Consider the following 72089-nt stretch of genomic DNA (forward strand, 5'->3'; position numbering starts at 1 on the left):
GACAAGTAACATAAGTTATAATAGACCTGGAGATGCACCTCCACAGATTTCTCTGGAGAGACACTGAGGAAGGAGAGATTGAAGAGTATGCCATCACAAGGGTAAACATTGGCGATCGACCAGCAGGGTGCATTGCGCAACTGGCCATGAGAGAAACCGCAAAACTGCCCATGTTCGCCGACCTGGAGGAGGAACGCAGGATCCTAGAAGAGGATACCTATGTCGATGACATCCTGACCTCCCATAATGACTTGCAAAAGCTGGACCAGAACATCAAATTAGTTGAGGAGATGCTGAAGGCAGGTGGGTTCTTCCTCAAGCCCTGGTCCAGTCAGGCCAAAGTGGGAGACAGGAGAGAGTACCAGGAGAACAAGGAGCGGAGTCAAACACAATATTCATTCTCCCAAACCAAATGAGGGAAGGAGACAACAAAGCCCTTGGAGTTGGATACTTTGTTGAAGAGGATAAATTGTACCTCATGACTTCAATCAATTTCTCAATGAGAAAAAAGAAAATGAGAGTTGGCCAAAATCTCCTTAATGAAGAGGTGAGAGGGAAAACTCCAAATCCACTGACGAGAAGAGAACTACTAAGCCAAGTACCTAGCCTGTATGAACCAATAGGCCTTGTCACACCTGCCAAACAAAAGGGTGCCATTTTGGTCAGAAAGGCGTTTCAGGAAGCTGGAGGCAAAACACTGACCCGAGACACTTGGGATAAACCGCTGTCAGAAAAGTTGAGAGAAGAAGCCATCCAACTATTTGAAGAATACACACGTCTTGGCCAAATTACCTTCCATAGAAGCCTCACACCAGTCAATTGGATTGGAAAACCTTGGGGAATAATGTTCTCTGACGGAAGTGACAAGAGCTATTGAGCCATAGTATACTTCAGATGGGAGACTAAGCAAGGCATCCAAATTAGATTGGTTGAGTCCAAAGCAAATCTTACACCATTGGACCAAAAGGGAGAACCAGTGAAAGCTGAAATCTGCTGTCTATGCAGCATGACTTAGAAAGTATGTCGAAAGGCACGGTCGAATTGAAATTGAACGATGGCTTTATCTGCTGGACAGTCAAACTGTGTTGGGAGCGATCCAGAGAGAGAGTTATGGATATCAAACTTTCTTTGCAAACAGAGTTGGAGAGATCCAGAAATCCACGTCCGTTGAAGACTGGTGGTGGATCCCACTGGTGGTGGATTTTCTCCACTGGTGGAGAAAATCCTTCTCGGCAACACTGACCAGAGCGCAAGCCAAGAGAAACAAGGGTGATATACTTCCTGAAGAGGGAGTTCAGAAGAAGGAAATTCAGAGTGTTGTACAGCAAAATGGGCAAGATAACCCAGATAAACTTAAGACTCGCATTCGAAGACCACCAGCCAGTTCTGCAGTAACAAAACTGATTGATATAAGGAAATTCAGCAGTTTGACCAAGCTAATCCGAGCCATTGCCTGGGTTTGGAGAGCTGCAACGAGATGGAAAGAGATGTTGATAAAGAATACAGCCTCAGATAAACTAAAGTGGGAGAAAATTCTTTCAACAAACAGAGGCAAACAAGCTGTACTCACTGCTGGGGAGTGTGAAGATGCACTAAGAGACCTGTTCTTAGCAGCTCAAGAAGGTCAAACCTTTCAAAACACCACACTCAACAGACTCTCTGTTTACAGAGATGAAGAGACTGGGCTCTTAGTTTGCGGAGGAAGGTTCCAGATCTTTGATGAGGATAAGACTGCTGTCCCAATTCTACCATATGAGGCATGGATATCCACTCTCCTAGCTCAAGAGGCCCACAGTGCAAACCATGAAGAAATAGCAGGTACACTTCTCCGGATGAGGAAGAGAGCCTGGGTGATAAAAGGCCGGAAGCTTGCTAAGGAGAGAGTTGACAACTGTGTGGAGTGCAGAAAGGCCAGGGCCAAAAAGTGCCAGCAGATCATGAGTGACCTTCCATTTGAGCAAATAACACCAGCCAGACCATTTGAATACACAACGGTGGACTTATTTGGACCGTATGAATTCAAAGACGAGGTGAGAAAGAAAGTCAAGCTCAAGGTGTGGGGAATTGTCTTCTGCTGCATGGCATCTAGAGCTATATACACAGATGTTGCCAGTGACCAGTTAACTGAAGGCTTCCTATTGGCCTACCAAAGATTTACAGCACTGAGAGGGCATCCAAAGAAACTGTGGTCAGACCCTGGAAAAAATTTTGTGGGTGCTAGACCTGCCCTCAAAGAGCTCTACCTTTTCTTGGATCAACAGAGTAAATCTGAGCTTGAAAATGAAGCCTCCAAGCATGGAACAGAGTGGAGCTGGAAAATCCACCCAGCAGACTCCCCTCACAGGAATGGAGCTGCAGAAGCAGCTGTTCGTACTGTGAAGAGGGCCTTGCACAACGTAGGAGGAGAGGGACTTTTTACATGGAGTGAGTTTCAAACATTCCTTTACATGGCTGCTAACCTCGCCAATGAGAGACCCATAGATGCCAGGACTCAAAGCCGGGAGGACTGCATAGAATACATCAGCCCAAATTCCCTTCTGCTTGAATGGACCGGATCCAGAGGTGATCTTGGATGCTTTGAGTTTGAAAACTATCCATACAGAAGATTGAGAGCTATCCAAACAGAAGTTAACCGGTTTTGGAGGAAGTGGAGTCAGTTAGCTGGGCCCAATCTATTTGTGAGGAGTAAGTGGCACACAACACAGAGGAATGTGGCTGCTGGAGATGTTGTCTGGCTGGCGGACCAAAATGCCTGGAGGGGTCAGTATAGACTTGGCAGGGTCATCAGTGTCAACATTGACAAGAAGGGCATCGTCAGAGATGTGTATGTCAGATCTTTTCCCAGCTACCCAGTCCCAACTGTGAAGCCTGTTCAAGAGAAATCAAAGAAGCTCTCAATCAAAATACCTGCTACAATTCTTCATAGGGATGTCAGACGCATCACTGTTTTATTTCCTGTTGAAGAAATAGAAGAATCTGACAACTAAAGTCGAATCTGCCTAATCCAGAAGTTTGTGTGACCTCCTTGGGTTCAAGGACCAGGAGGTCAAGTGGGAGGTGTTTTGTCAAAGGAAAGAATACACTATGAATGAGCTTTTCTAACTCCAGGACTGAAGAGGGTAGAGAACCCAAATGTATAGGTGGAACTTATGATTTAGCCAGCGTTGCTGGAGGGGCTGCTTTCACCTGCGCGCCTGCCAAATAAGCATGGGTATAAAAATGTTCGTGGTTAGCTTTGCCACTTCTTTTATTGCTTGTATTCCTCGACTTGAAAACACGAAACACACAGCTCGTTGTTCAATCCTAAAGACGCAACTAGTATGTAATGTTTGGGATGATTTACTATGTTGCATTTAGTGTTTAGCACAAATCAAATGTTTCATTCTAGTAGAAGTGATTATTCATTTCATTTTGAATGTATCTTTAGTGCAGATAATGTGGCAGTGGAAGTAATTGTATGAAGTGTTGGATTACATTGAGATGTTTAAACAATCCCTCTACTTAAAAGCCATGCTTTGTTGCCTTGTCATGCATTGTTTATTGTGTGAAGTAACGTATGTTTATTTTCTGATTATCTTTAAGGTTATCAGCCTATCGCCTATTGCCTATTGCCTATTCCTTAGTCTGTAGTCCATAATCCTATGCCATTCATTTCATTCAATTATACTCAACAATTCAACTGTTTCAACATATTACCAATGTCATCAAAACCATCTGGAAGAAAAATAAAAATACCAAAAAGGAATTGAGTTGTCCCTTTGCATCCTTCATGTGTTGAACAAGCCGTTTTCAAGTTTGGGCAGAGCTGAAGTGATTAAGATAACTTGACAATGTTTGTCATATCTTTATAAAATAAATATTACATGGGAATTTTAAATGTTTTAATCAGAGAAAGCAATAGTTAGTAAAAGTCTGCCAATCTTTTTACTTATAGGCAAGACTTTTTATTCAACCGGTACATTTAAAATATGTTAGAAGGACAAATGTTTACTGAATCACAATATTTTCTATTTTGTGCAAATTCACCTGATTTGTGTTACTGCAAAATATATCCGTTGAATATAATGTGTGTTGCAATGTATTTCTAAAAATAAAGTCATGAAAATATGTGGGTAACGGATCAATAAAAACAGAGACCGTCCTCATAATTGTGTGCCGCGGACTGATTCCGAAAATTGTGAAATTCAAAGATCTGGAGCGAAGCAGCGTGGACCTGCGCAACTCTCCCGGTGTGCGACCCCCCATACTGCCTGAAATCTGCCATCGTGTTGTTAACAGGTAAGAGTTCACTTTTATTCTGCTTATTTGACTAAAAATCTGCAAATTAGATTTTTGTATTATTTTACAATTTAACGGTTGATTACACCATATGTTACTCACTGTTTTAATGGTATTGCTTTCTAAAAAGAATGCGATAAAGATTCGGTCAAGTCGTTAGCCGTTAGGGTCTTGAAACTTTCCAAAATTGTGATCGGATAACGTTAACGTTCAAAAACAAGAGATATGCTTGTGACATTTTACCTCAGTTTAACTTTACATTGTCAAGCTCTGTACGTGTACCCGTAGTTGGAAAGACAGGTTTATTTTATGCTAGTTTATAGTGAATGGTTATAGGCTATAATTATCGTCAGATTACTGTGAATGTGTTCATTAATAAAAAATCTAACGTCAAATCATCTTGCACTTTCGTCAGCCATTTTATCTTTTGAGCGCGACTCGAATGCATCAGTAATTTGTTAGATATTGTTCCTGCTGTCCTTTGCATTATGTTTCCCTGTCATTTCTGCGGAGAAACATGTGACTTACGTGAAACATATGAGAATACACAGTCATGTCTCAAATTGTGCATTCCGTTGCTGCATACGTAACTGTAAACGAACGTTTCAAAAACACTTGAAATCTCATGTGTACAGGCACCATAAAAGATATAAGTCAGAAACCACAATGTGCACAACAAATTCATTACAATGTCATGTTGATTTGTGTGGTGCAAAAAGTACTAGTTTACCTGAGTTTATTTCTCATGTTAAAAAACACATTAAAGAGGGTCGAAGATTGTGTACACTTTAACAATACTACCCTTTAGTGATATTCATGGACAAAATTATATTAAACTTATAGAGATTTTGCATAACTCTGTTAATCAACCTTAGTTTTAATCAAAACTACTAAATCTTAAAAAAAAAACTTTTTATTTACTAATTAATTAGTGAATTTTACACAGAAAATGACTTATTTTTAATATAAAAACAAAGTGAACTGATTACATTTTATTAGTCTTGGAAATGTCAAAAGATGACTAATAACATTGGCTTTTATGCTTTGTTAGTTTTTGTGCAGCATTAGATTTCCTCATCCCTCATTTACATATCAGGACTGTTTATTTCCCATTGACTGCCATTAGCGCCACGTTTAATCACTGCATGGCCATGACATGAAAAAAATCATGCATTCTTGCTTGTTTATAGTTCCCTCCCCTGGGAAGAGGTAACATTTTCAATTTTTACTGTTGACCAAAAAATTGGGCAATTGACCCATTACAAAGGTCTGTGCTAAAAAGCTTATTTTCTTACTTTTTTTACATGGAGTTCTATGAAGTAATCAGAGACGGGCAGAGATGAACAAATCTAGAAAGAAAATAACAAATTAGAAAACAAAAGAACAATTTAGAAAACAAAATCAGAAATCAAAATAACAAATCAGAAAACGAAATAACAAATAAAAACAACAACAACATTTCAGACAAACCTGAAAAGGAAGGTATAGTTTGCAAATGGAAATCCTACTGCTAATTGGACAATAAATGTCTAAATGTCACTCAAGATATACAGAAAGAAGGAAATTGTGTATAACTTTATTTCTTGTGCATGTGTGGAGTTCTGCGTTCTCTAAAAGCACACCTGAAGAATGCAGGCATGTTTCAAAGACAAAACTATACCAGATTAAACCATGTAAAAATGCTATAAGAGCAGAGCTGTGTGGACCAGGAGAGTTGTTCTGTTACCGGACAATGTAGTTATAGCACTTCAGTAGAAACACAAGTTGCATGTTAAACGTGATGACATTATGCTGTTGCTGCAAGAATTTAGTCCATAAGGGACAGAGCAGAGGACATGTTGTAGATTTGTTTGACATTGTAACTCCAAACTATCTGTGGCATGTGGATGGTTACGATCAACTAAAGCCATTTGGTTTCGCCATAACAGGATACATTGATAGTTTTTTGAGACGTGTCCTGTGGCTTATTTGTAGACCAACTAACAATAATCCTGCTGTTATTGCAGACCTAAAATAAGAAGGTCAAATGATGCAATGCATTTAACACTGGACTTGTCAGGCAGAACAAAGTATAATGAATTAGTATATTTTGAGTTGGTGCCAAGTAAGAAGGAATAATTTTCAATGAACATTATGACTGGAGAGATTTAAATGTCAAAAATGGTTGAAATGAGTTGAAAATGGTAATTACAGGATAATGGCTCTAAAACTATGTATTTCTAATTTGTAATTAAGATGTATATTATTAACACATTTAAATGACATTTTGGGTATTTTTAAGTTAGATTGACATTTTGACATTTCTACAATTGAGTCTATTAGTAAAAAGTATTGAGAAATTTACTGCTGGGAAAAAACCCAAAAAGCTAGCATTAAATGAGCTATATACTGTATGTGGCAGCTTACATCTGAAAAGTAATGCTGAAAAACATACATGAATATCTTTTCTAATTTAAAATCTTTAGCCTTCATTCCATTAGTTACCCTCCTTGTGTCACCTCCAACCAACTACACTTGACCACTTACATTCTGATATGGACCTTAAAGAATAAATTGACAATACATAAATTTTGAATAGATGACAGAGATATGCAGAGAAGTTCAATATGGCACCTCATGGCAAAGAACTCCCTGAGGATCTGAACAAATTTTTTTTTGCTCCACATAAAGATGGTGTAGGCTATAAGAAGATTGCCCCGAAACCCTGAAACTGAGCTGCAGCATACTGCAGTTTAACAGCTTCCACTCAGAACAGGCCTCGCCATGGATGACCAAAGAAGTTGAGTGCATGTGGTCAGCATCATATCCAGAGGTTGTGTTTGGGAAATAGATATATGAATGCTGCCAGCATTGCTGCATAGGTTAAAGGGGTGGGGGGTCAGCCTGTCAGTGCTCAGACCATATGCCGCAAACTTCATCAAATTGGTCTGCATGGCTGGTGTCCCAGAAGGAAGCCTCTTTTAAAGATGATGTACAAGAAAGCCCGCAAACAGTTTGCTGAAGACAAGCAGACTAAGGACAGGGAACCATGGAACCATGTCCTGTGGTCTGATGAGACCAAGATAAGGTTATTTGGTTCAGATGTTGTCAAGTGTGTGTGGCAGCAATCAGGTGAGGAGTACAAAGACAGGTGTGTCTTGCCTACAGTCAAGCATGTTGGTGGGAGTGTCATGGTCTGGGGCTGCATGAGTGCTGCCGGCAGGGCCGTGCACAGGGGGGTGGCCGGGTGGCCAGAGCCACTGCCCCTCTGCCCTCATCGACTGAGGTGCCCCTGTTCTATACCCCCACCGCTCCGCTCAAAGCATTCCGCTGATTCCGATAATCCGCTCCAGGTTTTCCAGCTCACTCCACACGCCGAAAGCGCAGCATCACTCACAGTATGTGTCTGCGGCGCTTTCTTGAAACTAGGACTGAACACGACACGAAAGTTCACGAGTTCATGAAAGCTGTCGCATTAACAGGTAGGCTATGCAAGACAGTGGTTGAATCTGCAAATTTTTTTGTATTTATGTTGGTAATGTTTTGCTCTTGGTCTTCTACTAGTGCTAACAACTTGTACAACATATTCACGTTCTTAGAATTAGCTGTTTGCCTAATCAAATTATTGTACTCTCGATCAGATCTAATACTACATTTTCTGTTGTTAGCACACTTTGTAGACCCCCCCCCCGCAAAAAAGACTAACAAAAAACAATGCCTTTACAAAAAGGAAGACAGAGACAGAGAGACAAAGAGTGAAGGGAGTCTGCTAAAGGCAGTTCAACACTGCAAACATGGATTAAAAGCATTATCAACAATGTGTAATTGTTGTTATGTTCTATCAAAACATCTACAATAAAGTCTAAAATGTATTTGAGCGTGTGTTATCTTCTCTTTTAATTGTACATTTTGTAATAACTGGATAATTTGTGTTAACAAGCAACCACCCCCTTAGTGCCCCCTTTTTTGGTTTAGGCCACTGCCCCTCAAAATATCTGTGCAATGGCCCCGCTCAAAACACATGCTGATACCTAAGATTGAAACAAGGTATCATACAAATCATATTTTTATCAACATATTGGCATTTAATATGAACTATTATATTTTATCTTATTTACCAAAAAATGATGTAAAAAAGCTTTTTTACAAGATTTCTGACATAAACACACTGTGTCCTATCATGTTTCATCGAAACAAGGTGAAACAGCCCTTTTCAAGCTTGTCAGAGGGCACCTTCAATCATCTTTCATTTGACAGGTTTAATTACCCTATAACAGCTGTCATTAGTGATAGGAAATGAATAAAGGTCAAAGGTCATACCATTTGATCTGACTTTCTCACGTTCTCAGATGACATACAGTAGCAGATGTATAGCAGATGTATAACATAATGTTCAGTGATTTTATTATGTTAGGATTAGTTAGGTTTAGTTCTCACATTCTCACTTTCTCATGTTCTCAAATGACATATACATACACTGACAGGTGTATGTCCTGATTTTAATATGTTAGGTTTAGTTCTCATGTTCTCACATGACATATACATACACTGACAGGTGTATGTCCGGATTTTAATATGTTAGATCTCATATGACATATACATACACTGAAAGGTGTATGTCCTGATTTTAATATGTTAGGTTTAGTTCTCATGTTCTCACATGACATATACATATACTGAAAGGTGTTTGTCCTGATTTTAATATGTTAGGTTTAGTTCTCATGTTCTCACATGACATATACATACACTGAAAGGTGTTTGTCCGGATTTTAATATGTTAGTTCTCACGTGACATATACATACACTGACAAAGTAAGAGTACAACTAAACTTTGATGAGGAGTGACACCCCCCCCCCCCCCCCCCCAAAAAAAAAAAAAAATAAAAAAAAAAAAAAAAATATTATATATATATATATATATATATATATATATATATATATATATATATATATATATAAATAAATAAATAATTAAAAAAAAAAGAACCACCTTCTTCCCGGAAACTGTACCACCCACAACACGTCCCACCAAAAAAGTGTTTTTAAAACAGTTGCATTTGTGTATGGTGTATCGACTGTTTGAGCAACGACAAGTGAAAATGTCTCAGGATTTCTCACCTTACTTTTACAACTCACTCGCTACCTTGGATAAAGATGACGATGAGACGCGTTCCAGTTCTAAAGACGAAGAAAATACCGGTGAATAACTCGGAAATAGAAATCTGACCTTTCTGCATTCAAATGCTGATGAAACCGACGGCTGTCTTTCCACCACCACTTTAGCGGTCATCCGAGGCGTGATGGGTGAGCTGCTGGACAGAATTGTCGACAGCGACCTCAGAGACAATTGTCATGGATGTGCTATCGATCATCCGAGTCAACTCCGACACGCTTGTTTGTTTGAACCTGAAGCCTACTATCTGCACATGAATGCCTTCAGATTGCTGAAAAAATTGTTTAAACCTTGGCTGAAATACACTCTGGTAAAGGCTCTGAAATTGTGTGGAATAAAACACACATCGTCCCTGGAAAAAATTCTAGGCATCGCCGAAACTATCGTATGCGACTGGCGAGATGAACCTAACATCAAAGTTGTTGTGAACGAAGCTAAAGAAAAAACTAAAGAAATTTGCAGCGACCAAGTGTATGAAGAAGTTGTGGATTACTGGACCTTTCACGCATCTCTGGACCCCCGCAACCGTCACACACATGGGAAACTTCAAAGCGTGCCACGTCTATCCCGTATCCGAGAAAGATCTGAAGTCCGAGTTCGCCTCTACTCTTCAACAAAATGGTTGAACTGAGAGTTAACGACCCGAGTATTTTTCACTAATCCTCTTCCTTATTATAAAGAATGTGTTTTATCGACTAGAAAAGCTCATGAACATCATGCGAGATTTTCTTTTCTTTTCTTTTTTTTTCTCCGCTATGTTTGCCAACCCTTTCGAGTGTAAAACTAGTCACGTATTATGTATCTTAACCTATGTATCTGATGTGTGTGTTTTTTAAAAAACTGTTCAGAAAGAAGAATGTTGATATTCCTAAATATTACATGATTGATTTTTGATACAGAAAAAAATGTAAAACTAGTCACGTATTATGTATCTTAACCTATGTATCTGATGTGTGTGTGTTTTTTAAAAAACTGTTCAGAAAGAAGAATGTTGATATTCCTAAATATTACATGATTGATTTTTGATACAGAAAAAAATGTAAAACTAGTCACGTATTATGTATCTTAACCTATGTATCTGATGTGTGTGTTTTTTAAACTGCTCAGAAAGAAGAATGTTGATATTCCTAAATATTACATGATTGATTTTGATGCAGAAAATGTAAAACTAGTCACGTATTATGTATCTTAACTTATGTATCTGATCTCTGTGTGTGTGTGTTTTTTTAAACTGCTCAGAAAGAAGAATGTTGATATTCCTAAATATTACATGATTGATTTTGATGCAGAAAATGTAAAACTAGTAAGGGGCACCTTCAATCATCTTAATTTGACAGGTTTAATTACCCTATAACAGCTGTTCATAACAGCTGTCATTAGTGATAGGAAATGAATAAAGGTCAAAGGACATACCATTTGATCTGACTTTCTCACGTTCTCAGATGACATACAGTAGCAGATGTATAGCAGATGTATAACATAATGTTCAATGATTGTTAGGATTAGTTAGGTTTAGTTCTCACGTTCTCACATGACATATACATACACTGACAGGTGTATGTCCTGATTTTAATATGTTAGATCTCACATGACATATACATACACTGACAGGTGTTTGTCCGGATTTTAATATGTTAGGTTTAGTTCTCACGTTCTCATGTTCTCACATGACATATACATACACTGACAGGTGTATATCCTGATTTTAATATGTTAGATTTAGTTCTCGCGTTCTCACATGACATATACATACACTGACAGGTGTACAGTATGTCCTGATTTTAATATGTTAGGTTTAGTTCTCATGCTCTCACATGACATATACATACACTGAAAGGTGTTTGTCCGGATTTTAATGTTAGGTTTAGTTCTCATGTTCTCACATGACATATACATACACTGACAGGTGTTTGTCCGGATTTTAATATGTTATGTTTAGTTCTCACATTCTCACGCTCCCCCCTGAGCAAACACGCATGCACAAAAACTTGCCCCTGAGCAAAAACTTCCCCCTGAGCAAAATACGTGCAAGCGCGCACACACCCATTCCCGGATCGTTAGCCAATGGGCTATCTATAACATCACACAAGCGCACACGCCCCCCTGAGCAAACACGCATGCGCAAAGAAAACGTGCACACGCTCCCCCTGGATTTAGTCTTCAAATACCATACCGACCCTCCATTCATAACACGTGTGATTCATTGAGCATAGCTATGGCTGTTTGTCCTGATGAACCAAAGAAAACGCAAAAATATACTAAGTCAAGATTTGCAGAGATTTTAGAGCGTGAAAGTAGTCAGTATTGGGCGATGTCAAACGGATGTACAGCCGGCTTTCACTTCAATACTGAATCAAACAAGGTAACGCTTTTCAAGCTATCTGTACCGGATCACAAACACTGTCTATGAATATAAATGGTGGAGCAAATGTACAACTCCTCAGCAAAAATACGGCATTGAAGCAAGAAATCTTTCAAAGGACGAGCTATCACTGTATGTTTCAACAACGGTTATCGGTGACTACACGTCTGATAAAAAAGAGAAATACGAAGTGAGGTTTGATCCAATCAGCTGGCACGATCTACAACGCTACTTTAATCAAATCGATTTTTTATTCCGGAGAAAAGCTGAATTCGATTACAAAGTAAGAGTACAACTAAACTTTGATGAGGAGTGACCCCCCCAAAAAAAAAAAAAAAAAAAAAGAAGAACCACCTTCTTCCAGAATCTGTACCACCCACAAAGCGATACTTCCCAGTCTCCTTTCAAATCAATGGGCTTGGCAAATTTAGTTGTATAGTGTGATATTTTGTTATTAGGGTAAACGTCCTTCGACGCGTTGCTCGGAAGAGTCACATAGAATCCACTCTCGTCCATGGTTAGCAATTATAGTTAACAGTTATGATTGTGATGAGTCTTTTTAAACACTAAACCTCAATGTTTACTACATCTTCAGCAGGAACCCAGGAATTAAATTTATCAGGCCAACCCACCCACTTCACCAGACAGACCTTTTTCCGGTTTTGAATCTTTTCAGATAAGATTTTCTCTATTTTGAACGATTTGTCATTACCTATAATGATTTTTTGTAACTCAGGCTCGTAAAAAAGTTCCCTCAATTATTTCACCTTCATAGTCTCGTAATTTATATACAGGGGGGTCTCTAGGGATTCGCTCGGAAATTGAAAAATATTCATCTGTAAAATTTCGCTCGTATCCTTTTTCAAACTGTCCTTTCGAAAGGGATATTCTAACAACGTCACCGGTTTTAAACTTGATTTTATTTTCTTGGGTTTTAACGACTGTAGTCCGTAAAGAGTTTTAAATACTGTGAAAGAATTGGCTTCGGTGACCTCAGCAGGTTTCATTTTGATGCTGGAATGATGGTTGTGGTTATAAGCATGAACCATTTCCTGCACCCTGTCCGTGTATTTTCGTGTGTTAAACGCTGTAAAACATCTCCACATCTTGGTCTTTATCGTTCTGTTGAACCTTTCACACACCGCAGCTTTCGGACCCCTACCCGTGGCAAAATGTACAATGTCGTGTTTTTTTTGAAAAGTTTTGTTAAAAAATTCTTTCCCTTGATCAGTTAGTATTTTTTTTGGGACTCTACCATCCCTTAGAATGGAATCAAAAGCTTTAGTTACTTCACCGCCGGTCTTGTTTCGTAACACATGCACCCAAGCGTATTTAGATACAATTTCTATACACGTTATCAAAAATTTTGCATCATCATTGCTCTCCGACAAGCTGCTCATGTCGACTAAATCAGCTTGCCATTGTTCATCTATGTTTTTCACAAAAACCTTGTTTATGAAGAGTGTATGCATCTTGCTCAGCTAACCAGTTTTTTATCTCACCATCAATAACTTTTTTACCAATTTTCTCATCTATAGCCCTTCAACTATGCAAACTCTCAACACCTCCGTACGAGCCGGGGTCAGACGGCGTGTAATACACATTCTTCAACAGCCGCTCATTCATTTTGAAGTATCAGAACATCAATTATCAAAACACTGAATGGTTTAAGTCATCAAAAATCAATCATGCAATATTTAGGAATATCATCATTCTCCTTTTCTGAGCAGTTTTTTTTAGAAAACACACACACACATCAGATACATAGGTTAAGATACATAATACGTGACTAGTTTTACATTTTTTTCTGCATCAAAAATGAGTCATGTAATATTTAGGAATATCATCATTCTTCTTTCTGAACAGTTTTTTTTAAAAAACACACACATCAGATACATAGGTTAAGATACATAATATGTGACTAGTTTTACACTCGAAAGGGTTGGCAAACATAGCGGATAAAAAAAAGAAAAGAAAAGAAAATCTCACATGATGTTCATGAGCTTTTCTAGTCGATAAAACACATTCTTTATAATAAGGAAAATATTCAGGTCGTTAACTCTCAGTTCAACTATTTTGCTGAAGACTAGAAGCAAGATGGCGCCGCGGATGGCAGCCTCACTGCTTAGCTCCTCAGTGTTTACTCTGTTTTTGTTAGTTTTTCCTGCTCTTTGTCAAGAAAATTCGGTCAGTTTCACCAGAGATGAACTGCTGAACATTCGGCAGTACACACCACAAGATCTTTTACCGGTTTTTGAGTATTCTGACGTTTTTCTGCATATTGTAGTTGGCGGAGCGGCTGCGCTGTTTAATCGCTTCAAGACGCGCAGACGGGGAAAATCCGCCGGCGCGCTAGTGAAACTTAGACAGCGCGGTTTAAGAACACCGCTGCCAAGCATCCACCTGGCGAATCTCCGCTCTCTACCTAACAAAATGGACGAACTCCTTCTGCTCACCCGGAAAAATAAGGATTTTTCAAACTCTGCTGCTCTCTGCTTCACGGAAACCTGGCTGAACGATACCATTCAGCGCGTTAAGTCTGCCGGGCTTTCAGCTCTTTAGAGCGGACCGCGACGCAGAATCAACGGGGAAATCGCGCAGCGGCTGGACGTGTATTTACATCAATGAAAGGTGGTGTTCTGATGTAACTGTGTTAAAGAAGATGTGCTGTCCAGATCTTGAAACACCCTTCATTAACTGCAAACCGTTCTATTCGCCACGGGAATTTTGCTCGTTCATTCTGCCCTGCTAAAAAATCCAGCATAAACCAGCATGAATTCCATGCTGGTCCAGGCCGGTTTTTACTGGTTCATGCTGGTATAGTGCTGGCATAATGCTGGTCATGAGCTGGAATGAGCTTTATGGGAACAACCTTTATTTTTGCTTGTGTATGTTTCTATGTAACAGATTAATATAAGATTAAAACACAATATATTGGAATATATTTAATTATAAGTGTGTTATTTCTTTTGCTCCCTCTTTTGAATAAAGAACTGAAATAACAAAGCTCAAAAACTTTGAATACCAAAGAATAAAAACATTTAAAAATCGTCCGTTAGGGATTAAAGTGTCTCCACAAATTAAATATAGTAATAACAACAAATGTTGACCTCCCGGGCTCCATGAGGGAAGCAGCATATAAATCATACAGAATCATGGTTTTTGAAATATATATATATATATATATATATATATATATATATATATATATATATATATATATATATATATATATATATATAGGGGGCACGGTGGCTTAGTGGTTAGCACGTTCGCCTCACACCTCCAGGGTCGGGGTTCGATTTCCGCCTCTGCCTTGTGTGTGTGGAGTTTGCATGTTCTCCCCGTGCCTCGGGGGTTTCCTCCGGGTACTCCGGTTTCCTCCCCCGGTCCAAAGACATGCATGGTAGGTTGACTGGCATCTCTGGAAAAATTGTCCCTAGTGTGTGATTGCATGAGTGAATGAGTGTGTGTGCCCTGCGATGGGTTGGCACTCCGTCCAGGGTGTATCCTGCCTTGATGCCCAATGACGCCTGAGATAGGCACAGGCTCCCCGTGACCCGAGGTAGTTCGGATAAGCGGTAGAAGATGAATGAATGAATGAATATATATATATATATATAAAGCGGTAATGTGAAGAGATATTACCCAGCATCAGCGTTGCTATGCAACCTTTAAAGCAACTATGTTCACGAAGGTAAATGTACTTCCTGCACTTTCCAAAAATATATCTCGCAATGTTTTCGACTACATTATATACCTTACAGTGTTTATCGAAATTAGTATAAGTGCACGTGTTCCAGATCATCTTGTTTTTCACCGTAATTAGGATTTTGTTTTGGGGTAAATAAAAAGCTTCCGCTTCTACACGACGAATCTGCTGATCACTGGGAATCAGAATGTTTGCATACGTGAGGTACTTGGATGATGGCTGCACGGCAGTTGTTTCAACTAGCGATATTAAGGACTTTAATTACATGTTTGACCAAACTCAGGTTTATTCAGTACGATGGAAGCAAGATTTCTTCAGGGCACAAATACTGATGCTTAAAGGTATGTAACTTAAGCAGTAGCTGTTTTATTGTAACTTGTTCACAGCACAATATAAACAAATGAGTGATATATAGTTTTGTTTCTTATTTTGTTTCTATAATTTTTCAGAGAATAAAGAAGATATAGAGCAGGCATTGTCTAAAGGCAAACGACTCCGGGTGGCACCTCTTAAAAAAACATGGTCCTCGCCACCACATACTACTTGTTACTCGCTAAAAGAGAGAGTGGAGGCTAAGAACAAAAATGTGTGTTGTAAAGGTTATATTGTGTAACGTTATTTGTGCACATGTGTATATTACAGTGTGATGGCAAATGTCATCGTCCAATAAATATTTTAAACAAACTTATACATATACATTATATATGTTGTGTGTGTGTGTGTATATATATATATATATATATATATATATATATATATATATATATATATATATATATATATATATATATATATATAATATCGTCGCTGTCGGGCGGAAACCTCGTATGTCCAAATTTGGTCAATTTCATATTTTTTCACATATCGATGCTATTGGTCAATCCCCACGTGGGTCTGTTATTTTTACAAGTTATTAACCAATCTAAAGTCTTGAAAATAGCTTGAGCACAAATCTCATAACTCCATTGGACACTTCAACTGTCCACCTCTTCCTCACTCCGCGGGAGAGATTCGTGGCATATTTCTCCTTAATAAGAGTTGCAACGAATCAACACGTCTTCTGAGGTAAATGTCTTCAAAACACTGGGCTCAAAGAAAAAAAAATCCTGACCCCCGTTAGTTCTGCTGCTCGTCTGAGGACAGGAATTTAGCGCAAGACAATCCACTGCAACGCGGACTAAACCCTGTGCACTGCAGATAAGGTACAGCATTTTTTTCATTTCCTGAAAAATAACGGTTTTGGAGATATGAGGAGATATGATGTGTATATATATATATATATATATATATATATATATATATATATATATATATATATATATATATATATAAAGAAAGCCATGTAAATAATTGATAGGAATATCCAGAATTATTTTCTTTATTAAAAAGTGAATTACAATTCTCTAGAAAATGGTCTTGGTCTTATTTATTTAACTATGAATATGCACTAAGAAATGTGATATGTAACAAATGGGTTTTGTTGTGGTCTTGCTGGGATTATACTACCATCCAAAAGACAACATATGTTGACCAGCACACCAGCATCACAGGCTGGTCGGCTAGCACACCAGCATCCCAGGCTGGTCGGCCAGCACACCAGCATCCCAGGCTGGGCAGCCAGCACACCAGCATCCCGGCTGGTCGGCCAGCACACCACCATCCCAGGCTGGTCGGCCAGCACACCGGCAACCAGCACCTAATGCTGGACCAGCATACCACCATCCCAAGCTGGTCGGCCAGCACACCAGCAACCAGCACCTAATGCTGGACCAGCATACCACCATCCCAGGCTGGTCGGCCAGCACACCGGCAACCAGCACCTAATGCTGGACCAGCATACCACCATCCCAAGCTGGTCGGCCAGCACACCAGCATCCCAGGCTGGTCAGCCAGCACACCAGCAACCAGCACCTAATGCTGGACCAGCATACCACCATCCCAAGCTGGTCCCAGCATGCAAAACATACCTTATGCTGGACCAGCAATGCTGTTTTTTTTAGCAGGGTGGTGAATGTTTACATTCCACCGCAAGTGCACGTGAGCTTGGCACTACAGACACTCGCTGATCTGATCACAGAGAGTGAGCAACAACACCCGGACTCTGTAGTAATAATTCTTGGGGACTTTAATAAAGCGATTCTTTCATGTGAATTGCCTAAATACAGACAGCATGTTACATGTCCGACCAGAGACAGTAACACACTGGATCACTGCTACACTACAATAAAGGATGCATATCACTCTGTCCCACGGGCAGCTCTGGGACTCTCTGATCACTGCTTAGTTCATCTGATACCGACCTACAGGCAGAAACTAAAAGCAGCTACATTAAACCTGTATTAAGGACTGTAAAATGATGGACTAAGGAAGCGGAGCAGGATTTACAAGCCTGTTTCTTGCTCACTGATTGGTCTGTTTTTGAAGATGCTGCCACCGACCTGGACAAGCTCACAGAGACTGTAACATCATATATTAGTTTCTGTGAGGATTTGTGCATTCCTACCAGGACTCACTTAACCTACAACAATGATAAACCATGGTTCACTGCAAAACTCCGTCAGGCCAAAGTGGATGCTCACAGGAATGGGGATAGAGTCTTGTACAAACAGGCCAAATACACACTGGAAAAGGAGATCAGAGTGGCAAATAGAAACTATTCTGAAAAGCTATGGGCTCAGTTTGCCTCTAACGACTCAGCTTCAGTGTGGAAAGGTCTGAAAGCCATCACCAACTACACGTCACCATCCCCCAGCACTGTGGTGAATCAACAACTGGCAGACGACCTGAACGAGTTCTACTGTAGGTTTGAAAAAGCCCAATTCTCACCTCCTGTAACTCCTGACTCCAACACACCTAAAATTCAGTTCAGTGAAGATGATGTGTGTCAGGTCTTCAAGAAGAACAAAAGTTGAAAGGCACCAGGCCCAGACAGCGTTGCACCAGCCTGTCTGAAAACCTGTGCTGATCAACTGGCCCCCATCTTTACTCGGATATTCAACACGTCACTGGAGCTGTGTGAAGTACCCTCATGCTTCAAAAGCTCCACCATCATCCCCGTCCCAAAGAAACCCAAAATTACCTGACTAAATGACTACAGACCTGTGGCTCTAACATCTGTGGTCAGGAAATCATTTGAAAGACTGGTTCTGGCTTATCTGAAGGACATTACTGGACCCTTACTGGACCCTCTGCAGTTTGCCTACAGAGCAAACAGGTCTATGAATGATGCCATCAATATGGGACTGCATTATGTTCTACAGAATCTGGACAGACCAGGGACTTATGTGAGCATCCTGTTTGTGGACTTCAGCTCTGCTTTCAACACCATCATCCCATCACTCCTTCAGCCCAAATTAAAGCAGCTCTCTGTGCCCTCCTCTGTCTGTCAGTGGATCACCAGCTTTCTCACAGACAGGCAGCAGCTAGTGCGACTGGGAAAACTCAAATCTAGCACCCGCACCATCAGCACTGGTGCCCCCCAGGGCTGTGTTCTCTCCCCACTGCTCTTCTCTCTGTACACGAATGACTGCACCTCTAATGACCCCTCTGTCAAGCTCCTGAAGTTTGCAGACAACACCACACTGATCTGCCTCATCCAGGATGGTGACGAGTCTGCTTACAGACTGGAGGTTGAATGGCTGGCTGTGTGGTGCAGCCTTAACAACCTGGAGCTGAACACACTCTCCTGACAGTGGAGATTATCGTGGACTTCAGGATAAACCCCCCTGCTCTCCCCCCACTCACCATCATGGACAGCATTGTCACAGCAGTGGAGTCATTCAGATTCCTGGGAACCACAATCTCCCAGGACTGAAGTAGGACATTCACATTGACTCCATTGTGAAAAAGGCTCAGCAGAGGTTGTACTTCCTTCGCCAGCTGAGGAAGTTCAACCTGCCACAGGATCTGCTGAAACAGTTCTACACTGCTATCATTGAATCCATCCATCCATGTTTGGTTCAGCTCAGCCACCCAATCCGACCTCAGGAGACTACAGAGGGTAGTCCGGACTGCTGAGCGAATCATTGGCACAACTCTCCCCACTCTCCAAGACCTGTACTTCTCCAGAGTGTGCAAAAGGGCAAAGAAAATCACTCTGGACCTCTCACATCCAGCACGCTTACTCTTTGAACTGTTGCCATCTGGCCGACGCTACAAAGCCCTGAGCACCAAAACGACCAGATATAGGAACAGTTTCTTCCCTCAGGCAATCCATCTGATGAACACTTAACATACATCTTATGAACACCTAACATACACAGAACAAACCCTATTCTTACATTGTTTACACGTACTCATTTATATTTTAATTTGCACATCTATATTTGAATTTGCACATCTTTACTTCAATTTGCACATTTATATTTCAATTTGCACATACAACTGTCTATTGTTTATGTGTTCATTTCTTATCATTGCCTATATGTTTACACTGTGGAGCTCCTGTACTAGAAAAAATTCCTCGTATGTGAAAACATACTTGGCAATAAAGACCTTTCTGATTCTGATTCTGAACTCGGACTTCAGATCTTTCTCGGATACGGGATAGACGTGGCACGCTTTGAAGTTTCCCGTGTGTGACGGTTCGGGGGGTCCAGAGATGCGTGAAAGGTCCAGTAATCCACAACTTGTTCATACACTTGGTCGCTGCAAATTTCTTTGTTTTTTTCTTTAGCTTCGTTCACAACAACTTTGATGTTAGGTTCATCTCGCCAGTCGCATACAATAGTTTCAGCGATGCCTAGAATGTTTTCCAGGGACGTTGTGTGTTTTATTCCACACAATTTCAGAGCCTTTACCAGAGTGTATTTCAGCCAAGGTTTAAACAATTTTTTCAGCAATCTGAAGGCATTCATGTGCAGATAGTAGGCTTCAGGTACAAACAAACAAGCGTGTTGGAGTTGACTCAGATGATCGAAAGCACATCCATGACAATTGTCTCTGAGGTCGCTGTAGACAATTCTGTCCAGCAGCTAACCCATTACGCTTCGGATGACCGCTAAAGTGGCGGTGGAAAGATTTCGGTTTCATCAGCATTTGAATGCAGAAAGGTCAGATTTCTATTTCCGAGTGACTCACCGGTATTTTCGGTATTTATTACCCCCATGGGCTAACGATCCGGGATGGGCGTGTGCGCGCTTGCACGTATTTTGCTCAGGGGGGAACGTCTGCACGTTTTTGCACCTGTCAGTGTATGTATATGTCATGTGAGAACGTGAGAACTAAACCTAACATATTAAAATCCTGACAAACACCTGTCAGTGTATGTATATGTCATGTGAGAACATGAGAAAGTGAGAACTAAACCTAACATATTAAAATCCGGACATACACCTTTCAGTGTATGTATACTGTATGTCATGTGAGAACATGAGAACTAAACCTAACATATTAAAATCAGGACATACACCTGTCAGTGAATGTATATGTCATGTGAGAACATGAGAACGTGAGAACTAAACCTAACATATTAAAATCCGGACATACACCTTTCAGTGTATGTATACTGTATTTCATGTGAGAACATGAGAACTAAACCTAACATATTAAAATCCGGACATACACCTTTCAGTGTATGTATATGTCATGTGAGAACATGAGAACTAAACCTAACATATTAAAATCAGGACATACACCTGTCAGTGTATGTATATGTCATGTGAGAACATGAGAAAGTGAGAACGTGAGAACTAAACCTAACTAACCCTAACATAATAAAATCACTGAACATTATGTTATACATCTGCTATACATCTACTACTGTATGTCATCTGAGAACATGAGAAAGTCAGATCAAATGGTATGACCTTTGACCTTTATTCATTTCCTATCACTAATGACAGCTGTTATGAACAGCTGTTATAGGGTAATTAAACCTGTCAAATTAAGATGATTGAAGGTGCCCCTTATTTCTCTCTCTTGTCAGATGTGTGCTTATATCAGGTTGCACGAGAAACCACATGCTGATACCTAAGATTGCATGAAAAAGATCATACCACACAGAACTCATCAGATTTTCGAGTTTAAATCATATTTTTATCAACATATTGGCATTTAATATGAACTATTATATTTTATCTTATTTACCATAAAATGATGTAAAAAAGCTTTTTTACGAGATTTCTGACATAAACACACTGTCCTATCATGTTTCATCGAAACAAGGTGAAACGGCCCTTTTCAAGCTTGTCAGATGTGTGCTTATATAGGGTTACACGAAAAACCACTATAGGAAGGAGCTAGAGCGCTGAGACTGCGGGAATCGCGTTTTCAGCTCATGAGAAGCACTTTTGTACGTGCACGCAGGGATTCCCTCAAAACCAGGGCCGTGCACAGGGGGGTGGCCGGGTGGCCAGAGCCACTGCCCCTCTGCCCTCATCGACTGAGGTGCCCCTGTTCCCCACCCCCACCGCTCCGCTCAAAGCATTCCGCTGATTCCGCTAATCCGCTCCAGGTTATCCAGCTTGCTCCGCACGCCGCAAGCGCAGCATCACTCACAGTATGTGTCTGCGGCGCTTTCTTGAAACTAGGACTGAACACGACACGAAAGTTGACGAGTTCACGAAAGCTGTCGCATTAACAGGTAGGCTATGCAAGACAGTGGTTGAATCTGCGAATTTTTTTGTATTTATGTTGGTAATGTTTTGCTCTTGGTCTTCTACTAGTGCTAACAACTTGTACAACATATTCACGTTCTTAGAATTAGCTGTTTGTCTAATCAAATTATTGTACTCTCGATCAGATCTAATACAATTTCTGTCGTAAGCACACTTTGTAGACACCCCCCCTCACAAAAAAGACTAACAAAAAAACAATGCCTTCACAAAAAAGAAGACAGAGAGAGAAAGAGTGAAGGGAGGCTGCTAAAGGCAGTTCAACACTGCAAACATGGATTAAAAGCATTATCAGATTTTGTAATAACTGGATAATTTGTGTTAACAAGCAACCACCCCATTAGTGCCCCTTTTTTTGGTTTAGGCCACTTCCCCTCAAAATGTCTGTGCACGGGCCTGGCTGCCGGCACTGTGGAGCTACAGGTCATTGAGGAAACCATGAACGCCAACATGTACTGTGACATATTGAGGCAGAGCATGATCCCCTCACTTCAGATACTGGGCTACAGGGCAGTATTCCAACATGATAAAAACCCCAAACACACCTCCAAGATGATCACTGCCTTGTTAAAGAAGCTGAGGTTAAAGGTGATGAACTTGCAAAGCATGTCTCCAGACCTAAACCCTATTAAGCATCTGTGGGGCATCCTCAAACAGAAGGTCTCCAACATCCAACAGCTCCATGATGTCGTCATGGTGGAGTGGAAGAGGACTCCAGTGGCAACCTGTGATGCTCTGGTGAACTCCATGCCCAAGATGGTTAAGGCAGGGCTGGAAAATAATAGTGGCCACACAAAATATTGACACTTTGAGCCCAATTTGGACATTTTCACTTAGGGGTGTTGTCAGGCTCTAGAATATTTGACATGTGTTTTTTGTTTATGTTTCGTGTTCACATGTCTGCCCCGCCCCCGTCTGTCTGTGTTCTGCCCTGTTTCTGTCTGCTGGTCTGCCTTGCTGTTAATTGTTTGCTCCGCCCACTCATTTGTTACCATGGACACTAATTGCACTAATTCCATCTCTCCCTCAGGTGTGTTGTCTTAGTCACTGATTGTCTCTGCTTGGTGATTGGTTCCTGTTTGTTATATCTACTCTGTTTGTTCACTTCCCTGGTGTTGGTCGTTGTTGGATGTTTGTGTCTGTGTTCCCGTTTTCTGTTTGCTCAGTGTTTTGCCTGCCCGTCTGTTTGCCTGTTTCTTGCTTTGGTTTAATAAAAGATTGAACTGCATTTGGATCCTCACTTGCCTTTGCCTCACCGCGACAACACCTCAGCACACCTGTCCCTTATTTGTTTAATTGTCTTCCTTATTTATTTGTGCCCGTATCCTTGTCTTTGTTTTGTCTTTGTATGGTTTTCGTGTGACTCGGTCTTGTTGAGTTTCAGATTTGTTTGTGTTTTGTTTATGTTATGTTTAATAAATCTGTTTTTATTTAGCTATCCTGCATTTGGGTCTTTTCATCCACAAAGACAACCCGGCCCCCTGACATTAATGGCTGTGTGTTTAGTTAATTTGAAGGTACACTGTTTACACTGTCATACAATCTGTAAATTCACTACTTATACAAGCTGTACACTCACTACTTTACATTGAAGCAGTGTCATTTGTTCAGTGTTGTCACATGAAATGATATAATAAATTATTTACAAAAATGTGAGGGGTATACTCACTTCTGTGAGATACTGTATAAGCAAAAATAATATCACTATTTGTCTCTTGAATATACCTGATCTGCTGAGACAAGAGCAACCAGCGTTCCACCATCTTACCCATTTACCTGCATTTACTACAACATTAAGACATTAAGATCTATGATTCTTTTTCTTTAATTGCCTGTTTTTTCAACCACAACAACATATAGTTGATCCTCATTCCTGGAGACAGGGGTGCTTGATTATCAATGCTGCTGCAACACTTCCAAACTAAGCATTATTTAGGTATTATTAAAAAAATAATTAGGTCATTAAAAATTATGCATTTCCACAAATAAATTTGCTGAGCCATGGTTAGGTGGCAAGGGCCAGAGGCGGAAATAGTATTTTGCTGCAGCCATTCCAAGTAACATGACTCCTGATGGAATCATGTTACTTGGAATAGCTACAGCAATCACCCTTGTGGCTTGTTAACACAGAATATAAGGTCTGTGGGTCACAATTGAACTATTTCTAATCTGTATGTCAGAATAGGAAAAACATCATTTGGATTTGACATATTTTCGCTACCCCAAATAAAGAGAAATGTGAAATTTGTCACAGAGTTCAAAAGATCTCAAATGCTCATAGTTCCATGCATTAATTGCTTTGCAAACAAACATGATATCTTTGTTAATTGCTACAATCTGTTAATTTGCTTAAATTCATGGAGGCCTAAGCATGAAGCAAGAAAGAATATCATATCAAGTCAATATTTAATTCCATCTAAAAAGACTGTTGATGCAACAAGAACTGTTGTCAGCTGAGGAGCTCTCAGGCACTGTTTATGTTGGACATTCTCAGGATAAGCTTGTCCATTTCAACTGAGGACCTAAAAACACCTTGTGTTCAAATGATAAGCCATAATTTTCTGATGCGTTACAGCCAGTATAAGAGCCACATTTCTTAAGTTGAGAGCAGTATGAATTCCCTTTTTTAAAACCTTTTTGCTTTCCCTTGTAGAGCATTGTCCAATGCTCAATGAATGGTGTTTTGGAACATAGTTTGACACAGTTATCTGACTGGATCATTGTCTGACCACTGTCTTGCTTGACACCAGAAATTTCCATGCTCATTATTTTAAATAAATGCTTTTGTGAGGAACCAGCAAAACATCTACTCAAATCTGATCTCCTTTTAAGCTGCTTCGTCACCACAGCAGAATGCACTTTATTCACTTCATACCAAGTCGTTATTATTACCTCTGTGTGCCATACCCTGTATTGTTTTACTGCTACGTTTCTGGTTAATCGAGTTTTAAATATTGTGTCTTTGATTTGGTTGCTCCTCAGACTGTTACTTCCTGGTTTGTCTGACTCTTCTGCCTGTCCTGTTGACCATGCCTTTGTCTACTGTTTTGGATTTGTCTGTGATAATAAACTTCGGTGAATGGATTCATATGCAGCTTCCTCTTCTGCATCATTACAGAATACTTCACCCAGCATGAACACAGCAGATTTAACACAGTCACCAAGGAGAGGTGTTTGTAGCCTATTTAAAACAACTCATAGGGCTTCCATTGGTAGTCTGGAGTCTGGCCACTCAACCCATATCCCCAAGGACTACAGGGACATAGCAGAGTTCTTCAGTAAGGAACGGGCCACCAAGCTCCCCGAATATCTAGTTATGCCATATGGGCTAGCAAACACTCCAGCGGTGTTCCAGTCTTTCATCAATGAGGTGTTCAAGCATATAATCAACCATTTTTTAATTGCCTGCATGGAAAATTAGGATTTGTCTGTGCTAATAAACGTTGCATATGGATTCACACACAGCTGCATTTGCCACATCATTACATCCTCTCTGTAATTTTATTTAATATAACATTTTCTCTCTTCTCCATTATACTCACTTTTTTGCATTGGGTCATTAATCACAAGTGTTTCACTCTTTCATCGTGTAGCTGCTGTTGATAGCCTAATGTGAATGTTTATGCTCCATAGCCTTGTTTTTAGTGTTTATATTTCTTATTACTTTGGATTGTGGTTTGTTTAGTTTATCCATTCTATACTACGGAGATAAAGACTTACAATTGAACTGGCCTTCGCTTCTATTAGTGTGATGTTTTTAGTTAATCTTTGCAGTAAGTAATCAAAAGTCCTCCCAAGTTGTGTAAGATTCAACACACCCTGAAAAATAGTATAGAAACCTCTTCACATGTAACCAAAATATTTTTGGTTGATCTGGAATTACTGTATATATACAAAAAACATTGAAAAAATGTTTAATTACACACAGTGCCCTTTTTATTTAAATAAACAGTTATGTAACATCCCACAACAAACAAATGCTAACACTTACTGAAACAAAAAAAAAATGTTTATCCCTTATAAAACCACATACTAGGTAGATAAGTGAAATAATAATAGTAAAAGACTTATAAACTTTTGCTGCCTGTATGCATATTATACTGTAATAGTGAAGGACTTATATATACAGACTTTATATATATATATATATGAGAGAGAGAGAGAGAGAGAGAGAGAGAGAGAGAGAGAGTTTAAAATCACTGAACATATTATGCAAGTAAGATTTCCTTCTAGTTATTTACTTTTTAGTGCTGCTGTCACAAACGCGGGATAAAACTGACCGAAACGCAGGATAGCTAAATAAACAGGGTTTAATAACAAAGGAACACGAAACATAACACGGACTAGAGACAGGACAAGACAACAGTTGATTCCGTGCTCCTCCGACGAGGAACATAAACAAATGCATGTGGCCAAAGTCCGGGCTGAGTCCTGACAGTCCTGCAATAATCAGTCAATTGAGATTCCTATATTAAACCAAAGACAGACTAGTAAAAACAATCTAAATTCTGCACTATGAGTGAGGAGGCTTGGTGCAGCTTTAGATTTGAAGCAGGTGGCAACATTTCCACTGTATCCACAGCAACCAGTTCCAAAACTCTGGAACAGCAAGATGAGCTATAGTCTACCATAGTGACATTCACGCCAGTGGCACTGAGCACACTGGTGGTGTGAAGTGTGCCGTTTCCCTTGAGGACTCTCACACTCTGGATTCCTGACACATCAGTCACATTGGCAGTGAAGGACCATGAAGAGAAGCTGCAGTTGCCTGAGCAGTTAGCATTTACATTAACTGCTGCACATACTGGAGGAATAATATCTTTAACCTTAACAAAGTAGAAAAAGAGTCTGTCAGTGTATGTATATATATATATATATATATATATATATATATATATGTATATATATATATATATATATATATATATATATATATATATATATATATATATATATATATCAAAATATCAATTCCAGCATATACTTCATAATTGGCAATAATTACCGGAGCAATGACAGAAGTCGCTTGAAGTCGCTTGCATTTGGTGCTTCAGCTTCAATTGTCACAGTGACATCAGTTCCAGAGGGAGTATTTTCAGGAACAAATAGAGTTACTGTGCCATTCGCACTGACCCCACTCACAAGAGTGATAGATGAGTTATAGTGAGTGTCAAAATTGCGATCATTGCTGACGCTGATATTAAAGATTCCTCCATTGCCACTGGTTGCAACTGTGAAAGGCAGAATGAATTGTTTTCCTGGTTGCATTGTTCCAACTGGTGGAGTCTGCAATTATATGAAAAAGAAAGTAAATAAATCCACTTTGCCAAATAATGAAGGAACATACAGTACTTAAAAATTATCTTCTTCTTCTTCTTCTCCTTTTTATTAATATTATTGCTCAAACACAGACGTTGCAGTGTGACTTTATAGCAGAGATGGGGGACTCGAGTCATATGACTTGACTCGAGTCGGACTTAAGTCGCAAGTTTGAGACTTGAGACTTGCTTGACAAATATTAAAAAAAGACTCGACTTGACTTTGACTTGACATTCATGACTTGAGACTTGACTCGGACTTGAGTTAAATGACTCGAAATAACTTGTTTTTTGTTTTTATCTTTTTTGTCTATTTCGTTTTTAAATCTGTTTTTAAACACACGCAAGAGCGTAATCTAACCACGTGACACAGCAGGCAAGCAGAGGGAGAGCGCGCACGAACTAATAAACCTTAACAGTCGTGACGAAACATGGAAGTCGCTACACCCAAAATAATTAACTTCGGGGGACCGGAATTTTGTGCAAGATGAGAAGAGAAGAACAGCAGTATGTGACCACATCGCTCACAATTGAATGACAAAGTTCTATCAAATTTTTTGCAAGCGCAATGTAGTGTAAATGGTTGGTCACTGTTTATGTGGAAATGTCAGCTGTTTTGCAATAGCACTTATAATTTATAAATTATAACTTATAATGGTCTTCAGTGTTAGGCTTTGAGTGAAAAGTGTATGGATCATTTATGGGGATGCACATATATATAAAAACATAAATATAAATATTAAAAACTTCAGAGTTGCAAGCAGTCTCTCTGTCTCTCTGTCTCTCTCTCTCTCTCTCTCTCTCTCTCCCCAATAGTTAATTCACTTCAAGGTTTGTGGGATTCAATAATTTACGTTTTTTGGTTAATGTGATTGATTGTTGTTGTTATTCTGTTGTTAAAAAGGGATCAATAAATGCCATTTGGTTGCAAAGTAACCATTGTACCTTTTTTATATATACTTTTCCATGGTCTTCTGCCATGCCTGAGGCATATTGAAACTTTTCATGCTTTTATGTTGGCCTTATTTCAGTTACATTTACATCTTATTCTTTGTAGTTTTGATTTTTATTCATTTTTAGATTTTTATTGTATTTACAACTCGCCTGTATGTGGACACCTTTTAAAAATAAATGCATATAATCATTTTTGTTGCAAATAAAACTCTCATAGTCCATAAATACTGTAGATTTAACTTTGTTGTATATATACATTTAGTTAAATCATCAAACATATGTATGACTTGCCAGTGACTTGCTTTACTCAAGCTACGACTTGACTTGACTTGCTTGACATAAAGCAGTGACTTAACTTGACTTGACTTGACTTGACTTGACTCTCACAAAAAAATGACTCGTACTTGCTTGAGACTTGAAGGTTAAGACTTGAGACTTACTTGTGACTTGCACATGTGTGACTTACTCCCACCTCTGCTTATAGTAATTGTATGTTTTCTTCTTTTTTGTATTATTATACTTTGATATAGGAACAGTAAACTCATTAATTTAGAAAAACAATTTGTATGTTTGTTATGAAGTTTGGTGATGACTAGTGGTTAGTTAAGCATTGTAAGAGTGGCTATTAGGATCTTGGTCAGTTCCCTGGCCAAGGCCCCTTTAGCCAAGTTACAGCTAGCTCTAAGAAAATCATGACGCTTTCAACCATCTTACATTTTACAATGATAGATTGCCAACTCCAGGACCTGAGATTGTCAAAGCCGTGACTGAATACTTATATGAATGAGACACATTATATCGGTAACTGAATAATAAAAAAAAAACTTTGTGATTATAGATTATTGTGCCTAGTTAAATGCAGATTTTGAACTTTTTTGGATTCAAACTTACCGTTATGTTCACACTTGATGTCTGGAATTGAGTTGGTGACTGTCTCTGAAAGGTGTTATCTGAAGATCAAGAGGGACTGAGCTGTCCAACCACATGAACAGTGAACTTTCCTGCTGGGATGCTGTTGAAGGTCAGCATGTACTGCCCACTAGCTACCAATTCTAGTATCCCGTTAAAAGAATTTGAAGTTGAAGTTTCTATCAGAGACACCTCTGTAGGCTGTATGGTATCCCCACCGACCATGGTAACCAACAGGGTGACATTGTTGTCCAAATGAAGGGAAAATAGAGAAGAATTTTTAGTTCAGATTTAATTGATTATCACCATTGAGGAGTTGTTCACTTACTTGTTAAAGGCCTGCTGTTTAATGCAACATAGCTTGCATGAAGCCCTTGTGAAAATTCTACAAAGTCAAAGAGGAAGTCAACCTCGCTTTGACCTGAAACATAGTGAAATAATTACTGACAATGTCTGAGCGTTTTCAGAACCATTAACCACATTTTTAAGTCAGTTATTTATGCACAACCGATCAGGAGATATCAACAAATGAGTATTACCAACAACTCTGATGCTGTAGGGCTGTGTTGATTTAATGTCAAAAACCCACCATCCAGTCTGATCTGCAATATTTGGTTGCACTGTGTGAAAGTTACCAACTTTCTGAATAATCCCCAAAGCCCCATTCAGTTCAGTGCTGCTCTGTGAGACTCCTGGGTTTGAAAATTACATGGTTATAAAAGTGCCTTATAGTATTGTGATATGATTCATGAGATTTAAGTACCATGTCAGAATAAATATTGATTCATTTCACATACTACACACCTGAGGGACTAGTGATGGTGTATTCTGGAGAGTTCCCTGTTATGTAAATGATCAGGTTTTGCACAGACGTGTCCACAAATGCTGACAATTTTTCAGCTTTTGCTGGGTTTCTTACAGCCTGGAAAAGCGTGACCTGAAGAAGAAACGAAGTTAGTTATATGTCATGTATTTAAATTGGGCAGAATTCTGTTGTATGTATCGTTTACAATGTCCCTAATACTACAACAAATTGAGTTCATAAATCTTACATCTACAATCATACATCTTTCTGTTTAATGAGTTTAAAATAATAATAATTATTATTTTCTAATGCTTTTGTTGACAATATTTACCTGATAGTTTTTTAAATGTTCTGCTCTTAATTTAAAGATGTTAATACTTTATTTATTTTTTAGTGTTGCTTATTAGTCAAAACTAATATGAAATAGTTTAGTTAAAATAAAAAAAAGGCTTTTATTCCTACTATTTCAGAGTCATATATATGTTCAATCAGGTGATCTAGGCCTTAAAAGACTTAAAAGAAGTGTGGCTCCAGCCTGGTTGGAACAGAATAAGAGCTTTAGCTCTCTTCTCTGGCTCTCAACGAAGGCGGTCGCATTTTCTCTCCCTCTCCTCCCCTCTACTTTCCCTGCTTTGCTTCTTTCGTCTCGTCTACTGTCTTATACTTTGAGAGACTCTCTCCGCACTGCTCTCCAAACTAAAATATCATGGATTTGATAAACTGGTCTCTCAATGCAACTGACACCATCTTCTCGACGAGAAGCTTGGGTTTGGGGGAACCTGACTGCCCTGCCGGAACGTTTGCAGCTGGCTATACGATGGACGCGTGGGAGAGGTGGCGGGTCGTGTGTCTGGCGGCTCTTTCTGTGGAGGACATTGAAGATATCTACCTATTCGGAACCATGATAACAGGAGTTCTGCTGATTGGATTAGGCATTGCCCTGGTTTATCGAGAGAATCAGAAAACGGTAACAGCTGTTCAAAATCTCCCAAAGCTGTCCGTCATGATCGATGCAGTGGGCAGAGCGGTCAGCACTGAGGCTGGGACTAATAACCGCATTATGGGTAACATCACGATGAAGCTCACTGCTTTGGATACTGTTTTGGTTAACATCATGGAGAAGCTCACTGCTTTGGAAAGAAAATCGGATCGATATGGAGACCAGAATGGACTAAGAGTGTAGTCGTGTAAATTGGAATGCGTCTACTCGCCCCAAGACTAAACAATCCCAATCTTATCTGCTTTCGGCTCCTCTCAACCAGCACTGGCCTCGGCCAAGGCCGCTGTTGGAACAACAATTCCCCCGGCAGAGCACTGCAGCGAGACGCTCTTGCGTTCCTTCCCCCACTTCTACAGACACCTGCTGATTGTTGACTCTCTTTGGGACTAATCAAGGTTGTCTCCATGGCAATTTGCTGTGTATCGCTATGACAATCTTGCGGACTGAGGCACACCAAGATTTGATGCCGGGAGCAACGACTCTCCAGGCCTACACTTACATACATACACACACACACACACATACATATATAAAGATATGCACTCACCCCCACCCCCCATCCCACGCCTTCGCCGCTTTGTACCGCCAGTCTGACAAGCGGGTCTGTGACCAGCGCCGAAAGGCCGCAGGACCTGATGGCTGCTTGCCTGTGCTGGATTACCTCCACCCCCCACTCCCCTCCCCTGTTGCAAGTCATGTGTTTATGGCGTACTGTTTATGTGCTTATGTTGCTGAGGTGTTTTTTTCTTGTTCCCACACTGTACTCCCCACCGGAGGATAGTCTGGGGGTTGTTGTTTTTTTTTCTCCTCCCTTCCCTCATGTTATGCTGTATCTCTTCTCAATCCCCTGTCTTCCTGTCCTGTCCTCCCCTTGTATTGTATGTATTGTATGTATGGGCAGGTTGATGGCTAATTTCGCTGGTACCTGTGACCAGTGACAATAAAGGCTACTACTACTACTACTACTACTACTACCAGTCCTTTTGATGTTTACTAATTAATTCATGCTTGATTTATTAAAGTTGGCAGAGTGAGATGTAAAAGTGAATATAACAAGAGCAAAATAATTTAAAAATTATTATTATAGAATACTTTGTTTATTCATATAAATTAAGTGCTATATCCTTGTTAGGATCACCGTGGATCTAACACCAGGAATATACTCTAAATTGAATGAGAGTCAAAAGCTTGGTTATAATGCAACTAAGATTTATAAGTAGTATTATACTATTATCAAAGTATAATTTTAATTACCAGTGTAGATCTGGATGTAGCTGCAATAATGTCAGTAGCTTGGGACAGAGTATCTTTGGTGACCTCAATAGCGCTGCCCCCAGAGGCCTGAGCCAGGTCCTGGTAGACTTGTGAATTGAACAGCTGAGGGGAGACTAGTTGCTGGCCATCTGCACCGCCAGCACTCCTGCGACGCCGAGAACTAATGGTGTTAGTCAGCATGAAAGTCACCTTCAGTTTGGGAATAAAAGAAGATTTAATCAGCATTTTGCCAATTTTGCATATTATCTCATGTTTATGTAAATGAGTCACAATAAATACAAAACGAAGAATAAATTATCGGTAGATAATTCTAAAAAAACTCAAAATAATATCAAGATTATTTGACTTGTATATATGAAGGTTTGCATGTACTCACTACAGACTTTGTTCTTTCAATCAATGCTTGCACAGTGTTTTTTAACCATTTATCTTTTGCATCAGCATCAGTGAAAACAAAAATCTGTGTTTGTGCTGGAGATCCAGTGAGGGCAAGCTGCAACAAAAAGTATGAAACGAATGTTACTTATGTAGCAGAGTGAATGAGAGAAATTGCTTGTCCAGTCACGTGATAAGTAAATAAATTATATAAAGGCAGGGTTCGGGTTACCTGCCTATGCGTCATTGCTGGCACCGCCCTTTCGTGGGACCCCATTCATGTTTCCCCAGGTATGTGCGTGCGTAACCGCGTGGTAACCCGGCAAACTTTATATGTGTCCTTACTCAGGTGCTCTGTTTAACCTTATAGGATAATATTGTCCCGTTGTTGTTGGCGTGGGCAGTCTGCTATCTCAGTGTGTGTTGGCATCCAGTTTGTGAACCAGAAATTTCCATCTAGTGAAGATGATTGCGTTTAGTGTGAGTTAAAACTGCTAATCGCTGGTACGTATTATTTTGGTCCCTGTTTGTTGCGGTTTATTTATTGATTTGTAATAACATACTGTTACATGCTCAGCAGGGTGATCTGGTTGTCCGATCTGAGGGATCGATCTGAGGGATCGACGTGAGGGTGTCCCTCACGTTCTGAGGGATGAGAGGGTTAAGTCCATGGGTATGACTGCGCTGCTGTTTTGCCTCTGAGAATACTGTCGTGGGTCGTTCTGACTCCAACCCGGCACAACAAGGCTTCATGCCGTGTACCGGTATTTTAGTCGGCATCTTCGGTCGTTCTGACTCCAACCCGGCACAACAAGGCTTCACGCCGTGTACCGGTATTGTAGTCGGCATCTCTGTTTGTTTTATGTTCACTCTTCCCTCTGCTGAGGCGTTGAACGGCGAGTCACTTTGTCGATGTCTTAGTTTTGTTTCTTTATTTACTTAATGTAGTTATTTGTCTTAATAATCCTCTCTGTGTATTTTGTTTGGTTATTCGATGGATGTGATTTAATATTATTAGTTTGCCCTTGGTCCTGGCTGAATGGAAGTATGCCCCATTAAATCTACATGTACAAAATTTGTATTAGTGATAGCAAATCTGTATGTATTAACTATCGTTAATTGACACCAGCTCATATTGCTAATCAGTATGTCTTTTGCTCTCTCTGAATCTGGGCTATTTGGGTTTTATATTGATTAGTTTTGTTATTTTGTTGATTTATATTGTATATTTAATTCAAATTGAGAGGAATTTCTGTTATTGTTTTGGTTTTGTAATATTCGGTTTTTTTTTGTATTTAATTCTTTTGTTGTGTTTAATTTACTTTTGATATACTTGAGCTGGGCGGGTTGTCTTTGGAGGGGAAGGAAGTGATTGATGTACCTACCCAGGGTGACTTTTACAGGGTGCTGTGGTTGATGTGAACCTTTCACACGTGAATGGTGTGGCTTGACACTGTGCTGTAGCTGGGTTGGGTATTTTCTTCTTCTCCTGAGAGGCCTAGTCATTACAAGAATGTTTTTTTTTTGTTTTGTTTTTGTATAAGTGACGGAAGATTTTATATTCATTTTGAAAATCTTAATCTTGCACAACTGTCATAATAAAGCTTCATTTTGTTATTCTCTTGCCCTCGTCTCCTGCTCAGTCTTATTGGGTAACGAACCTGTGTCCTTGTGGGACTGTTCCCCTTATAAGGGGTGGCGTAGTCGAATTTGGTGCCCTTACTGGCCTTTTTGCAGTGTTGTGTAAACTTTTATCAGTGTACACACGCGCATTTCTTTTTTCCCCCGACCGCTCTGCTACACTTATATACTTGTGATTTATTAAGGCTTTCTAAATCTTACTAAAAAGGTATTAGGTAGAAGGCCAGCTTGGAACAGAAATTTTGACTGGGTGAATGACTTACTTACTAATTAAATGGCTAAAGCTGCCTAATCGGCTGTATGACATATTGACTAATAAATGACTCATGTTGTGATTGGTTATTGTTCCTTGTGTGTTTGTGACCCTGAGTGTTTGTCGGTTGTTGTCCGTAATAGAAATTATGCCCCTGTGTCCTACCTGGAGTCCTGAGAGACTCATTTCTGGAGAATCTCCTCCATTACCAACTGTAAGTGCATTGAGTTGCTGTTTAAACACATCAGGATCATTTGTTCATATAAGTGGGCCATAATCTGAAATAAATTGTAAGAACAGAAGAAATAGTTTATTTATCAGCCCACAATACTTATGTAAGATAAGTCAAACAACATTCATCATAATGTTTTTAGCATTTTGCACTTCTGTCAATTTCTGATATTGGAAACTTTATGTTGGGGCTTATTTTCTTATGTAGATGAAATGGAGTGGTTTATTTCACTTGAGCTGATGAATTCTCAGTTCTGACTAATTTCCTATAACACCAGTTTTAACTGCAGTGATTGTGGTGATGCTTTATCCAGTTGCAGGTTATTTGAGAACTATGTTCATTGATGGAATTACAGTTAACAAAATAGACATGGCACACCTACTATCAGTAATATCAGTAACAGAAGTGGGTGTATGTGGTTGTTATTTTTTATAGCACTGCTTAAATCCAATTTTATACATTGAAAGACTTTCTCTGATACCTAAGAAACTCAGAATCTCCAACTGCTGCTCTTATGTCCTGCAGTAGTTCTCTAGTAGATAAAAGTGGATAAAATTAGTACAAACATTTATTTGAAATGATTTTATTTTTATTATTTTAGAATTATTTCAGAAGGAAAGTTGAACATATGAATAAAACCATTTACCTTTTTTTAAAAAAAAAAAATTGTAATTTTATCTGAGAAAAATGATCTTTGATATTATTTAAACTGTTTAAAGCAGTGGTCCCCAACATTTTTTTCGCCGCGGACCGGTCAATGTTTTATCATTTTACCGCGGCCCTCTGGGGGTGGGGGCTATACAATTAAATTAAAATTAATAATTTTAATTTAATTGTATTTAAACATGCCTTTTTAACTCACTACAATTCTAAATCAATGAGAACCCTGAGCTTGTTTCTTTGCAACGAAACGGTTCCATCTGGGGTAATAGGAGACAATGACACCCGAAGTGTGTTGCTTATGTCCAGTTTATTCCGTTGTTTTGTTTTGGTTGCGGTCACTGCAGAAAACCCCGCTTCACACAGATAGCATGTCGGAAATGGCAATAGGGATTTAAGTGCTGTGGTGGCAATCTCAGGGTATTCTGCCATGACTTTAATCCAGAACACCGGTAGAGTTTCTAACTTTCTAACGTCTGTTTCGTAATCATTTTTGCTAATTTGTAGGTTAAATTTGAGCAAACACAATATACACGTACACCAAGCACTGTTAAACATGAGAAAGTACCGGTGAACAGAGAGAAGAGCGATACACATCTTCTCTCCACCAAAGCTACAACGCCACTGCCGCTTGCAGCTGCTCAGCTCCAGACGTCACCTAAAACCGGCCCGATATCACGTTATTTTGCGCATGTGCGGTATTGGTGTGGCTTTAGGTGACGTCTCTCAGCTCCCGGTTAACCTCTCATCCATGGAAAGTCGCACAAACCCGAGAGAAATACACCACAGTAAATAAAATGGAAATAATTTAAATGTTCCTTGGGCGGCCCGGTACCATTTGGTCCACGGACCGGTACCGGTCCGGGGCCCGGGGGTTGGGGACCACTGGTTTAAAGCATTACCTTGTGGTTTGTAATTTCCAGAGTATCCTGTTGTTAGTTTCTGCTGTATAATGACATCCTCTAAGATGTTTCCTATGCAGTTGTCATCAGTACATTTCCTGCATGTTTCTGAATCTGCCAAAACAGTTAGGAAAACAATGTTGCATAAACTCATATCATTCACTTTCACTATAACATCCCTATATATTATTTTGTGCACAACCTAGATTAGTTTCCACATAATGTGTTAAAGATAGAAGATACATTAAACTTAGCTATGGATACAGTGAACGAGATTTTCAATAGCAATTTTCACACACCTATTTTAGAGAACAAATTACAGATTTGTAGGGTTTTTTCCTGACCAAATATTTTTAGTGGTGTTATTAGTATTTAATAATCAACCAACAAACAAATGAATAAATCAATCATGTGGGGCATGGTGGCACATTTGACTTGTACCTCTGGGGTTTAGGTTCATTTCAGTTCTGCCCTGTGTTTGTGTGGAATTTTAGGGGAGTGGTTTCTCTAGATTTCTCTAGATTTCTCTAGGACTCTAAACGTATAAACTTGATTCAATTATAAATATGGGAACGGCAGCAGGACATCAAGGATCACAATGAACTAAGGGTCTACGTGACTGCAGTGACCACTTGGTTGATAACAATACCAAGCCAAGGTCTACATGACCGCGATTAACATTTAAAGTGACCATTTGCTTGATAACAATTGTAACAATACCAAGACAAGGTGTACGTGACCATGATTAACATTTAAAGACAATCAGCTAAACAACAAGGTGTAGCCCAGCCATTTGGGAGACATTCAGTTCTTACACTCAATACACATTCAAAACAGAACTTCATTTAAATTACCAAAAGGGAAAACTGTATATAATGTTTGAGCAGGATTTGCTCGGGGTTCTTATTAACTCCGATGAACCCAAAGTACATCATGTATTTTGTCACTGCTATGCTGGAATAAACTTCTTGTTCTTCATTAAGATCTTCAACATCATCGTCTTATTTTTACACAACGCATTTTTTATTTCTTACACACTGGAAAGTAAATAATGTAAATAATGTCATTTTTACTTCAGTTTATAATTGTGCAAGCAAGAGCTCCTTAAGAACTAATGGGTCAGCTCAAACTCTAAGTTCACCATGGACCCAATGCTAATTCCTTCCTTCCAAAGTCTTCAAGTCAAAAAGGCACAGGTGATTATGCCTTGCATCTCCTGTGATGTGTTAGCACCCTGTCCAGGACCATGAAACCTAAATCTGGACTACCGGTTTGACCTGGTCATCCTGAATTTTGGCAGCTGGAACATTGGCATATGTTATCATTGTTTCAGCTTATTACATATGAGTCACATCACAATGTTTTGTGCAGCAATTGCAATGTACAATTATAATTATGGTCATTAAAATATGCTATTATGATTCTATTGTCTGTCCCAAAAGTGGCCCTTAATTTGGTTAATCACATTTTAATTGTCTAACAGGTGCTATGGAGAAAAACAATTTTTCAACCATCATGCACTTTCAGTTTCTGTTTAGAAGCTACTGGGCTGGTAAGAGCAGGTGGAGGTTTAAGGTGGAGCATCAGATCATATTTTCCTTAACCATAGTATTACTTTTTTATTGATTCATCTACAGTAACCACTTTGTCTTGTGCAGGGCTGCAGTTGATCTGGCACTAATCCTGGGAACACCAGAAGGAAGGCTGGAAGGCGAAGTCTTCCCTGAAGAGATAGCAGATTTTCAATAGAGTGTAAAATCTGGCATCTTCTTTTACACTAAGAACACCTGTCTTTAATGTATAATTTACATTTTAAAAGACAATAAAACACACAAAACAAAACTGAAAGTATGTCAATAGGAATGGAACAGAAAAAAAACAGGTTAACACATCAGCAGAGAAACACCTACATACCTAGAACTAGATCATTTACCTGCTATGTTGTTAATTGGGATTTCTGGCTTAATCAGGTTGGAATATGGTTCTGTTTTTCCCATTTCAATCCAGTTACTATGACTATAGAAATCCTTAGAGAAAGACATGAACCAGGATCAGAATTACAACACAGTTGCTACACAGCTAAATTAAGCCTAATTGAAGCTCAAATGTTAAGCCTTTATTCTGCCTAATAACTAATGTCCCTTGAAACAAGGACATTTCTGTAGATATCAGTTATATGGTGTCATACCTGCAAAGTGTGTAGGATTTTACCAAGGGCTTCTCTGGCAGCTTGATAGTTCTGCTCCTTGACACTGTATTTGACAGTAAAACGTCCTTCAGTAATAAGGTCTCGTCCAGCCAAAATCTCCTCATTGTCAAAATGGTAAGGGGCATCACGAAAATGCTTAACATCAACAAAAGCATTGTGTTCATTAATGTCATTTATGCTGCTTTGAAAATCTTTGGTTGAATCAGATGAGTAACAACTTCTTGCCACTGACCGCACTGTCAGTGTGCCTGGCTGCGAAATTAAAGGCACAAAACAGTTACAATATAATAATATGTTTTTATTATAAGTAACCTTTTTCAAATATAAATATAAAACATTTTATTCACCATATCGAAATTTCGTCCCTCCTGGATTGCTCGTGATCTGCAGATATTGGCTGTTGTCTGTAAAATCGCGTCACGAGTTATATCCTGATGCTTCTTAGACGATGTCATTATAATATTAAAGGTCAGAGTCTGACTTGTCATGAGGATCATTATAAGATTTAGATAGATAAATGTCCGGCTGAGCAGATTTGTGATGATCATCATCAAAGCTGTGAAGAAAAAAATCCTGGCATAAAAAAACTATGCTTTAAAATAAACTTTATACAGTATGTTATTTATTTACATGCTATCTTTATACTTCTTTCTACATTTTTTAATTAAATATATTAAGAAGCATTATAATGCATTATAATTAATGTCATATAGATCATACCTTAAAGCTTTAATCTGTAGATGACTGTAGTGTATGTTTGCTCTTTAGTAGTTAAAATTCTTTGTTGCTTGTGCTTTTAAGCAACCATACAGAGTGTCAAAAGAGTGTCTGATAGCCACACCTATTACCAGACATAGCATACATAGCATTATGATAACATCTTGGTAATTTCAAGAATGCATTATTTATTTATACAAATTTTAATTTCACACAAAAATGTTGCAGAATTCTTTAGTGAAAGTGAAGTGACATACTCAGAATTTGTTCTCTGTGTTTAACCCATCCAAAGTGCACACACACCGTGAACACACACCCGAAGCAGTGGGCAGCCATTTATGCTGCGGCACCCGGGGAGCAGTTGGGGGGTTCAGTGCCTTGCTCAAGGGCACCTCAATCGTGGCCGACCCGAGACTCGAACCCCCAACCTTAGGGTTAGGAGTCAGACTCTATATCCATTAGGCCACGATCTGCCCCAACGATCTCTATACTGAAATTAGTTTTTTTTTGTATCTCAACCACAAGAAATGTTAAAGTGGATCATTTACAACTGCATACAGTACACAAACCAAAACCATAAGTACATTTCTCAATCAATCAATCAATCAATCAAAATTTATTTGTATAGCACTTTCAACACCATAACAATGGACCAAAGTGCTTTACATGGTAAAAACATTATATAAATCATAAAAAGTATAATCATAAAACACATCAAACTAACATCATAATAAAAGTGCAAAAATACCATACACAGTAACTTAGGAAAACATACTAATCATATAGCAAAAGCCTTGTAAAAAAGAAAATTTCTAGTGAATGAGCAGGAAAAACAAGTAAATACAACTGAAGAGAAATAAATACCTGCAGACTAAATACCTGTTTATTCCTTCACTGAATCCTAAAAAAGTATTTACACAGGCTGTTCCAAGCACCTAATATCCTGTTAAACCTGTTAACTCTCTTTTACAATTACAGCACTAGCATTGTACCCTCTTTCTGGGCACAAGACAATCCATTATAAAATCATTTTTAATTGAATATACATTTAGCCAGTAACTTCTGTACTGGTCCCGAGCCTGGATAAATAGAAAGGGTTGCATTAGGAAGGGCATCCAGGATAAAACGTGCCAAATTTAAACATGCAAATCGCTGGTAGGAATTCCATACCAGATCGGTCAAGGGTGACCTACATTGTGCCGGTGGAAATCGGACTACTGTTGGTCGAGGAAGTAGAAGAGGGAGAAGGATTCATAGAGAAGGAGAGAAGAAGAAAGGCAGGAGCATAGTTCTGAGAATAGGGACTCTTAACGTTGGCACAATGACATGGAAATGTAGAGAGCTGGCAGACATAATGGAGAGAAGAAATAAGATAGATGCAGCATGGGAGCTAACTGCTGTTTATAGACTTCACTTCAGCCTTCAACACAATCATCACTTAGCACCTGATTGAAAATCTGAGCCTGCTGTGCCTAAACACCTCTCTCTGCAATTGGATCCTAGACTTCCTGACTGGGAGTGTTCAGTTATTTTGGATCAGAAGCAGTGTCTCCAACACCACCACAGTGAGCACTGGGGTCCCTTAGTGCAGTTTGCTCAGTCCAGTGCTGTTTTTCCTTTTGCTGACCATTAACTGTGCAATAATACACAGCTCAAACCACATCAAGCTTGCCGATGACACGACCATACTGTATCTTGGCAACTCAGCACCTGATTGAAAATCTGAGCCTGCTGTGCCTGAACACCTCTCTCTGGATCCTAGACTTCCTGACTGGGAGAGTTCATTTTTCAACATTCGTTTTTTACAGCTCCAAACTGTAATTTTTGCACATAGTGCTATCTGTAATTTTTTCATGTTACTTCTAACATTTTTAAAAGCTGACAGCAAACTGTTTGGCTGTTTGGCTTGTATATGTCTTGTTATTTGTCTGTGGTGTATTGTATTGTCTTTTGTGTTTGCACAAAGCTGCACACATACACATTTTGTTTTAAATAGATGTTTTTTTTCTTTTTAGTCTTTAGTGCTAGTCTTTTTTTATTTTATGTAGCTGAGTGTTTTTATGTAGCACACGGGTACTGGAGGAATGTTGTTTTATTTTACTCTTTCCTGTGGCAAAAAAGCAAGTGCGCTTGGCCCTGAGAAACCTTCATTTATTGGGTATGGATAGCTATAGGCACTGCAGTTTTTATAACCTTTATGCAGTGTGGGGTTGGGTGTGTGACCGAGTGCCGGTTTGTGAGTGGGAAGGATCACACACATATAATCTTGATAATCATGTGCTCTCTTCAACAGTGAACGCTGATTTAAACATAGAGGGAGACCGGAGCGAGAAGGAGAGGAAAAATCTTTCCTTCTGTTCCGACTGCACCTACATTTCACAGCCAGGATTCCCCCTACTCCTTCATTGTCACATTTCTCAACTGTAGAAGCAGAAGATCTCTTGCGACTCATCTAGTCTTCTAATTCTACCACTTGCCCACTGGACCCACTCCCTTCCAGTTTGCTCTAGACCGTCTCACAAGATCTTCTAAACTTTATCCCCATAATCATCAATGATTCCATAACATCTGTGAAAAGTAAACTAAAACTCTGTGAATTGCAGCTTATCTTTCTTTGTCTTACACTTCTGCTTCCAGGCATCAATTAATATTAATACAACCCAAATTCTGGAAATGTTGGGGCATTTTTTTTTTATTTAAATTAAATTGTAGTGGATGCTTAGACTGTAGTGGATGTTTGCTCTTTAGTAGGTAAAATTCCTTGTTGCTTGTGCTTTTTAGCAACCATACAGTTTGTCAAAAGAGTGTCTGAGAGCCACACCTATTACCAGACATAGCACACATAGCATTATGATAAAATCTTGACACACATTATTTATTTATAAATATTTTAATTTCACACAATTTGTGAAATGTGTGATAAAGTGCATGTTGCAGAATTCTCTGAACTGAAATAAGTTTTACAATTTTGTTTGGTATCTCAACCAAAAGAAATATTAAAGTGGATCATGTACAACTGCATACAGTACACAGACCAAAACCGTAAGTACATTTCTAGTGAATGAGCAGGAAAAACAAGTAAATACAACTACATAGAAATACCTGTGGACCTCTGTTAAACCTGTTAACTCTCTTTTACAATTACAGCACTAGCATTGTACTCTTTTTCTGGGCACAAGACAATCCATTATAAAATCATTCTTAATTGAATATACATTTAGCCAGTAACTTCTGTACTGGTCCCCGAGCCTGGATAAATAGAAAAGGTTGCATTAGGAAGGGCATCCAGGATAAAACGTGCCAAATTTAAACATGCAAATCGCTGGTAGGAATTCCATACCAGATCGGTCAAGGGTGACCTACATTGTGCTGGTGGAAATCGGACTACTGTTGGTCGAGGAAGTAGAAGAGGGAGAAGGATTCATAGAGAAGGAGAGAAGAAGAAAGGCAGGAGCATAGGTCTGAGAATAGGGACTCTTAATGTTGGTACAATGACATAGAAATGTAGAGAGCTGGCAGACATAATGGAGAGAGGAAAGATATATATACTGTGTGTGCAGGAGACCAGATGGAAGGGGAGCAAAGTATCTAGTATTGGACTGGCATACAAACTGATTTAAATTGGTGTAAATAGGAAGAGAAATGGGGTAGGAGTGATCCTGAAGGATGAGTTTGTGAGGAAGGTTTTAGAGGTGAAAAGAGTGTCAGACAGGATCATCAGTTTGAAGTTATAAATTGAAGGGGTGATGTTAATGTTTAAACGTTAAATGCTTAAAATGTTTAATAATGTTATATTTTCAAACAAGGGTGATGTGCAGAGTTTTAGCAACTACAAAGGATTAAAGTTGATGGTCACACAATGAAGCTACTGTATGGGATAGAATAGTGGGATCTAGGCTATGAAAGGAAGTGGATATTTATGGGCAGCAGAATGCTACTGATGCTCTGAGAATGTTAATTTAGAAGTACATAATTGGTCAGAAGGAGCTGCACTGCGTCTTTGTGGATCTAGAAAAAGTGTATGACAGGGTACTAATAGAGGAGCTATGGTACTGTATAAGCATGTCAGGAGAGAAGTACGTCAGAGTAGTTCAGGATATGTATGGGAGGTGTATGACAGCAGTGAGATGTGCTGTAGGTCAGACAGAAGAGTTCAAGGTGGAGGTTGACCTACATCAAGGATCGGCTTTGAGTCCATTCTTGTTTAGTATAGTGATGGAAAGGTTGACAGATGAAGCCAGACAGGAACAATGATGTTTGCAGATGACATTGTGATCTGTAGTGAGAGTAGAGAGCAGGCGGAGGAACACCTGGAAAGGTGGAGGTCTGCTCTGGAAAAAAGAGGAATAAAAGTCAGTCATATTAAGACAGGATGAATGAAGGGGAGGGAAGTAGAACAGTAAGGTTACAGGGGGCTGAGGTCAAGAAGGTGTGAAAATTAAATCATATAGTCACATTGATCACACTTTAAAGCGTTATTCTCTTTGGATCTATGCTCTACTGTAGTAGTGGAAATTACTTTTGCTTTTGCCTTATCTAATAGTTAAAAACGTCAAAAGAGTGCAAGAGAGCCACTCCCAAACATACTGTAACATGCCAAACCTAACAGACATAACAATATGATAACAATGTGCATGGTGGTCATCCATTCTGCTTCTTTGTAAAATATAGTTTTTTCCAATTGTTTTTTGGAACATGGTTGTCGGAATTCCCTTGAAATTCGTTCACTATATTATAGACCTACTATATTTTAAGTGAGATTGGTCTGTAAGAAGAAAAGTTTGTGAAGACAAAAAGATTGCCCATATAAATTTGGTCAACATTTAGGAACAATGATGCCGAAAAAAAAATGTAAAACATGCAGTATACAATTCAATTTAATTTAACTTCATATTTGTAGTGCTTTATATTTAATATGCCCAATTTAAGATTATATTATTTGAACATATTTATTTTCTTCTTTTTTTCTTTGTACTACTCCTCCTACTATACTGCTACTACTACTACTTATAATACTTATAATACTTTCATACATACATAGGTTATAGTGTGTACTTTACAGACATTCCTGAATTGAATGTTTTAATTCCTTTAAATTGCATTAAAAATGTTTTGAAATGTATTTATAAAAGAGTAATGTCTTTACAATTAGATAGTTTACAACAGCATACAAAAGCATTAACTGAAAGTACATCTGTAATGATGAAACAAACAGCTGGCAGACATAATGGATAGAGGAAATAAGATAGATGCAGCATGGGAGCTAACCGCTGTTTATAGACTTTACTTCAGCCTTCAACACAATCATCACTTAGCACCTGATTGAAAATCTGAGCCTGCTGTGCCTGAACAATTGGATCCTAGACTTCCTGACTGGGAGAGTTCATTTTTCAACATTCTTTTTTACAGCTCCAAACTGTAATTTTTGCACATAGTGCTATCTGTAATTTTTTCATGTTACTTCTAACATTTTTAAAAGCTGACAGCAAACTGTTTGGCTGTTTGGCTTGTATATGTCTTGTTATCTGTCTGTGGTGTATTGTATTGTCTTTTGTGTTTGCACAAGGCTGCACACGTACATATTTTGTTTTAAATAGATGTTTTTTCTTTTTAGTCTTTAGTGCTAGTCTTTTTTTTATTTTATGTAGTTGTGTGTCTTTATGTAGCACAAGGGTCCTGGAGGAATGTTGTTTTATTTTACTCGTTCCTGTGGCAAAAAAGCATGTGCGCTTGGCCCTGGGAAACCATCATTTATTGGGTACGGATAGCTATAGGCACTGCAGTTTTAAATTGTTGAATTTTCACGTGTGTTTTTATTCACCGCATGGAGAGCAGGAAGAACCAGGAAGTAACAGAACATCAGTGATACACTAAATGGCATAGTACAACAATGACACCTATTGGTAAATTACTATATTACAACACTCCCACTTAATTTTTCAAAAGCCTTAAGCCATGTTATAGTAAAAAACATTACCTTTGACAAAAACAAAACAAAGGAAAATATTCAATACTGTCAAGATACAATAAACTATACTAACACAAACTAGTAATATCTTTTTCTTCTTTGTCCCTTTTTTGCCATGTTAACACTAAACACAGTCTAGCCTCTTTAGAGTTAGACTAAATAGAATTAAATGAAACAAAGTCCTATCTCACTTCTAAGATACTCAAACCTCTGTTTTACCAATGGCTTGGTCAAGATGTCTGCCTTCATGTTATGTGTAGGACAGTATTTCACTTGTATTTGTCCATTCTGCACACACTCACGAATGTAATGATAGTGAATGTCTATGTGCTTAGTTCTTGAATGATCAACTGGATTCTTTGCAATTGCAATGGCTCCTTGGTTGTCCTCCAGGATCACCACTGGTGTAAAATCCATTCCAAGATCACTCAGTAGTCGTCTAAGCCAGACACATTCCTGAGATGCTTGGCTAAGTGCAACATACTCAGTTTCCGCTGTCGAAAGAGCAACTGTTGATTGTTTCTTGCTGAGCCAGCTCACGGCTCCTCCACTCAGTAGAAACACATTACCAGTTGTTGGGCGACGATCGTCCTGATCTCCAGCCCAATCAGCATCTGAGAATCTGATCAAGGTTCCAGATTCTGACTGCTCATTCTTGAGAGCAAGTTCTGTCATACCCTTCAAGTACTGTAGTATCCTCTTCACAGCTGTCAGATGTGCAGTACTTGGATTTGCGTTGAACTTTGATACAACACTCACTGCTTGTGCTATGTCAGGACGTGTTGCCATAGCAGCATACAGTAGCCTACCTACCATAGACTGGTAGTTACTTGAGTTCAAAGTTTTTTTAACTTCTGATTTACATCAGCTGGGGTTGCAACGGGGTTAGCATCATTCATCATACTTTCGAAGAATTGCTTCAATGTAATGCTTCTGAAGAAGAAACATACATTTCTTCTCCTTGTCTTGGATGACAGAGATACCCATGATATAGGAAAGTTCTCCCATGTCCTTTATCTTGTAGCACTTCTTACAACTAAGAGCAAGTTTCAGCTCTTCCCTACTTTCCATCGACTCTGTGATTAGTATCAGATCATCAACATACACAGCTAATATCTCCAGCTCCTGTCGGGATCTTACAAACACACATGGGTCGGATGTACTCTGATTGAAGCCAATGTTCTTCTTGAACTCTGTAAAGGTTTTGTTCCAGCAGCGAGGAGATTGCTTCAGCCCGTATATTGACTTCTTCAGTTTGCATACAGTACCAAACTTTCCTCTCCTGATTTGATGTATCCGTCTGGTTGTTCCATGTAGATTTCCTCATCCAGCTGTCCATTCAGGAATGCAGTTACTACATCAAACTGATGTACATGTAAATTATTCTGAACAGCGATATACAGTAATGTACGAATTGAGTTAAATCTTACCATGGGTGAAAAAGTCTCATCGTAGTCAACACCATACTTCTGTGAGTATCCTTTAGCAGTGAGTCTGCACTTATATCTTTCCACTCGTCCATCACTTTGATGCTTGACTTTGAACACCCATCTTGATCCTATAGCCTTCCGATCCTTTGGTAGCTCAACTAAATCCCATGTCTCATTTTCCAACAGCGATTCATATTCCAAATCAGCCGCATCCTGCCATTCCTTTGCATTAGGACTCATCATTGCTTCTTTCATTTTACTTGGTTCTTCAACACAACAAACACCAGCATAATGATCAACTGTCACCAGATCAGCAAACTCATCATATCCAAATCTCTTGGGTTGTTTTCTGATTCTGCCGCTTTCTCTAGCAGTCTTATCGACAGTAACATCGACTGATGTTGTCTCGTCAGTTTTCACGTTAACTTCATTCTCCAATGAAGAAATGTCCACTTCTTGTTTCCAGTCAAAGTCTGACTCGTTGAAGATCACATCCCGACGAATTAGAATCCTTCTTTTCTCTTCGTCAAACAATCGGTAGCCCTTCACATTATTGGCATATCCCACGAAACATAGCTTCACAGCTTTCTTGTCCAGTTTTCTTCTTTCTGCGTCTGGAACATGTGCATAAGCTACACAACCAAACACTTTCATGTGACTTACATTTGGCTGTTTATCATACCATCTCTTGTATGGTGTCTCTTTTTTTTCTTTCTGCCACACCATTTTGTTGAGGTGTGTGAGGCACAATTGTTTCATGATGAATACCTCGAACCTTCAAGTATTCTTGAAATTCTTTAGATGTGTATTCTCCACCATTGTCCGTTCTTAGTCTGGTCACTTTTTCTCCACACTCATTGGAGAATGTTTTCGCAAATTCCTTGAATTTGTTAAGCACATCCCTCTTCTGCCTCATAAAGTATACTTTGCAACATCTAGAAGAGTCATTGATAAAAGTCACAAAATATTTTGACCCACCAATAGACTCAGTCTGCATGGAACCACAGTTGGTTCATCACTATGAACCAACTGCAATTTGCGTTTGGAACGGATTTCTCCCACTGCCTTGTGAGGCTTTCTAGACAGCTTGCCTTCAATGCAGGCTTCACAGAAGAGAACCTCTTTTTCTGCATAAAAGTGCATTCCATTCACCAGATTTTTAAGTTCCTTCAATTTGGTGGTGTGACCCAGTCGTTGGTGCCACACGCTGGCTGTTACTAATGCACTTGACGCACAATGACAGTCAGACGAATTTCCCTCGACATCCAGCTGATACAGCCCATCAGATCTTTGTGTTCCTATTCCTCTGAGATCTCCATTTTTACTATGGATGTAACAGCGAGATTTTTTTGAACTGCACCGTATTTCCTCTTCTAACAGCAGCTCTCACTGAAAAAAGATTCCCGGATAGCTTTGGAACATACAGCACATCAAACATTGTGACATTTTTTTACATCATCGACTTTGAATGTCATTCTCTGCTTAACATTACCAAGTCCTAGGGCATCAACCACTCTGCCGTCACCGAGTTTCACTGACTGTTGTTTTGTAAATCGCTGATAGTTTTGGAGAATTTCTTCATGACACGTCATATGCTTTGATGCTCCAAAGTCGATCAACCACTCGATCTGTTGTCACTTTATCCTGGTTAGTCTCTTTAGAGATAAAAGCACTCTCAGACGAATCTTCTGAATGTTCACATGTTACGTTTTTTGCTTTGTGGGTTTTATTCCTTTGGATTTTATTCCTTTTTGTTTTACGTGGACAATCACGCTTGATATGTCCCTCTTTCCCACAATTGTAACATCTCCACGAGTTGGATCTATCAGTTCTCACCGTCTTGGAGTTGGACTGCATATCACCACCAATCTGTGCTGACATTGCTGACGCACCACCAGATGCAGCACCGCCATAGTTACCATCAGCAGACATTTGCTTTTGTTCTTCATTTATTAATGCTTGTTGAACAAACTGTAGTGTTAAATTGTCCAACTTGGTTTCCAGAGCAGTGACAATTGTAGCATAGCTTTATGGCAAACTACCCAGCAGCGTTACAACCTGATCCTCCTCTTCAATCACAACACCTATCACTCCTAGGTCAGTTAGTTCTTTCATTCGTTTCAAATGTGCAGTTATGCTTTCTCCTTCCTTCATTTCACATCTGAAGTACTTTTTCTTTAGAAACAGCTTATTCGCAAGAGTGTCTCTCTCAAAATGTCCTTTTACCGTATCCCACGCTTCTTTAGGTGTCTTGCAGCTTGTTATCGGGTGTAACTGGGGTGTACTCACATTTAACACCAACACAGAAAACGCCTTTTCTTTTTGTTTTTTAAATTCTGCTCGTTTGTGCATTTGCTCCCTCTGACACGTTGTCAGTCTCTGTCACCATGCCCCATAGTCCTTTTGCTTTCATCAAATGTTCCATTTGAAATTTCCAAGTTGCCCAGTTCTCTGGCCCGCTCAGCTTTTCAATAAACAGTCTATCCTCCATTGTGAATTCCACAACACTGTTTATATCACACAAAATCCTGTGTAAAAGCAACCTTTTTTAGCGAGGATCTAACAAGTGATAACCTGTTGAATTTTCACGCATGTTTTCATTCACAGAATGGAGAGCAGGAAGTAACAGAACGTCTCTAGGTTACGACCGTAACCCTAGTTCCCTAAGGAATGAGACGCTGCGTCGAAACGCTATGGGAATGCCCCTGCGTGACCGCGCTCTGAACCACGTGTGTAATCTGACCAATAGGCGTTGGGACTTGACGCCATCAGCGGATGACGTCGCGTAAACAGGAAGCTACAAATGGCTGCGAGTTGGACAAGACGCTAGCTCCTGCGAGAGAAGGTAAGCACCGCAGGGATGCAGGGAGTGTGGCACGGAGACGCAGCGTCTCGTTCCTCAGGGAACTAGGGTTACGGTCGTAACCTAGAGACGTTCCCTTTCGGAACTCGAGCTGCGTCGAAACGCTGTGGGAACGAGTGTCCAATCATGCCACACTGACCAGACCCTGCTTAGAGAGTGAGGGCCTCGGCACCTGCACGTAGGACAGAGGAGCCCGGGGTGGCTCTGAGGTCAAGGTCATAGACCCGACGAAGGTCAGCGGGGTGGACCAACCCGCAGTGTCACAGATGTCTTGGAGTGCCACTCCAGTGAACCAGGCCACAGAGGCCGCCACACCCCAGGTGGAGTGAGCTCGGACCCTGATCGGTGCGGGGAGGCCAGAGGACTCGTGAGCCGACACAATCGCACCCACTATCCATCTGCTCAACGTCTGCATAGCGGCCGGGAAACCCTTCCTGTTAGGGCCGTAGCAGACGAGCAGCTGCTCCGACTTTCTCCACGGACTCGTCCTGCGGAGGCAAGTGACCAGTGCTCGCACTGGACACAGTCGGTTCTGTCGCTCCTGTTCGGGGGCTATAAACGGAGGGCAGAATGCCTGCAACACAACAGGTCATGAGGGGGCCGAAGGCACCTTAGGTCTACTTCGGTCAATGGCTCGAAGGGGGGCTCTGATAGAGCTGCCAGCACAACTGCCAGATCCCAGACAGGCACTCTGGGTAGCTTCACGGGCCACAGCCTCCGGGGGCCCCGGGGGAAACGTGTCACCAATGGGTGCCTACCCAGCGACCGCCCCGCCGGCGGGGTGCTATACAGATGCAGCAGCTCAGAATTGCTGTTTGACTACTGCATGATCACTGCATGATCACTGTGTGATTCTGCCAGATATCCACCAGGAGTGCTACAATGATCTTGTTCCCCCGCTCTGACATAGTTAATGAGTAGCTGCCTTTTTCACGCCCCCTACACGCATCTGTTGCAATGACGCATTGATCCACCAGGTGGCGCCGTGATCAGTGTAACAGCTGCTGGCATTAACCAATGAAACGTCTTTAATTAAATTAAAACCATTTTGACCATTTTTAATGTCAGTAAATAATAAAACCTGTTTTTTTCCAGGTCAAATTGACTTGAATGCTTATAAATCAAAAATTCTACAATGATCAGCATTCTGTGTGATCATCTTATATTTGTAAACATTTTACACTTGTTATGTCTATTTTGCCTACCAGATGCCATCTGATCACCCAAAAACGGGCTACACACACACACAGACACACACACACACCACTAAAAACATGGCATAATTTCATGTGAATAAAAGTTATTTTACACCTCTTATGCTTATTATTGCACTTGATTTATGAACAATAAACCTTATGAAATTATGCCATGTTTTTGAGTAAAATAAGCAGAAATTATTAAATATTATTTTGGATAACCACTGGTTGGTGTATGTCAAACATCCCCAGGTCAAAGCTGACCGAAGCGACTAAATTCATAAATAAGAGAGAGAAAACATGATTTGAATATAACGTGTGTGTGTGTAGCATCATTTCGTTAGATCATATTTTTCCCTCTGCTAGGCAAAGGCATATCAAAAGTGTGAAATATTTACAAATGTGTAGCTTTTTTTTTCTGGAGGCCTAATGAAATGCAATGCCCAGTGTGTGCGTGCACGTGTGTGTGTGTGTGTGTGTGTGTGTGTGTTTTGGGTACGTGTGTTAGTGTACATTTTATGTGTGCATTTCTGTGTCTGTATGTATGTTCATTGCACTGAAAAGGGCAAAAGTGTGACCTATTGCCCACTAAATGTGGCCGAGTCAAATTGACTCGGGAGTAAAGTATTTATTTTAGGAACAAATAGTTCAACGAAAATAGGCAAAATTAATTTTACTTGCATAGTTCATAATTTGGAACAATCCTGGTAAATTTCAGGCAAATATGTGGAAGGAAACCCAAGTTATGACACATTAAACTTTCCAAATGAGTCAAATAGACCCCATGTCATTGTATTAGCAACTTTTCATTCTGTTTTCACATAATTTTTTAATAAACAAAACAGACTATTTTGCATTTATTTAGGCATTTATTTACTTGGGCATTTCTGAAGGTTTCCATGTCACACACAGAGGTTTGGCCTGCCTTGGATCTGGGCTACTCTGAGTGAACAAATGCAAATGTGCCTGGCCTCACAGGTGATGGGGGTGTTTGCACAACAAAAGCAGGAGAAGAATCAAGCTGAAGAACTGTGAAAATCTCAACGGGGGGAATCACACCTCTTGTACCGCTTTGACACGTTGCACTTACAGTAAGAAACATATCCATCCAACAAACCTCAGTTTCTGGTTCTCGCATGTTCTGCTTTCAGCATTTTTGTGCTAAGTGCTCATGGGGATAGAGTCTTGTACAAACAGGCCAAATACACACTAGAAAAGGAGATCAGAGTGGCAAAGAGAAATTATTCTGAAAAGCTACAGGCTCAGTTTTCCACTAACGACTCAGCTTCAGTGTGGAAAGGTCTGAAAGCCATCACCAACTACACGACACCATCCCCCAGCACTGTGGTGAATCAACAACTGGCAGACGACCTGAATGAGTTCTACTGCAGGTTTGAAAAAGCCCAATTCTCACCTCCTGTAAACCCCGACTCCAACACACCTAAAATTCAGTTCAGTGAAGATGAGGTGTGTCAGGTCTTCAAGAAGAACAAAAGAAGAACAGTGACAGTGAAGTAAAGAAATTGACCGACGTGACATTTCTGCCATCATCCAAAAATGGCTCCATCAGATTCATGACCACGCTCTCTGCCAGCCTCTCTCCCTTCTGATGACTGGGGTCCTTTCCCAAGTAAGGAGATGCATAGCAGACATATTTGATTTCCAAATCAGTGGCCATCCAGAACTTGATCCCAAATTTGTCTGGCTTGGTTGCGATATACTGTGTGAATGGACAACGAACCTTGGTAGGGAACAGCTGTTCATCTATGGTCATGTTCTCCTGGAGTGAAACTCTCAGCACAGTTCTTGTTAAAGCGTGTCCAGATGTCGGAGCCCGCAGCAAATTCGTCTGTTAGAAGGTGTTGCATAATTGAAATGAATCTATCTTGGGGCATTGTATCTTTGAAAGCCAGGAGATTGTTTTGAAACCATTTTGACCATTAAATATGATTTGAATATGAAAACACAACAAGTGTGTGTGTGTGTGTGTAGCATCATTTTGTTAGATCATATTTTGCCCTCTGCTAGGCAAAGGCATATCAAAAGTGTGAAATATTTACAAATGTGTGGCTTTTTTTTTCTGTAGGCCTAATGAAATGCAATGCCCATTTGTGTGTGTTTTGAGTGCGTGTGTTAGTGGACATTTTATGTGTGCATTTTTGTGTCTGTATGTATGTTCATTGCGCTGAAAAGGGCAAAAGTGTGACCTATTGCCCACTAAATGTGGCCGGGTCAAATTGACTTGGGAGGACTTGAGGAGGAAAGTATTAATTTTACTTGGAATGTTCATAATTTGGAACAGTCCTGGTAAATTTCAGGCAAATATGTGGAAGGAAACCCAAGTTATGACACATTAAACTTTCCAGATGAGTCAAATAGACCCCATGTCTGCACAAGGGTTATATAAATATCATATGTACTATGGCAATGACAAACCTTAGCAATTTGAGGTCAATTTGAACTGCAACATACTGTAATAAAAGGGTTAAAGTCTAAACAGGTCCTAGATGCATGTCCTGAAAAGATCTTGTCCTTGGTTCAAATCACGCTCTTGGCATACAGTATATTTGTCTTTGTTTTCATTTTGGTAAGTAAAAATTAAATGAAAAAAAAAAAAAAAAAAAAAAAATATCTGAGGATTCCTATTAAAACTGATGTGTCTAATAGTGCAGTGTTGTTATGCTTGGTGATGCATGTTTATATATATATATATATATATATATATATATATATATATATATATATATATATATATATGCACAAGTTCAAAAACCCACAGTGTCACCAAATACAACATCCATATGTCTGTCTCCAGTGTGTGATAATATATCTCTCTCCAGTGTGTGATAATGTCATTAAAGTTTCAGGTCTTTCCTACTACCTTCCTGCTGGACAGGTAAAAGGTGAAAGAGAAAACTGCTTCTATACTCTTAAAAAATGTTGTCTCTGACCTGTAAAGTCAGGGTCAGAAAGTATTTGTGAGCAAAGCCCCATCTTCAGGTTGTGCCTAGGAATTGCATTACAACAGCTAAAAATGGGGGTGGCTACATTAGACTATTCACACGTCCTTCATTGCCTGTAGAGAGGGGGGCTCATGACAAAAGTCTGCTAAACGTGTGATAAAGGTGTGATGAAAGTCTGACTAAGGTCAGTCACATGTTGGAAAAGAACAACTTTGAGCCGCTGCATCTGTATGCCGCGATTGCAGACACGTAAACCTTCAGGGTCGAGGGGGTTAACCCAGCGGCAAACTGTACCTGTAAGAACTCCAGAACTGAGCCGATCGGGCAGTTAACTGGTTCCAGGCCATGGTGCTCACACCACGACGTAAACAGTCGCCATCGTGCGGCGTACGACCTCCTCGTGGAGGAAGGTCTGGAGTGGAGAAGGGTCTCTACTACCTCGGTAGAGAGACCAGCCGCTATGAACTGTGCCCCCTCAGGGGCCGCAGCCACAGCCTCCACAGCTCTGGGCGGGGGTGCACCAGGGTTCCGCCCACCTGTGAGAGGAGATCCCTCCTGGGGGGAATTTCCCACGATGGGCCCTCGAGTAGGGACACCAGATCCACAAACCATGGCTTGCCCGGCCATCGAGGTGCTACCAGGAGGAGACGGACTCCATCCCGGCGAACTCTCTCCAGAACTCCAGGGAGCAGTGCGATCGGGGGAAAAGCGTACAGGCGTAGCCTCGGCCACGACTGCACCATGGCATCCAGACCTAATGGGGCTGGGTGAGAGAGAGAGAACCAGAGGGGACAGTGCGAGGTCTCCCGGGTCGCAAACAGATCCACCTGGGCTCTGTAGAACCTCCGCCATATGACCTCGACCACCTCTGGGTGGAGACGCCATTCCCCAGGTCTCGGCCCCTGCCTCGACAGGGCATCTGCTCTGACATTCAACCGTCCCGGGATATAAATGGAGGAGTCTGTAAAAGAGGAGTCTGTCCCGAGACCACAAGAGGACCACTCGTGCTAGCTTGTACAAAGGGCGAGATCGGAGACACCCTTGGTGATTGATTGTAGGAGACCACCGCAGTATTGTCCGTGCGGACCAATACATGGCGATCTCGCAGGTCCGGGAGGAAGTGTTTTAACCCCAAAAACACCGCCATCATCTCCAGGCAATGTATGTGCCACGAGAGACATGTGCCGCTCCACAGACCCTGGGCGGAGTGGCCACTCATGACTGCACCCCACCCCGTGTGGGAAGCATCTGTTGTTAGCGTCACGCGCCAACATAGGGCCTTGGAAACGTTCGGTCTTTCCAAACATCCAAGGCACAAAGGGCACGCCGCGAGACCTTGATGGAACGATATGGGTTTCCCCTGAGAGAAAACCCTCTGCCCCGAAGCCACCACTGGAGGGGCCTCATGTGCAGGAGGCCGAGCAGGATTATGCTGGACGCTGCTGCCATGAGACCCAGCAGCCTCTGAAACTGCTTCACAGTGAGCGGCTGGCCTTCCCGCACTCTCCTGACCGAAGTGAGGATGACTTCGACCTGAGCAGGCGACAACCGTGCCTGCATCCTGGCCGAGTCCTATATCACGCCCAAAAAGGTGGTTCAATGTGCTGGAGAGAGCACGCTTTTGCCGGCGTTTATCCGAAACCCAAGCACCTTCATGCAGGCGAGGACGACATCTCGATGACCAAACGCCTGGTGCTCCGACTGAGCCAGGATCAACCATTCGTCGAGGTAATTTAAAATGCGGATGCACGGGAGTCGCAATGGTGTCAGTGCTGCGTCGACGCATTTCGTGAAGGTGCGGGGCGAGCATGCTAGGCCGAACGGGAGGACCCGAAATTGGTAAGCTTCGTCCCCGAAAGCAAAGCTCAGGAACCTCCTGTGTGCAGGAAGCATGGAAACGTGAAAGTATGCGTCTTCCAGATCTATTTTGATGAACCAGTCCCCGGACCTGATCTGAGTCACGACCTCCCTGAGGGTGAGCATACTGAACCTGAGCCTCCTGAGAGAGCAGTTCAAGGAATGGGACGCAGTTCATCTAGAATGGGACGCAACCCGCCATCCTTCTTCGGAACGATGAAGTACAGGCTGTAAAAGCCTGACTCTCGAACCGAGGGGGGGACCACCTCGATGGCTCCTTTCCTCTGACCCACTCAGAGCAGCTGGCCTCCGACCCACTCAGAGCAGCTGGGGCCGTGCCCTGCAGCTGATAACACCTCGGGAGAGGCGGCGGACCTTCCCCTCCCACAACGAAGCTTCGGGTGGAAAGGTGGGGAGTGAACCGCTGGAGTGGAGCTGCGCCCTGAGATACACCTTGTGGCAGGGCTAGCAGACCAGCCTCCATGACCCGGACCTGGAGAGGACTCATCCGACTCAATCCCGTTGCTAAATCAACCTGCGAGCCCCACGAGCGCCGACACCGCTTTGCCTCGGCAAGCGCGGGACCGGAGCCTCTCTGGGAGCGAAGCGTACGCATAGCCATGCGGCTGCAATGCGAGCAATCGCCTCCCTCGAGAGCTGATTGTGCATGCTCCACTCCCAAGCAAACAACGCACCGATCATGCGAATCCTTCCAGGTAATAAAACGGGGACACAGATAAAAACACTTACGGAATTTTTGTCTGCTAACCATCACTTGATCAGAAAACCACAGTATCAGAAAACACAGCGCTTACCTGAACGAGCAGAAGCTAGCGTCTTGTCCATCTCGCAGTCATTTGTAGCTTCCTGTTTACGAGACGTCACCTGCCGATGACGTCACGTCCCAACACCTATTGGTCAGATTACACACGTGGTTTAGAGCACGGTCACGCAGGGGCGTTCGCATAGCGTTTCGACGCAGCTCGAGTTCCGAAAGGGAACAGAAGTGATACACTAAATGGCATAGTACAACAGTGACACCTATTGGTAAATTACTATATTACAACATAAATAACCTTTATGCAGTGTGGGTTTGGGTGTGTGACCGAGTGCCAGTTTGTGAGTGGGAAGGATCACACACTTATAATCTTGATAATCATGTACTCACTTCATCAGTGAACGCTGATTTAAACAAAGAGGAAGACCGGAGCGAGTACGAGAGGAAAAATCTTCCCTTCCCTTCTGCACCTACATTTCACAGCCAGGATTCCCCTACTCCTTTGTTGTCACATTTCTCAACTGTAGCAGCAGTAGAGATCTTCTAATTCTACCACCTGCCCACTGGACCCACTCCCTTCCAGTTTGCTCTAGATCTCACAAGATCTTTTAAACTTCATCCCCATGATCATCAATGAATCCCTAACATCTGTTAATGTACCAACTACCTTCAAGAGTGCAAGGGTTTTCACCATTCTGAATAAACCTGCTCTGGATCAGACCTCAGTAACTGCAGATTGGTATCACTTCTCACTTTTCTAAAAAAATTATTTAATGCATTGTGCATAATCAACTGTCTGTCTATCTCTCACAGAACAACCTGCATGGGATGTGGTAGCTCAGTGGTTAAGGTGTTGCGCTACTGATAGGAAGGTCATGGGTTCGAACCCCAGGTCCACCAGGCTGACACTGCTGGGCCCCTGAGCAAGGCCCTTAACCCTCAGTTGCTCAGTTGTAAGTCACTCTGGATAAGGGTGTCTGGTAAATGTAACGTAAATGCATGCAGACTCCACTGGTGTCACAAAGGGATCAGTACTCCTCACCTTTTTCTCTACTGCTGGCAGGTCTACCTATGAAAGCAATTTGTCCTCTGCAAATGATCTAAAATTCAGCTGCATGACTTGTTTTCAACCTGCCTAAATTGTCATATTCCACCCCACTGTTGAGCTCCCTCTTCTGGATTCCAGTATCTCCACATATCAGATTCAAAACACTGATGCTTGCCCAAAAAGCCAAAAACGGAACAGCTCCCTCATACCTTAAAGCTCTTTTATCACTCCTCAAACTGCACTTTGCTCCCTCAGATCTACCAGCACTGCTTGACTGATCCCACCATCTCTCAGGATACGAGGAAGACATACAGCAAGACTCTTTTCTGTTCTGGCACAGAGGTGGTAGAATGAATTTCCCCTAAAAGTCAGAACAGCTGAGTCACTGGCTATTTTTAAATGACGGGTGAAGACCTACCTCTTCCTGAAACACTTGTACTAGCAATGTTTAATAAAAAAACAAACAAACAAAAATCCAAGCTGAACAGATTTAGGTTGATGGAATCCTAAGTCTATAACCTAGTGAACCAGTGTTAATCTATTCATCAATAGAGACTAAAAAGCACTTTTGTACCTTGCTCTGGATAAGGGCATCTGCAAAATGCTGTAAATGTACGCATGCTGTAAGCATTGAGAGAGAGCAGAGGAAAAGAGAGAACTTAGATAACAAGATTAGATGGCAGGATTAAAGACTGACTGCCTAACAGATAAATAATTGGATTTGTATCTTGGTGGTTATTATAATTATTATTTCTCTTAAATAATTAGATTAATAAAACTATTTATAAAGATCTTACCTTAAAGATTTTGTCTCTAGGTGACTGAAACGGTGTATTGACTCGTGAAAAATCTTGCTTGTGCTTGCCTTTTGTGCGATCATGATGAGCATTAAAATGTTTTGAAAGCCACTCCTATGTAGACACTTGGTAACATCACATCATGATAGAACCTTTTTTGGGTGTTAGAGTATCTCTGAAAAGTAATTAGAAAAATCCTAGACAAACAAGAGACCCTTTTTGTGTTAACTAAAGCCTGACACCCATCACCTCATTTCCCTGAAATTTACTGAAATTACCTGTATTATATTATATAATAAATAATAAATGTTGTATATAGAATTTGTTAGATCAATTAGCAAAACAAATGCTCATTTTTCATTTTTTTTATCAGTGAACATGTGCTATTATTTTTTATTTGTTATATTGTTTACTTTCACCTTCTAATACTTTCTCCCTTTCTGTTTTTACTGTAGTTCATTATTACATTGAATGAAATACCTACTTTAACATGACAAGTAACAAAAGTTATCACTACTTCAAATCATTAATTCATATAAGAAAGGACCATTTTATTTTGAGAGTGCATTATCAATGATATATATATATATATATATATATATATATATATATATATATATATATATATGTATTATTATTAAGTAAAAACTTCCAGACACTTTAAATGTGTTACTGCAGCAATAACAAGCTTGTGAACCAAAAGACATAACATAAGAAGTAATCTTAATTTACAGTATTCAAAAGTATTTCATATACCCTTAAAACTGGATGTCTGACTTCTGTAAAGAATGACAGGACTTTGTTAAATATATCTTATCAGCTGAGCACTGATATGTAGTCCTGAGTGTACACATGTTCATTTTTTATATTACTGGTGACAACAGAGAATGAAACCAACTGAGGCTTTTGTGCTGTATTTTAAGAAATGATTATAGGGTCTATTGAAGTCAAAAATAGCAAAATAATTATATTGTGAATGCAGATATTGTGCGAGGTTGTAAAGAAAAATTATTATGGCAAAACAATCTTCTGTCCGAGTCATGCTTGGACTGCAAGGACATTAGGGGAAGTTCTGGCAGTGGGTTGTGTGTATGTGTTTTCCTACCTGTTCGTACATGACCCCAATTACCTTGCCTGTTTACAGACTACAGTCCTTGTTGTTGGTTTTTCTCTGTTTCGGTTTTGTTTCTTCAGTGTTTGCCATGATGTATTCCACATTTTTCCCCTGTCCATGTTTTACGTTATTTGTAAAAAATTGTGTTTTTTTTTGTTATCCCTGTGTGCATTTCTGGCTGTTTTTTATTGTTTGTCCCTTGGGTTTAAGTTAACTGTGGCCCAGTGTGAAAAGTACCTGCCAGATGAACTAGAATGTGTTCTTCATACAGTAGTAGTATTTTACAGAATTTTTTTCTCATTTTACACATTGTGATTGAGGATTAGTCATTGTGGACACTTTAACAATACTACCCTTTAGTGATGTTCATGGACAAAATTAAATGAAACTTATATTTTGTTCTGTTACCGGACAATGTAGTTAGCACTTCAGTAGAAACACAAGTTGCATGTTAAACGTGATGACATTATGCTGTTGCTGCAAGAATTTAGTCCATAAGGGACAGCGCAGAGGACATGTCGTAGATTTGTTTGACATTGTAACACCAAACTATCTGTGGCATGTGGATGCTTACGATAAACTAAAGCCATTTGGTTTCGCCCAAATCAGGATGCATTGACAGTTTTTTGAGACGTGTCTTGTGGCTTATTTGTAGACCAACTAACAATAATCCTGCTGTTATTGCAGACCTAAAAGAAGAAGAAGGTCAAATGATGCAATGCATTTAACACTGGACTTGTCAGGCAGAACAAAGTATAATGAATTAGTATATTTTGAGTTGGTGCCAAGTACTGTAAGAAGGAATAATTTTCAATGAACATTATGACTGGAGAGATTTAAATGTCAGAGTTGAAAATGGTAATTACAGGATAATGGCTCTAAAACTATGTATTTCTAATTTGCATTTAAGATGTATATTATTAACACATTTAAATGACAGTTTGGGTATTTTTAAGTTAGATTGACATTTTGACATTTCTACAATTGAGTCTATTAGTAAAAAGTATTGAGGGCACGGTGGCTTAGTGGTTAGCACGTTCGCCTCATACCTCCAGGGTTGGGGGTTCGATTCCCGCCTCCGCCTTGTGTGTGTGGTGTTTGCATGTTCTGGGTACTCCGGTTTCCTCCCCTGGTCCAAAGACATGCATGGTAGGTTGATTGGCATCTCTGGAAAATTGTCCGTAGTGTGTGAATGAGAGTGTGTGTGTGTGTGTGTGTGCCCTGCGATGTGTTGGCGCTCCGTCCAGGTTGTGTCCTGCCTTGATGCCCGATGATGCCTGAGATAGGCACAGGCTCTCTGTGACCCGAGGTAGTTCGGATAAGCGGTAGAGAGTGAGAGTAAAAAGTATTGAGAAAATTACTGCTGGTAAAAAAAAACAAAAAGCTAGCATTAAATGAGCTATATATGTGGCAGCTTACATCTGAAAAGTAATGCTGAAAAACACATGAATATCTTTTCTAATTTAAAATCTTAAGCCTTCATTCCATTAGTTACCCTCCTTGTGTCACCTCCAACCAACTACACTTGACCACTTACATTCTGATATGGACCTTAAAGAATAAATTGACAATACATACATTTTGAATAGATGACAGAGATATGCAGAGAAGTTCAATATGGCACCTCATGGCAAAGAACTCCCTGAGGATCTGAACAAATTTTTTTTGCTGCACATAAAGATGGTGTAGGCTATAAGAAGATTGCCAAGACCCTGAAACTGAGCTGCAGCATACTGCAGTTTAACAGCTTCCACTCAGAACAGGCCTCGCCATGGTTGACTAAAGAAGTTGAGTGCATGTGGTCAGCATCATATCCAGAGGTTGTGTTTGGGAAATAGACATATGAATGCTGCCAGCATTGCTGCAGAGGTTAAAGGGGTGGGGGGTCAGCCTGTCAGTGATCAGACCATATGCCGCAAACTTCATCAAATTGGTCTGCATGGCTGGTGTCCCAGAAGGAAGCCTCTTTTAAAGATGATGCACAAGAAAGCCCGCAAACAGTTCGCTGAAGACAAGCAGACTAAGCACATGGAATACTGGAACCATGTCCTGTGGTCTGATGAGACCAAAATAAGGTTATTTGGTTCAGATGTTGTCAAGTGTGTGTGGCAGCAATCAGGTGAGGAGTACAAAGACAAGTGTGTCTTCCCTACAGTCAAGCATGGTGGTGGGAGTGTCATGGTCTGGGGCTGCATGAGTGCTGCCGGCACTGTGGAGCTACAGTTCATTAAGGAAACCATGAATGCCAACATGTACTGTGACATACTGAGGTAGAGCATGATCCCCTCGCTTCAGATACTGGGCTACAGGGCAGTATTCCAACATGATAAGAACCCCGAAACACACCTCCAAGATGACCACTGCCTTGTTAAAGAAGCTGAGAGTAAAGGTGAAGGACTTGCAAAGCATGTCTCCAGACCTAAACCCTATTAAGCATCTGTGGGGCATCCTCAAACAGAAGGTCTCTAACATCCACCAGCTCCATGATGTCGTCATGGTGGAGTGGAAGAGGACTCCAGTGGCAACCTGTGATGCTCTGGTGAACTCCATGCCCAAGATGGTTAAGGCAGGGCTGGAAAATAATGGTGGCCACACAAAATATTCACACTTTGAGCCCAATTTGGACATTTTCACTTAGGGGTGTCGTCTAGAATATTTTACATGTGTTTTTTGTTTACATTTCGTGTTCACGTGTTTCCCCCGAACTCGCCTAATTCCTTCACACCTCAGCACACCTGTCCCTTATGTGTTTAGTTGTCTTCCTTATTAATTCGTGCCCGTATCCTTGTCTCTGTTTTATCTTTCTATGGTCTTCGTGTGACTCGGTCTTGTTGAGTTTCAGTTTTGTTTGTGTTTTGTTTATGTTATGTTTAATAAATCTGTTTTTATTTAGATATCCTGCATTTGGGTATTTTATCCACAAAGACAACCCGGCCCCCTGACATTAATGGCTGTGTGTTTAGTTATTTTGAAGGTACACTGTTTACACTGTCATACAAGCTGTACACTCACTACTTATACAAGCTGTACACTCACTACTTTACATTGAAGCAAAGTGTCATTTCTTCAGTGTTGTCACATGAAAAGATATAATAAATTATTTACAAAAATGTGAGGGGTATACTCACTTCTGTGAGATACTGTATAAGCAAAAATAATATCACTATTTGTCTCTTGAATATACCTGATCTTCTGTGACAAGAGCAACCAGCGTTCCACCATCTTACCCATTTGCCTGCATTTACTACAACATTAAGACATTAAGATCTTCTATGATTTTTTTCTTTAATTGCCTGTTTTTTGAACCACTACAACATATAGTTGATCCTCATTCCTGGAGACAGGGGTGCTTGATTATCAATGCTGCTGCAACACTTCCAAACTAAGCATTACTTAGGTATTATTAAAAAATAATAATTAGGTCATTAAAAATTATGCATTTCCACAAACAAATCTGTTTGCTGAGCCATGGTTAGGTGGCAAGGGCCAGTGGTGGAAATAGTATTTTGCTGCAGCCATTCCAAGTAACATGACTCCTGATGGAATCATTTTACTTGGAATAGCTGCAGCAATCACCCTTGTGGATGGTTAACACAGAATATAAGGTCTGTGGGTCACAATTGAACTATTTCCAATCTGTATGTTGAAATAGGAAAAACATCATTTGGCTTTGGATTTGACATATTTTGGCTACCCCAAATAAAGACAAATGTGAAATTTGTCACAGAGTTCAAAATATCTCAAATGCTCATAGTTCCATGCATTAATTGCTTTGCAAACAAACATGATATCTTTGTTAATTGCCACAATCTGTTAATTTGCTTAAATTCATGGAGGCCTAAGCATGAAGCAAGAAAGAATATCATATCAAGTCAATATTTAATTCCACCTAAAAAGACTGTTGATGCAACAAGAACTGTTGTCAGCTGAGGAGCTCTCAGGCACTGTTTATGTTGGACATTCTCAGGATAAGCTTGTCCATTTCAACTGAGGACCTAAAAACACCTTGTGTTCAAATGATAAGCCATAATTTTCTGATGTGTTACAGCCAGTATAAGAGCCACATTTCTGAAGTTGAGAGCAGTATGAATTACCTTTTTTAAAACCTGTTTGCTTTCCCTTGTAGAGCATTGTCCAATGCTCAATGAATGGTGTTTTGGAACATAGTTTGACACAGTTATCTGACTGGATCATTGTCTGACCACTGTCTTGCTTGACACCAGAAATTTCTGTGCTCATTATTTTAAATAAATGCTTTTGTGAGGAAGCAGCAAAACATCTACTCAAATCTGATCTCCTTTTAAAAGAAAATATATAAACATTTTATGTACTGCACCATATTCTATTGGTATAATTATGTTAAAAATATTAAATGAAGAGGTTTGGACAACTCCTTTAAAATATTAAAGTAACACCATTTTGTGGAGTGGTTCCTACCAGCTTTTACAACTTATCGTGGGGAAAATCCTCAGTGCTACATGTTGGGGAATTGTTGAATGGTTGGCAAGGAGGTGTGTCTGTGTACCTGGATTTCATGAAGCAGTTTTCTAAATTTGACATCTACAAATGATCCAAAATGCAGCTGCACGACTTGTTTTCAATCTGACTGAGTTCTCAAATACTGTACCACCCTACTGCTGCATTCCGTCCACTGGCTTCTGGTAGCTGCATGCATAAGATTCAAAATACTGATGCTTGCCTACAAAGCCAAACATGGACCAGCTCCTACTTACCTCGAAGCTAATATCACTCCTCGCACAGCACTTAGCTCCGTCAGATCTACCAACACTGCTCAACTGTTCCAACCATCTTTCTGGGTAAGAGGTAGGTGATACAGCAAGACTCTTTTCCCAAAACAAAGTTTTAGGTTAATGGTATCCTAAGTCTGTAACCTAGTGAACCAGTGTTAATGTATTCATCTATTGTATATGCTGCTCTGGATAAGGATGTCTGCCAAATGGCAATAATGTAAATGTAAATATAGACAAACCAATGCTATGAAACTCTTTTCTGTTGTTTAGTAGGACTCTGTAAAAAAAAAACTCAGTATAAGCAGACTGATGTCTTCAATAAAATTTGCTCCTGTATGATACAATTGTCACATTGAACAGAGAAACATGGCGTGTAATTCAGTAAATTCTGGTGTGCTTAATGTTACACCAATGCCCACAATCATGTCCCGTGCAAGAATAAATACTTTACTCTGTGTGAGCATTCAACAATGATGTCCATATAGACATGTACATGCAGAAGTATAAATTAGCCCTGACTTAAGTTGCAGGAAGCTACATAACCTATTTGCAAAAGAAAAGAAAATGCATCACTCCTTAACTAAGAAAAATTGTACAAAGAAAAGGTTCTCTGTTACAGCCACATTCATGCCAGAGGGAATCATCACCAGTCATCACTTTTGTGTTCATGAACATTTAAGCTGCTTCGTCACCACAGCAGAATGCACTTTATTCACTTTATACCAAGTCGTTATTATTACCTCTGTGTGCCATACCCTGTAGTGTTTTACTGCTACGTTTCTGGTTAATCGGGTTTTAAATATTGTGTCTTTGATTTGGTTGCTCCTCAGACTGTTACTTCCTGGTTTGTCTGACTCTTCTGCCTGTCCTGTTGACCATGCTTTTGTCTACTGTTTTGGATTTGTCTGTGATAATAAACTTCTGTGTATGGATTCATATGCAGCTTCCTCTTCTGCATCATTACAGAATACTTCACCCAGCATGAACACAGCAGATTTAACACAGTCACCAAGGAGAGGTGTTTGTAGCCTATTTAAAACAACTCATAGGGCTTCCATTGGGAGTCTGGAGTCTGGTCACTCAACCCATATCCCCAAGGACTACAGGGACATAGCAGAGTTCTTCAGTAAGGAACGGGCCACCAAGCTCCCCCTGGACTATCCTTGGGAATGCACATTCACTTGTTCCCCAATGCTGTGCCACCATGTAGCAGTTTCCCAGAATCAATCCCAGAATCCCAAGCAATGGAGGACTACATCAAAGTATTGACTATTGAGGACTAAATGCAATCAGAGTAAGCACCCCTACACTCTGCCACTGGTGCCCCAGGCCCAGGAGCACTTCTGTGAGGCATGAATCTTCACCAAGTTGGACCTCAGAAGCATGTACAATCTTATTTATATGTGAGGGGGTCAAATGAAAGACAGCATTCCTTACAGCACTGTGCGCATTACAAATATCTAGTTATACCATATGGGCTAGCAAACACTCCAGTGGTGTTCCAGTCTTTCATCAATGATGTGTTCAGGCATATAATCAACCATTTTTAATTGCCTGCATGGAAAATTAGGATTTGTCTGTGCTAATAAATGTTGCATATGGATTCACACAACGCTGCATTTGCTGCATCATTACATCCTCTCTCTAATTTTATTTAATATAACATTTTCTCTCTTCTCCATTATACTCACTTTTTTGCATTGGGTCATTAATCACAAGTGTTTCACTCTTTCATCGTGTAGCTGCTGTTGATACGATATTGTTTTTTTTTAGTTGCCTTCCATAGCCTAATATGAATGTTTATGCTCCATAGCCTTGTTTTTAGTGTTTATATTTCTTGTTACTTTGGACTGTGGTTTGTTTAGTTTATCCATTCTATACTGCGGAGATAAAGACTTACAATTGCACTGGCCTTCGCTTCTATTAGTGTGATGTTTTTTGGTTAATCTTTGTAGTAAGTAATCAAAAGTCCTCCCAAGTTGTGTAAGATTCAACACACCCTGAAAAATACTATAGAAACCTCTTCACATGTAACCAAAATATTGGTCGGTTGATCTGGAATTACTGTATATATACAAAAAACATTAAAAAAATGTATAATTACACACAATGCCCTTTTTATTTAAATAAACAGTTATGTAACATCCCACAACAAACAAATGCTAGCACTTACTGAAACAAAAAAAAAGAATGTTTATCCCTTATAAAACTACATACTAGATAGATAAGTGAAATAATAATAGTAAAAGCCTTATAAACTTTTGCTGCATGTATGCATATTATACTGTAATAGTGAAGGATTTCCTTCTAGTTACTTACTTTTTATGCTGATATTATTCTATTTCAGATACATTTACATATTCTCTTAGTGCTGCAATAATCAGTAAATTGAGATTCCTATATGAAACCAAAGACAGACTAGTAAAAACAATCTAAATTCTGCACCATGAATGAGGAGGCTTGGTGCAGCTTTAGATTTGAAGCAGGTGGCAACATTTCCCACTGTATCCACAGCAACAAGTTCCAAAACTCTGTAACAGCAAGATGAGCTATAGTCTACCATAGTGACATTCATGCCTGTGGCACTGAGCACACTGGTGGTGTGAAGTGTGCCGTTTCCCTTGAGGACTCTCACACTCTGGATTCCTGACACATCAGTCACATTGGCAGTGAAGGACCATGAAGAGAAGCTGCAGTTGCCTGAGCAGTTAGCATTTACATTAACTGCGGCACATACTGGAGGAATAATATCTTTAACCTTAACAGAGTAGAAAAAGAGTCTGTCAGTATATATATATATATATATATATATATATATATATATATGTGTGTGTGTATAAAAATATCAATTCCAGCATATACTTCATAATTGCCGATAATTACCGGAGCAATGACAGAAAGACGCAGCACAACATAGTTGAAGTCGCTTGCATTTGGTGCTTCAGCTGCAATTGTCACAGTGACATCAGTTCCAGAGGGAGTATTTTCAGGAACAGATAGAGTTACTGTGCCACTCGCACTGACCCCACTCACAAGAGTGATAGATGAGTTATAGTGAGTGTCAAAATTGCGATCATTGCTGACGCTGATATTAAAGATTCCTCCAGTGCCACTGGTTGCAACTGTGAAAGGCAGAATGAATTGTGTTCCTGGTTGCATTGTTCCAACTGGTTGAGTCTGCAATTATATGAAAAAGAAAGTAAATAAATCCACTTTGCCAAATAATGAAGGAACATACTTAAAAATTATTTTCTTCTTCTTCTTCTTCTTCTTCTTCTTCTTCTTCTCCATTTTTCTTTTTATTAATATTATTGCTCAAACACAGACGTTGCAGTGTGACTTTATAGTAATTGTATGTTTTCTTCTTTTTAGTATTATTATACTTTGATATAGGAACAGTAAACTTATTAATTTAGAAAAACAATTTGTATGTTTGTTATGAAGTTTGGCGATGACTAGTGGTTAGTTAAGCATTGTAAGAGTGGCTATTAGGATCTTGGTCAGTTCCCTGGCCAAGGCCCCTTTAGCAAAGTTACAGCTAGCTCTAAGAAAATCATGACGCTTTCAACCATCTTACATTTTACAATGATAGATTGCCAACTCCAGGACCTGAGATTGTCAAAGCCAAGTGAATGAATACTTATACAGTATGAATGAGACACATTATATCAGTAATTGAATAATAAAAAAAAACTTTGTAATTATAGATTATTGTGCCTAGTTAAATGCAGATTTTGAACTTTTTTGGATTCAAACTTACAGTTATGTTCACACTTGATGTCTGGAATTGAGTTGGTGACTGTCTCTGAAAGGTGTTATCTGAAGATCGAGAGGGACTGAGCTGTCCAAGCACACGAACAGTGAACTTTCCTGCTGGGATGCTGTTGAAGGTCAGCATGTACTGCCCACTAGCTACCAATTCTAGTATCCCGTTAAAAGAATTTGAAGTTGAAGTTTCTATCAGAGACACCTCTGTAGGCTGTATGGTATCCCCACCGACCATGGTCATCAACAGGGTGACATTGTTGTCTAAATGAAGGGAAAATAGAGAAGAATTTTTAGTTCAGATTTAATTGATTATCACCATTGAGGAGTTGTTCACTTACTTGCTAAAGGCCTGCTGTTTAATGCAACATAGCTTGCATGAAGCCCTTGTGAAAATTCTACAAAGTCAAAGAGGAAGTCAACCTCGCTTTGACCTGAAAACATAGTGAAATAATTACTGACAATGTCTGAGCATTTTCAGAACCATTAACCACATTTTTAAGTCAGTTATTTATGCACAACTGATCAGGAGATATGAACAAATGAGTATTACCAACAACTCTGATGCTGTAGGGCTGTGTTGATTTAATGTCAAAAACCCACCATCCAGTCTGATCTGCAATATTTGGTTGCACTGTGTGAAAGTTACCAACTTTCTGAATAATCCCCAAAGCCCCATTCAGTTCAGTGCTGCTCTGTGAGACTCCTGGGTTTGAAAATTACATGGTTATAAAAGTGCCTTATAGTATTGTGATATAATTCAGAGTTTTTAAGCACCGTATCAGAATAAATATTTAATGATTCATTTCACATACTACACACCTGAGGGACTAGTGATGGTGTATTCTGGAGAGTTCCCTGTTATGTAAATGATCAGGTTTTGCACAGACGTATCCACAAGTGCTGACAATTTTTCAGCTTTTGCTGGGTTTCTTACAGCCTGGAAAAGCGTGACCTGAAGAAGAAACGACGTTAGTTATATGTCATGTATTTAAATTGGGAAGAATTCTGTTGTATGTATCGTTTACAATGTCCCTAATACTACAACAAATTAAGTTCATAAATCTTACATCTACAATCATACATCTTTCTGTTTAATGAGTTTAAAATAATAATAATTATTATTTTCTAATGCTTTTGTTGACAATATTTACCTGATATTTTTTAAATGTTCTGCTCTTAATTTAAAGATGTTAATACTTTATTTATTTTTTAGTGTTGCTCATTAGTCAAAACTAATATGAAATAGTTTAGTTAAAATAAAAAAAGGCTTTTATTCCTACTATTTCAGAGTCATATATATGTTCAATCAGGTGATCTAGGCCTTAAAAGACTTCCAAGTATGGCTCCAGCCTGGTTGGAACAGAACAAGGGCTACACCAGCCCTTTTGATGTTTACTAATTAATTCATGCTTGATTTATTAAAGTTGGCAGAGTGAGATGTAAAAGTAAATATAACAAGAGCAAAATAATAAAAAAATTATTATTATAGAATAATTTGTTTATTCATATAAATTAAGTGCTATATCCTTGTTAGGATAACCGTGGATCTAACACCAGGAATATACTCTAAATTGAATGAGAGTCAAAAGCTTGGTTATAATGCAACTAAGATTTATAAGTAGTATTATACTATTATCAAAGTATAATTTTAATTACCAGTGTAGATCTGGATGTAACTGCAATAATATCAGTAGCTTGGGACAGAGTATCTTTGGTGACCTCAATAGCGCTGCCCCCAGAGGCCTGAGCCAGGTCCTGGTAGACTTGTGAATTGAACAGCTGAGGGGAGACTAGTTGCTGGCCATCTGCGCGGCCAGCACTCCTGCGACGCCGAGAACTAATGGTGTTAGTCAGCATGAAAGTCACCTTCAGTTTGGGAATAAAAGAAGATTTAATCAGCATTTTGCCAATTTTGCATATTATCTCATGTTTATGTAAATGAGTCACGATAAATACAAAACGAAGAATAAATTATCGGTAGATAATTCTAAAAAAACTCAAAATAATATCAAGATTATTTGACTTGTATATATGAAGGTTTGCATGTACTCACTACAGACTTTGTTCTTTCAATCAATGCTTGCACAGTGTTTTTTAACCATTTATCTTTTGCATCAGCATCAGTGAAAACAAAAATCTGTGTTTGTGCTGGAGATCCAGTGAGGGCAAGCTGCAACAAAAAGTATGAAACAAATGTTACTTATATACTTGTGATTTATTAAGGCTTTCTAAATCTTACTAAAAAGGTATTAGGTAGAAGGCCAGCTTGGAACAGGAATTTTGACTGGGTGAATGACTTACTTACTAACTAAATGACTACCTGGCTGAATGTAGACTTGAGTAACTTACTGGCAAACTGAGTGACTAAAACTGACAAAAGTAACTAAAAAGATTGACTGGCTGCCTAATCGGCTGTATGACATATTGACTAATAAATGACTCTCACTAACCAAATGACTGTAACGTAGGTTTTGGGTTTTGTTTCGCATTGTGGTTTTTATGACTTTTATTTTGTAGCCTTTTTCTTACCTCTTGTGTCTTTTAAAGGCTTAATCTTTTAACACATGTGACAAACAACCAACCTTGCTATGGATCTAGCGGTGAGGATTTTACACCTTCATCAGTGGATTTGGCCTACTGTATAGAGGAGTTTGTGGAGGAATTTTGTCGCTGCTAATCGGCAAACGTGGCATGGCCCAGATCCTCCAGTGCTCCATAATCTGGGACCACCACTGCACCAGGACCTTCTGCTCCACTGCTTACGTCTGCAAATGCTTCATGGCCCAGGTGCTTCATCACACCAGAACCTACTGCTCCATGATCCATTTCTGCCACAGTTCCACATCCCAGATCTACCATTGCCCCATGGTCCACATCGACCACTGCTCCATCAGGACTAACACTACTGCATGGCTCAGGCCCACCATTGCACAATGAGCCAGCTCCAGTCCCGCTTCAAGAGCCTGGCCCTCCACCCCACCCCTAAGACTGCCTCCATCTTTACACCACCCTGCTGGACTTTATTGTTTTGGGTGGGCATCAGGAGCCACCCTTAGAGGGATTAGGTTTTAAGTTTTTGTCTTGCCTTTTGGTTTTAATGTCTTTTATTTTGTAACCTTTATTTTCTTAACTTTTGTGTCTTGATTCCCTTCCCTCATGTTATCTTGCTTTGTGAATGTCTCATGTTGTGATTGGTTATTGTTCCTTGTGTGTTTGTGACCCTGAGTGTTTTTGGCGGTTGTTGTCCGTTATAGAAATTTTGCCCCTGTGTCCTACCTGGAGTCCTGAGAGACTCATTTCTGGAGAATCTCCTCCATTACTAACTGTAAGTGCATTGAGTTGCTGTTTAAACTCATCAGGATCATTTGTTCGTATAAGTGGGCCATAATCTGAAATAAATTGTAAGAACAGAAGAAATCATTTATTTATCAGCCCACAATACTTATGTAAGATAAGTCAAACAACATTCATCATAATGTTTTTAGCATTTTGCACTTCTGTCAATTGTGCATTGACCCCCCCATTGTACTATATATATATATATATTGTACTATTTAGAAATGTATAACAATGCTGCATTCTAGAAATAAAGCTTACCAGGGTCATTGAATGGCACCAGGATGTATTCTGAACTTTGAGATGCAGTGCCTGTGTTACTGTCAATGATAGATGAAGTAATTCTCCTGACTTCGTTAATGTCATCAGACATGCTGCTAGTGGTGTCGATAACAAAACAAAGCACCGATGTCTGGCTGAGTCCCAACATTCTGAGAGATAAGAGCAAGAGAAGTGAAATACTTAATTTTGGCATTACTGAGCAGATAAACCTGTAGAGGCAATGGAAATGTGAAGATGGAAAACATAACTCAAGGAAGTCAATGGACATGGCACACCTACTATCAGTAATAGCAGTAACAGAAGTGAGTATATGTGGTTGTTATTTTTTATAACACTGCTTAAATCCAATTTTATACATTGAAAGACTTTCTCTGATACCTAAGAAACTCAGAATCTCCAACTGCTGCTCTTATGTCCTGCAGTAGTTCTCTGGTAGCAGCAGTGGCTACTGATGCTGCTGCTTCATGTAGAGGACCGTGACTGGAGCTGCTAGTATCCTTATTTATGCCATCTTGCCCTTGAGCTGTTTGATCAAATATTCCTCCATGACTACACTTTCCTAAAGACAAA

At 39.9% G+C, this 72089-nt stretch overlaps 2 protein-coding genes across 2 annotated transcripts in view; both read right to left on the minus strand.

The window, feature by feature from the left end:
* Window positions 1–27119: 27119 nt before the first annotated feature.
* On the minus strand, window positions 27120–39458 carry LOC132847755 (von Willebrand factor A domain-containing protein 7-like). The gene is given in 13 exon segments (XM_060873295.1): window positions 27120–27404; window positions 29282–29550; window positions 29628–29720; window positions 29839–29991; window positions 30104–30236; window positions 32359–32568; window positions 32756–32872; window positions 34814–34926; window positions 36443–36556; window positions 38376–38469; window positions 38631–38903; window positions 38999–39207; window positions 39372–39458. Coding segments are annotated over 12 exon segments (2058 nt in total). The 5' UTR covers window positions 39203–39207; window positions 39372–39458.
* A 26770-nt stretch (window positions 39459–66228) lies between these two features.
* LOC132847634 (von Willebrand factor A domain-containing protein 7-like) overlaps window positions 66229–72089 on the minus strand; it is a 9912-nt gene continuing 4051 nt past the window's right edge. The window contains exons 6-16 of the mRNA XM_060873109.1: window positions 71898–72078; window positions 71499–71668; window positions 71178–71290; window positions 69955–70071; window positions 69558–69767; window positions 68721–68853; window positions 68452–68604; window positions 68240–68332; window positions 67894–68162; window positions 67017–67310; window positions 66229–66891 (exon numbers count right to left, since the gene is read on the minus strand). Coding sequence (XP_060729092.1) covers window positions 66514–66891; window positions 67017–67310; window positions 67894–68162; window positions 68240–68332; window positions 68452–68604; window positions 68721–68853; window positions 69558–69767; window positions 69955–70071; window positions 71178–71290; window positions 71499–71668; window positions 71898–72078 — 2111 coding nt within the window. The 3' untranslated portion in view covers window positions 66229–66513. The remainder of the gene's footprint in view (window positions 66892–67016; window positions 67311–67893; window positions 68163–68239; window positions 68333–68451; window positions 68605–68720; window positions 68854–69557; window positions 69768–69954; window positions 70072–71177; window positions 71291–71498; window positions 71669–71897; window positions 72079–72089) is intronic.

Source organism: Tachysurus vachellii, chromosome 6 (genome assembly GCF_030014155.1).
Source record: "Tachysurus vachellii isolate PV-2020 chromosome 6, HZAU_Pvac_v1, whole genome shotgun sequence".
Lineage (NCBI taxonomy): Eukaryota > Metazoa > Chordata > Actinopteri > Siluriformes > Bagridae > Tachysurus > Tachysurus vachellii.